General features: G+C 42.7%; 2 protein-coding genes across 3 annotated transcripts; both read right to left on the bottom strand.

Moving 5' to 3' along the window:
- Positions 1-32,082: 32,082 nt before the first annotated feature.
- LOC147903582 (pyruvate decarboxylase 2-like) lies at positions 32,083-51,199 on the bottom strand. Its single transcript, XM_087400072.1, has 7 exons — positions 50,249-51,199; positions 49,823-49,986; positions 49,128-49,689; positions 48,948-49,036; positions 48,384-48,501; positions 48,049-48,237; positions 32,083-32,480 (listed from the first exon to the last, which is right to left on the bottom strand). The coding sequence occupies exons 1-7, from the start codon at positions 50,723-50,725 to the stop codon at positions 32,310-32,312; spliced, it is 1,770 nt and encodes a 589-aa protein (XP_087256198.1). The 5' UTR covers positions 50,726-51,199; the 3' UTR covers positions 32,083-32,309.
- Positions 51,200-69,510: 18,311 nt separating this feature from the next.
- LOC147903581 (uncharacterized) lies at positions 69,511-71,576 on the bottom strand. Of its 2 annotated transcripts, none has more exons than XM_087372885.1 (3): positions 71,497-71,576; positions 70,251-70,970; positions 69,511-69,921 (listed from the first exon to the last, which is right to left on the bottom strand). In XM_087372885.1, the coding sequence occupies exons 2-3, from the start codon at positions 70,842-70,844 to the stop codon at positions 69,739-69,741; spliced, it is 777 nt and encodes a 258-aa protein (XP_087229011.1). In that variant the 5' UTR covers positions 70,845-70,970; positions 71,497-71,576; the 3' UTR covers positions 69,511-69,738. The 2 variants fall into 2 exon arrangements, with proteins under 2 accessions (XP_087229011.1, XP_087229012.1); XM_087372886.1 differs by having other exon boundaries at positions 70,251-70,993; positions 71,497-71,563.
- Between the last annotated feature and the right edge of the window lie 513 nt (positions 71,577-72,089).

The following is a 72,089-nucleotide window of genomic DNA, read 5'->3' as shown; positions in this document are numbered from 1 at the left end:
CAAAGCTATTTGAAAAGAATTTGGCATCCATACAAAAGTTACCCTAGCTATAGTAAAGATGAGTTATAGCTTGCCATCACCAAGGGTTAGCTTGGTATTGAGTAGAGCTTCAAATACTCTCATAAGATAGTCTTACATAGGATCAAAAGACGTTAGTTGTGTCTAGACATAAAATGATATAAGAAAAGGACTTCCAACCAAATCCTAATCATAGTCTTGCACAAAAGACAAGATGCAAAGCCAAAAGAGATGCAACTATCCCTATATAAACAATCCAAATCTTAATCATAGACTTGCATAAAAGACAAGATGCAAAACCAAAAGAGATGCAACTATCCCTAGATATAAACAATGACAAGCACATCAAGTTTGAGATACCACTAGATGATTTTTGGCATGTTTTTTTATGAATCACTATTTATGGAGAATCCAATGATTGTGACCTCTACTATTTGGGTCAACCTGATACACTCATATGTGATGATCTCAAATAAAAAAACTTTGATGACACTCGTCCCATCGATAAACATATGTCATGGGTGACTTAGGTAATAATGAGTAAACATTAGTTTTCATATGCAACAAACATTAGCAATGTGTATGTGAAGGATGATAACCAAATCAAGATATTTGATCCAAGAGGATGATAACACAAGATTGGGAGTTACAATTGCATGTAAAAAGTATTTATCTTTTATTCCAAATAATTTTATGGTACACAAAACTTGTATAACTAGCAAATAGGACACTAGTCTACAAGCTTTAGTGCAATGAAGATTTGATGCAATGCTACAAAGGATAGAGGAATAAGGCTTTATTATAGGTAGATAAAATGGAGATAGAAAGTGTATTATGATGGGTTTTGTGGGTTATCATTATATATGTCTTGTGGGGAGGTCAGTTGGTACTTAGTTGATGGTAGGACTCTGATCGTTGGTCGCCAATCCAATCACCACCCTTTTCTTAGAAACTCATACCATTCAATTCACGTTCATACCTCTAACAAATTTGGCCACACTCAACCTCCATCCAATATGTAAACTCGTACTTACTGGGCATCAATGCTAATCAATGCCTTCTCCTCATAAATGGGGCCTTACGAAGTAGCGCTAGAGTTGATACTTGAGTAGTTGCATGAGATTGGAGCATTGATTACCAACAACATGAAACATGATACAAAATGAAATTTATATAGAATGCATGCATGTGAATTTGATTCAAAATGCATTTTATATAGAATGTATGCATGCAACATGGTACATAATGAATTTTATGCATGCAAAAAAAAAAAAGAAAAGAAACTCTCCCTTTGGGAGAGTCTCGGTGCTGTACTAAAGGAGTAGTCCCATCTAGCCCCCTACCTTATGAGCATAAGGATGAAGAACCACTCCCTAGGCCACTGGGATGAAGATAAGAGAGAAAATTACCTCTCAAATCCAAAGCATCAAGATTGGCCTAGTGGGTTCCTATATAGGTGGGGCAATACTATTACTACTAGTAAAGGACCATATCTTGGTAATAAGCATGTTATTGATGATAATATTGCTATAATTGGTAATGATAGAACCTTTTCTATTGATAATGTCATCAGTAATAGTGGTCGGATATCTCATTGAATTTACCCTCAATAATTATGTTTTTTGATGGTGGTAGTGGTACTTATACACGCAATAACTTTGCATTTACTTGCAATTGACAATTGGGGGGGAGAGACAGAGAGAGAGAGAGAGGAGGCGGAGTGCACACGATATAACTACCTATACACTATGTTGTATTGAACATAATCATAAATATATACATGAGGAACCCTTAGGGTTAGGGTTAGTAGGGCTAGGATTTTTTCCCCTAATGCCCTTAACAATGTACACCATCCTCAACACCCCCTCTTAAATTGCACTGGGTAAGTATAGGGTGCATGTATAACACCTTTTTGTGGATTTTGTTTGGTAGATATGATAGCATCAAAAACTAAAAGGAAAACTAAAAAGAATTAGAGTAGTATGTGAATATGTGAGCACAATGACTATATAGCGAAAGCTTGTATAATGAGTACAACTTACTAGATCCTGTACATAACATGCATTTCCCCCTCTAAAGTTGTGGTTCATCCTTTGCCTTTGGGAATAAAACCCAAAAAATATGCTAAAGGGAAGAGGAAGGAAAACCAAAAAATAAGAAGCTCGCGTAGATTAAAGACTAGTCGATCAAAAGATGACTGAGTGAATCATGGTGTGTATGGTTGCATGCCAAACATGCCAAAGCTGCTTTGAGATCAAAAGTTTTGGGCATTTAAAATTTGCACCACACTTTGTCCAAGGAACGGTCCAAAATTAATGATGTGGCATGGACTTATGTGGCACTATTGGTCACATGCTGATTACAAAAAGTGTGCCTATGTGACAATCAGTGCTTATGCGGCATTGATGATGTGGATTGCCAACATGGAGTACTAGATGATGTGTTCATGCCTATGTGGCATAAGGGCGGCCACTAATGATGTGGCACACAATGGTCACTGTGCTGATGTGAAAAGATAATGTGCCACATGGTGGTAAGGGCTGATATGGTAGAAAAGCCGATGTGGCAATGTGCCATGTGTCAATTGGCTGACCAAGCTAGTGGAATGGTGGAGGAACTACCACGTGTAGAAGACATGACCAACCCCGTGGAGATAAGGTTGAGCATAGGAATCTTTGAGGTTTTCAGTGAAATTTAAAAAAGATTTATTCCATTGGTGGAGGTGTAGGCGGGTTGTTGCTCAGTTGGTTGTAGCTTATTCTGCATGCATTGATAGTCATTGAAGCTAGAATGGCTTGGTCACATGCGCCTTGCATGCCGGCTATGTAGAGGCTAGGTTGATGGAGGCATCGACATTAGGAAAAAAGGGAGCTCATTTTGGGGCCCTGTAAGAAATTCACTATTTTCTCTTTTCTCTCTCTACAAAAGCAAGAAAATATGGATACTTGCGTGAGAAATGTCAGTGTGAAAAGGAATAAATATATTCTTTCATTCAATGTTTATATAAGAGCAACACTTTTCTGTGCAGAATTAAGAGATTATGACACCGCAGACGCGTCCGGAATGGCCCAAAACCCCAAAAAACGGCACTGGAAACGCTGAAATCGGACATCCGGAGTCCCAGAAACGGCCAAAAAAGGCCGAAAAGTGAGATTTGCAGCAAAATGCGATTTGGCACCTTTTGAAATTTCAAAAGTGCCAAATCGCATTTTGCTGCAAATCGCGTTTTTCGGCCTTTTTTGGTCGTTTCCAGGCCTCCGGATGTCCGATTCCAGTGTTTCCAGTGCCGTTCTTGGGGTTTTGGGCCGTTTCGGACGCGTCTGCGGTGTCAGAATCACCAAATTCTACACAGAAAATAAATTTTTTAAAGATTCAAATCAAATCACCTCATTAATGTGACATGCTTCTACGAACATATAGTACTATTTCTTTTTCTTATTTTCATCTTCTTTTGTTGAATTTTCAACATTACGTTGGCCCACTCATGATTGGTTGAGAGCCTATTTTCTCTCTCTTCTAAAAGGCCCCAAAATGAGCTCCCTTTTTTCCTAATGTTTCATTTGCTTGGTGGTGGTCATTTCAGTTGGAGTTATGGACATTGAGTAGACATCGATGCCTAGGTCCGTAGATGGTCTGAAGACTATTCCGTTGGCCGAGCTGTTGTTGTGGACATTGAAAAATGTGTTGCCTCATATGTTGATGAAGGCATTGCATGAAACTTCATCCTTTGTTGTGCTCATCCATTTGTGGAGGTGGGTCTATTTTAGGAGCCCTGGGAGCTGCTAAGCTGTGAGCCTTAGGAGCTATTGAGGTGCTGAAGCCTGTGAGGAGTACGTCAAGTTGCGTTTGATGGGGGCGACTATTCGTTGGAGCTTTGTCGAGGGATGAGTGCATATAGTTACCGCTACGTAAAGGTCGTTTGGCAATGGATTCATACTAATTATTGGAATTTTGGACTAAAAAAGGGCCACATAAGGAGTGGATTAGAAAAATGGATTAAGGAATAACAAGGCCTAATAAGGGTCCCATCACCCCCATGTAAGTCTGAAAAAGTACATCTCCCTAGGCTTTGGTGGTCCCCAACTATGCGTTAAAAAGTCCACCTCCCTCTTCCACTTGGAGGGGCTCCCACCTGCCCCTCTTTACTCACCCAATTGGTCCTCATTCCCAAAAAAGGCTAACGCACAAACCTATTCCCCCAAAAATTTGAAACTTTAAAAAGTGCCTAAACTACTCTAAAACCCTGCCAAACCTTCCCCCAAACCATTCCTATGCACCCAAATCACTTTCCAACCCCTAAAACTATCTTGCGGCTACATTTTCCCCCAAAAGTTTGAACTTTTTCAAAAGTGCTAAAAAAGGCATGAAAGCCTTCCAAACCTTCCCCCAAACCATTCCCATGTATCCAAATCACTTCCCAACCCCTAAGTCCTTTTTCTTTTGGTTGATGCTTGTTCCATCTTTTTCTCTTCGTAGTGCTGATGCCATTTCTTATGCTTGTTGGGAAGGCCTATTTGAGGATAAAAACTTTTCATGCTCGTGACACTAGCAGCTTGCTTCCTAGAGGACCGATTGGCTCTCTAAGGTTTTTCTAGCTCGTGTTGAAGAAACACTCAAGCTTATGGAGGATGGCAAGCAGTAACACCTTATTGAGAGCCAGGCATATACCTTTTAGGAACTGCTATTTTTAAAAGTCTTTAGGTTTTTTTAATGAGGGTAGAAGTCGAGTTACTTTTTCACCTCAGAGTTTATCTATAGTGTCAACAGAGTGGTTCCTTGAGAGATTTGGGAGTGACCTGTATTTTTCCTCCCTATGTTGTATTTTGGTTGTATGCAGAGGTTTGGGATTGAGCTTGTTCTCCCCCTCTATTGTAAGACCGGCGTTTTTTTAATGGATTAACTTACGTTTCAATGTGAATCATTCTTCTTCTCACCATATTATCAATATTTTGTCAATAAGAAGTGAAAATAGGACCTTACACATTGAAGTTTCCATTGTATGTGTATGTGTATGTGGGATGTGCACATTTTCTCAATATATTTGTTCATGAATTCTATCTCTATTCATCAATTCTATCTTTGCTCATCAATATTTCATATTTACTTACATATTCCTTGAACTAATTTGGAATTTTGTGCTCCCCAAAAATGACTTGAGCCTATATATTTTGACCCGTCCCACCTTTTGTCCGCTCGTCGCTTGGGGGTTTTCACTCGGAAAATGGAAACCCCCGTGTATGTGTATGGGTGCTTTACATATTGGTATGGGTATGGGGGTGTGTGTGTTAATTAATTTGGAAAATTGTAATATTGTACTATAGTGTCATTACTAGAACTTCAAACAAGATTTATAAACCAACAAAGTTTGCATATGAGTGTGTGTGTGTTCAGTAGTACATGGGTAGGGGTTGTGGATAAGTGGTAGAATTCATGGTAAAAACAAAATCAAAGCACTAACCTAATGCTTAATCATTGATAATTCTTTTCTCTTTTCCATTTTCTTGGGAAACCAATCAAAGCTTTTTAAAAGAATGGTCATGTCATTGTCCCAAAATTTTCAAATTTGGATTATTGTAGTATTGATCAAAATTTTGGCCTACTCATGCATACATGGGGCCTCCAAGCCATGCTTTTTCAAAAAATTTTTGGGGTATTGGATTTAATTGGAGCCAAGATCCATGAACCCACAAAAGAAATTTGATAGAAAATGGCTCGGAGGCCCCATGTGTGCACATGTGTGCATATAGGCCAAACAGCATCCGAGCCATCCTTTTTCAAAATGTTTTTGGTGGAATGTCTTTGCTTGGCCCCAAGGGACATCCCCCCAAAATAGTTTTTTTTTAAAATGGCCTCGAGGACCTATGTGTGCACGGGCACACATATGGGCAAGATAGCATTGCCATCTGGCTAGCCTATATGTGTGCGGTGCACACATGGGGCCTTGGGCCATTTTTGTTCCAAAATTTTTTGGTGGAATGGATCTTCTTGGCCCAAAGAGACATTACCACAAAAAAAATGTGAAAAAAATGGCTCGAAGGTCCCATGTGTGCACAGGTGTGCATATGGGCCAGACGGTATCACCATCAGGCCCTATGTGTGCACGGGTGCACATGTGAGCCAGAGGGTGTCGCCATCAAGCCCATATGCATGCATGTGCACACATGCGACCTCTAGGCCATTTTTTTTCAAAAATTTTTTGGTGGAGTTTCTCTCCTTGTCCCCAAGAGCCTTTCCCCCAAATGTTTTTGAAAACAATGGCCCAGAATCCCTATGTGTGCATGGGCATGCATATTGACCAGACAGTGTCGACATCTAGCCCATATGCATGCCCATGCACACATAGGACCTTTGGGCCATTTTTTTTCAATTTGTTTTATATAATTGGCCCCAAGAGATGTTCCCCCAAAAAAAATTGAAAGAAAAAGGCCTGTAGGCCTTATGTGTGCACAGGCGCACATATGGGCCAAATGGTAACGTATGCGCACTGGTGCACACATAGGGCCTCAAGCCATTTTTTCCCAAGATTCTTTTGAGAAAAAGTCTATCCATGGCCCCAAATAGCCAATTCTCAAAATTTTTAAAGAAAATACCCCCCCCCCCCCCCCCCCCCACAAACTCAGACCCAATAGGATGGCTTTCCCAAATACTGCCATTGTAATTTAGCAAGTCTTTAAAAAAAACATTAGAAAACGAAAGCCCTATTCAAAGGCCCGTATCTCCAAAATGGTATGGAATTTAGAAAAAATCAATAGTATGACTTTGACTATCTTTTGATTCGCTATAACTTTCATCATCATCACTTTTTCTCAAAATCCATCATCTTAGGCCTCAAATCTGCATTTTAGAATTGGGCACAAAAATCAAAGTAGAAAAATAGTCTAAAGTGCCTATTCCTAATCTTCGGGCCAGTGGATACCCTTGGGAACACTTACAGTCCTTGGAAAAAGGAGCTTGGAATTGTTGGATTAATTATGATTAATTATAAGGGGAATTATATTATTAACTTGCATGTGATGTAATTTTACCATTGTGGAGAAGATAGATAGACTGGAATTATAATTGTCCCAAGGTATCCTTTGGACCACCACTTTTGTGAGATATATATGCATACTCTCCCTTGCTGTATTGGGGTACATGGAGAAAATGGAAGCTTCATGAAGAGGTTGGACAACCATGCTTGAAAACCAGAAGTGGGGGTCAATGGACCACTTATTGCAATACGGAGTACGTATGTTCCCCCTTACTTCCAACCTTGGTGACCACTCACCTCTCACTCAGTTCGAGGAGTCCTGAGACAATCAAGAATCCATAATTTAAGACAGGTTCAATTTGGATTGATTGGATTGCTTGTGAGCCTTTACCCATGTTATAAATTATTGCCTTTAGTTGTTGTCACATGGGAGATGGCCAAGCAAATGAAGGACCAGCCTACCTTGAATGCATATGAATTGAGTGGTAATACTAATAGTATAATAGGAATTGAGTGGTAATGCTAATAGTTTAGTTTGATGGTGGAGACTTATCACCACGACGTAAAGAAACTTGGAACTACCATCTACCATACCACTGAAAACAAACAAGGTGGGGTTCCCATAGGGACTCTGCTTGGCTTATAGTGTGTGCCGAAATTTTTTCTCTCTTGAGAAAGTAATGGATTCGTAGTCCTTGTCCCACCAACCTTTTTTTAATATGTATAGATCGCTAGCGAAGTTCTATTCGATGTACACAAATACTATGGAGTGGTCAGTCCAATAAGTGTGTGATATCTCCGTGTGTATTTTTTTTGCCTTCAAGTCACTCCAAATTTGATCCAAATGTGAATCGTAGATAGTTGTGGGATTTTGGAGGTGTAGTTGGAGCCCTAAGGATTGCACGAGAGCTTGCAAGTTTGTGGATGTAGGTGATGTTTTGCCCATGCCTATGTTAAAGTCCCCTAAAATTATTGTCGATGAGTTGGCTCTTCTGTTGGTGGTCATTATGACTTCATGAAGATATGTTAAGAACATGTTATATCTTTGAGAAGGCGGCCTATATATATTAAAGATTTGGTAAATCTTGTCTTCAATTGTTGTGTTGATGGATGTGATTTCTACCCCTGCTTCGTGTATGTCTCAACAGTATGTATTGGTGGCAAGTTTTCTCGGATAAGTGTGCATTGTCTTGTGTGGGGGAAATTGTAAATTGCAATGAATCCTCATGGTGTTAGTTGCTTTTGATGTCTTGCCTTTGTCTCTTGAAGACAGATGACACATCATTCCATCATCTTTGTGGTACCTTCAATGTTTGCAATGTATTTTGCTAGCGACCTTGTGTTTAGTGACCCTAGTGAAACTCGTTTGCCTTGTCTTTGCTGGTGATGGGAGTTTCCTATCATTACCCAAGTTGCATTTGTGTTGAGTCTATGCATCTCATCTTGTACATCTTTATCGACGTGGAAGTTTTCATTTGTAAATGGTTCTAGTAAGTGCAACCTTTCGATGTCCTTTACGCGAGATAGTGTCATGTATGATAGTGTCCTTGTACTCCCCTTAGTGAGAAAGCGAGTCTTTCCAATGTTAGGCCTTGTGCTTAGTGTATTGTCCTTGCAGCTACTGGTTGTATAGGAAATTGTTCTCGAGTGAGGATGCTTGTTTGGCGTGCTCACATGCCAATGTCTTTTGAAGGGAACAATATCCACACTATGTCCCTCCCGGCAGATGTTGAAGCCATCTTAAAAACTCCATCGGTGCCGGTTACTAGTTCGTCTTGTTGGTTGATATTTCTTGAGTAGAGTTCTACTAGCATACCTTCCTTTATCTCAATTCTGGTGTGCAAGCCGCATGTGTTTCTCAAATCCTCTAGTGTTTTTGTTTTGCTGCATATTGCATGTGAGAAGTGATCCCTTGCAAGGAGCACATGATTTTGTCCATTGCAAAGGTGCATTACCATGTCATTGTGCTTTCGTGTTTGTGAATTTGTGTAGTATAGGTGGGGGAATGTGTGTCTACTAGTGCTGGGCGCACGCATGTTTTATTGTTGTAGTCCAAATCTTCGATTGTGTGGGTGCATTTCCTGAATGAGTTGAGTGTGTTTATGAACACATCATTATTCTGGTGCATGATAGATTGTACTTCAAAGCATTAGGGTTCTGTTTGCCAATATGTCTAATCAAGACTTGCACTAATAGGAGTAGAAGATATGTTTTCCCTATTCTTGCCCCTCCAGTAAGAAACAAGTGTATTTTTCCTTGTGGTGCTAGTTGTTTGCGCAACATTACATCGTTGAATAGTTGTCTTTGCTCCTTGTTGAGTGATCTTATCTTTTGGAAGTACTCTCCATAGTCCATTAGAACTTGCTCCTTTGTGGTGAGCATGTATTGGGGTCGCTCTTGATGCTTTTTAATATCACTGGCATGTCCAAGGATATATCGTAGGAATTCTCTTTTTCTTGCTTATTGCGTAGATCGTCCATAACATTTGTAGGAAGACCTTCTATGTCATTATTGTCATAGTACTGGTAGTTGTACTTCTCTTTGTTGATGCGTATTATATTTTCATTTGCATAGTGGGCTTCTTTCCAAGTCTCGTGGACTCTCAATTGTTTGTCCTCATCATCTCTGAATGGGTAATAAAGAAGAAGTTGCTTGCAATAGTGATTGTCAGGGTCTTTAATTTTGTTGAACTTGATAAACCGTAACATTTTTGGTTTCTTTCTTTTATTGAAAGTATTGTTGTCATGGTTGTATTCAGCGGCGAAGGTTGCAAGACATAAATCATCCATGTTTTGCCGATGGGTATATTTGTCGATGATACCTCGACAAGAAATATCAGTGGACTCATTGTCTAATGATTGTAATTCGTCTTTACGCGTTAGAATGAATGCTCTTTTCCCCTTCTCGTTTGTGTTTATAAATTGGAAGTCCCTACTGGATCTGTGCAGTGGTAGTGAGAGAGTTATGAAGGCTACAAGTTATGAACTCATTTGTTGGGCGTGTAGAAAAGTATTCCCCATTTTCCTTAATCTCTCTTGCATGGGGTTATTCTCTTGCAAGCATGTTGTCAATGTGTCATGCATCGATTCTGTGACTGTGGTTTCTATTTTTGTGATGTATGAGGTGCAATACGATGCAATAGTGTATGGGTCCAAGATGAATTGTATGTCCATGTTAGATCGCTAGAGGAAGCTAATCTTTTTGTTAAAAGCATTGGTGAAGATGTCCTTTGGCTCACGTTTTAAGAATAATGTTGGTTTTGATATTGAAGCTCTTAGGGATAGGATGTATGTTTCTATGTCTATTTGTAGACTTCTCAACCATTTTGGGAACTTAACGTCTTCTATGGTTTCAATTTTGTGAATCCCTTGCCGAATTCGAATACATTCCTCTTTGAAATTATCCCTATCTCCACACTCAAGTGGAGTTAGTATCATTGTTGCATGCATTGGGGCTTGGGATAGTGGAATCTGCAAATTTTGCGTTGACCCTTTGTACATGTCTTTGCATGTCTGTGAGTTTGTATTTTGGTCATCTTTTCAGTAAGCAGCTTTTTGTCACATGTGATATGGTTACCTATGAACGCTACCACTCTCCTATTATTGACATGCCCTTACGTAGGAGGCGGATCATATTTTGTAACTTGTGCGTGTAATATCGGGGGCATAGAGATGGGTTTTGTCGAATAAGTTGCATGATGTTTGGGTCTTGGAGTGTTGCACTTTGTGCTTGAGTGTGCACGCTACACTTTGTTTTGAGGGCGGTCACTAAGGGTTCCCACATTCGTTCTGGACAAGAGAAAGTGACAAAGAAACATGGTGGCCCCAATTGACACATCATTGCAAACACTTCTTTGCGTAGTCTTTCTTTGTGATCGGGTGATGTTCGAAGGTTTTCAAAGTCCCTATACCCTATCCTTGACTTCATTAATTGTTCAATGTTCGTGTTATTTTTGACATCTTTTGCACAAAGCAATTTATTTTTTAGCATTCCTTTTCTTAAGCATACCCATATGGATTGCATCACCAGATGGATCATAACCTTTATAGCTTAAAAAAAAAGATTTGTAATATTATGAGCGAATTTCAATGACTTGTGCATTATTTCCCATTTCTCTATGTCCAAATATGTTAGCTTATGATTGTGAACCATTCTAGGGAAGCCAAAATATAGGGACGGGAAATTCAACTCTTCACAATGCTCGTCTTTGAAAACACCCAATGTTTTTTGATTCTCTGAACGGGCCACATAAATTGGTTGTGTTTCAAAATCTATTACTTCCTCTGTGCTAACTAAGTTGTGTACCAATGTGTCGATTTCTATGTCATCTTCTTCCATGGTGCTCTCATTATTTGTGGGGTCTTCTTCAAAGGAATGTAATGAGGATCGACTCGGCGAGGGCATATTTTCATACCAATCATTGTTCACAACAACATTGTTAGCTCTATATAATGGTGTTGTGACAAGCATTTTCAAAGCTTTCATGAGAGTGTAAGGCCTAACCTTGCCTATTGCAAATGTTGATTTGTATTGCAATCTCCTTTTGATTCCAACAATGACACCGTGATCATCATCCACAAAGCATGGCAAAACTTGTATTTTGTTTGGATCTGCTAGTACATTGAAAATACTTCCACTAATTGCCATTTGCCTGTTAAAAGTCATCTCCCTAATTTGTGGGAAAGCAAGCCTTGGCACCACTAGATGTTCCTCCACATTGTTGAGGATGCACACATTAGGCAAAGGTTTGTTCAGTGATATATTCAATAGAGTAAAAAGCTTAGGGAGAACACCTTTTTTTATTGCCTTGTTGCATTTAAGACAAATCTTGTGGGCCTTCTTTTGAAATATGGCACTTGCATCTTTTCTTTTTTCTTTTACCCAATCAAATGTTGCATTCTTGAGATACATGATTTGTTTCTTTCACATGAAAAGCAATCATGTGATCGTGTGTCTTTGATATTATTTATATATATTTTTACTTGTCGCGAGCAACATTTTAACATTTGAGCGAAAAATTCGAGGGGGTGATGTTGGTATCAATAGAAATTCTTGGTCCATGCTTTTGTAAAATGACCATGGGTAGCGAAGAAATTTCTAGTGTGGAGTTTTGCGCATCTTTGTTGTGTTCAACGGTAATGCTTCCATGGGTGTGCTTAATTTTTGAGATCTTGCTCTTCATACTTGATGTCGAAATATTGTAGAGGGGAAACATTTGTTGCATACGCTCTTTAATGTTTGTGTTTTTGGTTTCCCTTTCTTCAAGCACGATGCTTCGTAGGCATTCCTCCATGTGTGCAGACCAACATTTACATTTTTTTTCTTGTCGAGGAACCTCGCATGGATAAATGGTCATATTTGGTTGTTGAATCGGCATTTGCATAGTTAAAGTTTTGTGATTCGAATTATCAAAGTCATAGAATTTGTAGATTTGATCGGTGTTTCCAACGAATTGCTCTAGTTTGAATGCACATTTTTTTTCACTGAGGTTGACAATGCGAATGAGTCGAATGGGTTGAGTGTGAACCCTTCATGTTCTACGCAACAAAGATACCCTTCAAAGTCTCCAACTCTTGGATATAGAGTCTCAAATAATACATCGATGAATCTGTTCTTCTAGTTGACAAAGCTTTGTTTCCTCCCTTCCATTAGATCTTTCACTTCGTCGCATATGGAAGCTTTCAAAGAGTGTATGGACATGTGAAAGTTAAGCAGATATGATATACAGTTTAAAACACAATTATTGTTTAGATACCTCGCAACAAATTGGATGTCACTACTTTCCATACCTTTGATTGTTTAAGAATGCAAGGAGACTATTTTAATGGATATGTAAAAAGTAATATCCAAAGCTAACTTTTATTAAAGATACAAAATTTCATTGCAAGCCTAAAACTTTGAATATACAAACTCCATAGAAGTCTTTATTGCTAAGAAAACCATTTATACAAAGTGCTTCTTGAGGAGCACATCTCTTACTACATGAAGAGAAGTAGACTTCTGGTCAAGGCAAGGACACGCCTCACTTCAGATCCTCGACAGTGGGGGCAATAAAGGCCGTAACACAACCAAAGTCGTTGGTAAGAAAACGGCGGCCTATTTTCTTGTTGAACAAGTAGGACTTCAGCAGTGACATATTTCCATGAAGCAAGTCTGCAAAAGGTCAAGGAAGCCTTAAAACCTTATCAACAATTGTGTCTTTCAAAGTGACATCAATCAGTGCTCCTTCGGCGGTTGTTATAAGGGCCTTTACTTTACGTATTTTGATAAGAGATGATGCTTTGTCATTGGACAAACAGAAGACATTATCTCCATCTCTTGATATCTTGTTTCCCTTGCATATGGCGCATGCACTTTCATAAAGGGCTGAGTTAACACCCGTTACGCTAAGGTTCCAATCACCTGCAATGTTTGTAAATGGACTTAGTGAGAGTTTTAAAATCAAAGTCAAAAAGTGTAGGCTGTTGACTTCGACGATAAGGGAGTGGACCTCGTTTCTGTATCCAATGTGTTGGATGTGTGCAGCGAAGACAGGCGAGAGATAGGCTGCGAGCGATTGGTCTTTGATTGGCACAGCTATGGTAATGTCAAGCATGTTTAACACAATAGGTAGGGTGTTTTTCTTGCATCCAACATTGTGCATAATGAACTTTGCCTCTCCAAAAACTTTGAATTTCTCCACGATTTTAACAATGTCAGAGCGTCGGTTGCTCCAAAAGGTGAGCTGTTAAAAAGCAATTGAAGGTGCAACACATAAGTTTTAGATTTGGGCCATAGGAGTGAAGAGAGTTGTACACAAGAAGAATTAAAGAGTAATATTTTCAAATGGTAAGGACGTCTTACTGTTATAAAATCCTCATGTAGATTACCGTCTCCCACAATTAACTCGTCATGTAGCTTGTATGAAGCCCCCAATTTTATGATGGTCACGGTAAGTGTTGCAAAAGGGAGCTGGTTTCCCTCACCCTTATTAACTAAATTCCTACACCTTTCCTTATACTAGTAGATGGTTCCTTGGGGATAGATTTCTGGAACAATAGTAAATGGTTCTATCCTTTCGACTCTAGTGGAGGGATCAAAAGCAATGATGTAGTCGGTAGTTCCCCCATCATTCCTAGGGTTTCTAAAACAAATAGAGAAGTTGGTCAACCTGATACAATCACCTATGTTCAACGACTTCACAAACTCACCATAAAAGAGCTCATCAATGTGTAGGGTTATGAAACCTAAGGCGACCCTATCAACTAGATTAACCTTCAAGCATCTGTGATAATTCACATTGGACAACATGTACGTATTATCACATTGGACAACATGTACGTTCCATACTTATTCAGTACCTTCCCATCGAAAACACAAATTTTGATTTTAAGATCAATTTTGAAAACCTGTACAACTTTGACAACAAGCTCTATTTCAGGACCACACTAGTTGTGCGCTTCATGCAAAGCAGGCACATTCTCATTATCTACACAAGGCGGGTATTCTTCTTTTATCTCTACCAATTTTGCTTTCCTTTCATCAAGACAATCTACTTCATCCACCTTCCTTTTTGGACAAGGTTTGGTAGCCACAGTTGTTTTCATAGGAGGTGATGGCGAGGAACTTAAGAGAGAAGCAACACCACCTACAAGGGATGGACTCACAACATGTACACTCAACGGAGAGATATTGGTTGGAAGAATATTGTCTCTTTTAATTTGAGGATGCACAACATCTGTTTCAATAAACTGAAATGTGTCAGCGTTAACTTTAACATCTTCTTTACTTTATATCTTTTCTTTTGTCATGTGGTTATCTTCTCTTTAAATCCATTTGTTACAAATGTAGAAATTGATAGCATTTCTCTAAAATAAACCACAACACTTTCCTTTTTATCTTTTAATTTGATTATGAAAAAAAATGTGGGGCGGAAAGAAATATGGGAGAGAAAGGTGTCTTTCCTCTTTAAATTCATTTATAAATATTGTGCAAAGAGGATAGGATTCTTTTACTAGTTCATAACAATTTTTTTTGGTTTTTTAATTTGATTAGTGAAATGAAGATGTGGGGGGCTATTTAACCTATATGCTATTAAAACATTAAATTCATTTGTAAAAATTCTAGGGAATGGTAGGATTCTTTTCATCATTCATTATAATTTTATTTTTTGATTTCAGTTAGCAAAGATGAGATGTGGGGGGCTATATAACCTATATGCCTAACCTATATGCCATTCAAACATTCACAAACATGCACACAGTCACATATATTACATCAAAACAAACAAACAATATAAAATCACATCACAATGAAACCATATATCACAAATAAAACTACATCACAACTAAAACATCCAATGTTAACCCACAACACAACTAAACCACTGTTAACTGTGTTTTTCTAAATGCTGTAAATCATGGCAACCACAAGGCTTACCAAAACCCCCAAACACTGACACAAGGACTCATAGGACACCTGCAGCAAACATCCAGCGGCTCCAAAAGTCCCAAACATTCACAGTGCCCAACCCACAATGCAAACAAATGTGTTTTTTGCAACACAGTAAGCCTACCGAAACCCACATAGCACTATCTCTTCATTAACACAGTAAAGCAGCAAAACCCCAAGCCCTACTGAGACACCCGAACACCCACGCAAGGACTCACAGCAGATTGTCATCACCTCCTTTCTTCCAACGTAGTAAATCAGTAAAGCTTCAGCGCTTGAGCAAACTAGAATTCACGCAAGGACTCATAGCAGATTGTCATCACCTCCTTTCCTCCAACGCAGTAAATTAGAAAAGCTTCAGTGGCTCTTTTCTATAGAGCAAACTAATGAAACACCAATCATGCAGAGCGCCTGCTTCATTTTCATGCACGAACCTAACTACCAAAACTCCACAACACTGTATAGAGCAGACTACCGAGCACAGCGCCTACCCAATCCATGGTTCGTTTATAGAGCTGGCTATTGAAATCCCCATAAATCGACGATGCATCCCTACTCGTTCTATTCCTCAACATGTCCAGAACAAAAGCGCATCTGCCTCCCTAACGAGACACAAGCATGCAGACACCCACGCACCTCCCTAACGATTCTATTAGCAAAAAATCAAAGACGCAAGCATGCAGACACCCACGCACCTCCCTAACCATTCTATCAGCAAAAAATCGACCTTCAGAGTTAGCCATTGCTGTGTCGACAGGCAGAGCACTTGCTTCATTTTCATGCATGAACCCGACTCCACAACACTGTACAGAGCAGACTACCGAGCACAACACCTGCCCAATCCATGGTTTGTCTTTAGAGTTGGCTATCGAAATCCCCATAAACCCATGATGCATCCCTACTCGTTCTATTTCTCAACACGTCTAGAACAGAAGCGCATCTACCTCCCTAACGAGACGCAAGCATGCAGAAACCCATGCACCTCCCTAATGATTCTATCAGCAAAAAATCAAAGACGCAAGTATGTAGACACCCACGGACCTCCCTAACGATTCTATCAGCAAAAAATCGACCTTTAGAGTTAGCCATTTCTATGTCGAAATCTACGCAGCAAGAGTCACACAACGCATACACAACCATTGCAATCTTGCAAGAAAACAAACCATGCACAGACCTCTTTATACACAATCAAATAATACCTCATACAATGCATGTTCTAGATCGAGTCAGGGCAGATACAAATCTGCCTGACCCGATTGCCCCCTCCTTCACTATCCGCTTGTGTGGAGAAATGCAAGCCAAGAATGGCTTGCACCCTCCAAAAATCAGTCCTACAATAACTAAAAACGAAACGCAGTATGGACATCCATCACGATTTCTGCCTTCTCCACGCTGCGAACAGACCCGCAAATAGGCAAGGAACTCTTCGCCATCGCCACGCTGCCCTCACAAAACGTCAGCCAGCAAGGTCATCGAGCAGGGAAAGGGAGGTGCATTCACTACCTTCACATAACAACAAAACAAGGAGCCCTAATACTATGCTATAACCTATCTAACCGCTAACCTACGTGTGGTCAATTTGACCAAACGTTAACTACAAAACCGGATGAATAACCACTGATTGCTTTTGGAGGGAGTACTTCCCCTTACCCCTCATTGGCCCTTAGCACTAGTTCAGCTCGGACTTCGAGACGGAGAGCTGCCTGGAGGGAAAACAGGGCAGTTGAAGTGCTCAATCTTCACACTGATGGAGGTAGCTTATTGGGAGCGTCAGCAACAACAAATACCTCGACAGGGGTACTTGTAGTTATGAGGTTATTCCAGGTATGTATGATGGCTTTGCGTTGTGATATGCCTGTGGTCACTCATGACGACCCGACGCATTGGGTAGTCTTGATATATTGCAATGTGCTATAGCGATGGCAGAAAAAAGGGGGGACTGGGCGCACCTTCGTCTTCACTGGAAAGGGTAACTGAGACTGCATTCTACGTGACTCTGTGTCGGCAATGATCAAGGAGGATGCTTTAGTGCTATGCTGCACTCACTTCATGGCTTGAATGGCGAGAGGTCTCACACTGGTTCCTCCCATAGCAGTTTCTGTTTCTAGTTAGAGCTTTTGCAATGGCTCCGTGGAGTTCTAAGCGGGGACTGTTCAGACCCGTTTTGACTGTTTACTAGGAGGAAGCACAAATGGAGGTGACCGGAGCTGGTTCTATGAACCGGAGAAAATGCAGGATGTGAGTCGATGTGCTAGTTGGGATAGCCCACTACGTTCCTCTGAGCGCGTTTCTCCGAACGCAAAAATCCTCGTAGGATTACTAAGCTGATACTTCTTCGTTTCACGCTCTTCCTTGATGAGTGTCAGCAGGCCAAGGAGGACAAGCTCCTGGCATAGCTAATACGCCTTCCTGTTACGCTGGGGAGAATCAGTAGGCCCTGGAGGACAAGCTCTTGGCGGTTACTCATAGCTATCATGGCACTTATCCTCTAGGAGCGTATACTTTATAACTCTCATCTGCATTAAGTGTTCATGTTGGCTTGCATTCATATTAGTTTCTTTTTCAAGCCAAGCCCCTACTTCATCGTTACGCTGTTATGTATATGAAAAATACACAGCGTAATTAGTTTCTTGCTGGGAACATGTACGCAGTTGTTCTGTGCGTTTTGATTATGTAGTCTACTGTGCTCCAAGATAGCTACATATTCGACTGCGTTCCAGCTGATGATGGAATTATAGAGCGCTTTTGCTTATAGCTCTACTTTCATCAGATGATCCTATGCTTCTCTTGATGATATTTCTTATTAGCCTCGTCTACAGTGGCTCTGTTTCCACCACTTTTGCCTTTCCTTTGTTTCTGAATTGCGGGATTGGAATTGGGTCTTACTAGACCTTGCGAAATTGAATGCCTGGATTTTTGGAGTTAGACTTTGCCTTAATTAGTGGAGAGAAATAGGAGAGACATTTACCTGGATCTAAAGCTGGCTCCTCTTACGTTTAAATTGCCGGTGATCTTTAGTTTGAGATTCTACAACCGTTCATATTGATGGTCACATTATGGGGCAATTTGTGATGATATTCCTCTACAAACGACGGAATAATTTGGACTTATTGAATGTGGATAGCTGTATGAGCATTAACGGCTCATTCCAAAAGCATTTGGACGTTTGTGCAGTAGCGTAGTAAGGGTGGGGTTGCGCCTATACCCGCACAGCCAAGCTTTTGATACAAACTCTGTGTCACAACGGTGGACGGGCCATTCTACAAGGATCCCCATCGGTTGTAGTTCATGTACGCAGTTGTTCTGTGCGTTTTGATTATGTAGTCTACTATGCTCAAAGATAGATACATATTCAACTGTGTTCCAGGATTTATAACATTCCAATTGATCCTTACACGTTCATCACTTTTGCGATCTCATGAGCTGATGATGGAATTACAAAGCGCTTTTGCTTGTAGCTCTACTTTCAATAGATGATCCTCATATACAGTGGCTCTGTTTCCACCACTTTTGCCTTTCCTCTGTTTCTAACTTGTGGGATTGGAATCGGTTCTTACTAGGCCTTGCAAAATTGAATGCCTGTTTTTTTGGAGTCAGACTCTGCCTTAAGTGGCGATTTATGGAGTCGGACTCTGCCTTAAGTGGAGAGAGATTTACTTGGATCTAAACCTGGCTCCACTTACGCTTAAAATGCCGGCGATCTCTAGTTTGAGATTCTACAACCATTCATATTGATGGTCATATTATCATGGTAGTTTGTGATGGTATTCCTCAACAAGCGACATGATACTTTGGACTTATTGAATGTGGATAGGTGCATGAGCGCATTAACAGCTCATTCCAAAAGCATTTGGACATGTATGGCCTGTCTTTTATGTCAAACAATAGCGTAGTAAGGGTGGGGTTGCACCTCTACCCGCACGGCCAAGCTTTTAATACAAATTTCTATATCACAATAGTGGACGGGCCATTCTACAAGGATCCGCATAGGTTGTAGTTCCGGTCCATGTTCATTAAAGTATAGTGGCATTTCTTTTTACTATCATTATGTAGCATGGAGATAGTTATATATTTTTTCTTGGTGTTATATTAAAAGGATATTTCCTTTACATGAAAATTCAATGAGGCCATTCCCTTCAGCATTTTCATGAGTAGTTAGGGAGACTAACAGCTTATGATATGAGAGACTCATGTTATAGAAGTGAAACTTTCTGTCAGGACCATATTATACTTTTGCTTGCTTTAGAATCTTGGACTTAATGGTAAGGGAAACCACTTCCCATTATACAAACTTTTATTACACCTTTGGGTAGATACTTTACAACCTTCTACGGTACATAAACGAGCACGTGAGCTTGAGATTGCAAGGGAGAACAAAACATTCACAAGGGATATAAGAGAAAATAGTTAAGGGAATGGAATAGCGGTTTGTAGCGTGTCGAGTACACTATGAAGGTGAGAGCCACCATGGTGGTTATAGCCTGACTACTGTCAAGGTGAGTGCCACCACTGTGATTGGCCCAAATTTTGAATAATTCAAGGCGATAGTAGTGACTTGCATGGTAATGAATGATTAGAGGTGGTGGCATCTAAGATTCCCAGCCACGTCTATGATGGCGGCTAAGATCCACCGGGCTATCAGAGTTAATTACCAGCCACTGCAGTGGTCCGCAATTACTTGGCTTCCAGTTACCACCACCGGGCTTGCATGCATGATAACTACGAGTGCAGTAAATTATGGTAATGAGGGATTAGAGGTGATTAGGCTTCATGATTTACTTTTGTGGAAATTATTGTTTGATGGTGGTGATTGTCATCAACCATGTTTGTCGTGGCTACGATACCGCTCACCCACCACTGCACTTTAGCATGCATGATCGCTACGAGTGCAGTAAAAATTACCAATCACCAGGCTCGCATGCTCAGTAGAGAACTAGAGTGCATGGTAATGAGTGATTAGACATGGTAATGAGTGATTAGACATGGTAATGAGAATTACTGCCTGGTGGTGGTGGCTCTCATCAGCCACATCTGTCGTGGCTAAGTTAATTACTAGCCATCGGAGTGGCACCACATGGCATCTTCTTCATGATTACCAGCTCGTCGCCTAGGGGATTCCACTGCGGTGGCCTGCAATTTATATGGATGGAACCCCGAGCTCCAGCCACCGTGGTGGCTCGAACTTTATAATATATATAAGATCTGTGGCATTTTACTACGTTGCTCTGATCCGCCCATGCTCTGCTACTTTGCTCCACACCCCTCCTCTAACTCTTTTCTGTCCCTGCTCTACTTTGCTCCATGCTCCCTCCTCCAACTCTCGTCATTGTATCTGCTCCCCTGCTCATCTTTTGCTCACCCACTCATCTGCAGCATGCCTAGTTGGTCCCCCCCCTCGATGCTCTGTGATCCCAATAATATCTGCCTTCTCATTTAAGGTGATTGCATTGCACTCACGTGGAGTAGAAATGCTAGCACTAGTGGAGACCCTTCGTTCCCACAGGCGACTCCCCACACATTTGAATGTCATCACCTTAGATAACATGCTCACAGAGGGCCTCTTTATGGCTGTGCTGTATGGGTTCCCCCTAGATGTCAATGAAGCTCTCAATATTTTTAGAGCAGAGTACTCTCAACTTGCTGGGAAGCCCATAATCTGAGTCCTGGTAATGTGCATGGTCTTCGGCCTCTCCAGTGTATCCTCCTTTGGCTCCCTAAAAATTTTTAATGCAACAAGCTAGACTGGCAGAAAACTGAGTTGTACAAATTCCCTCTTGCTTAGAACAATGGCTGGATGTAATCTTTTGGGCGAGCTCAACGATCTTTTGGCTCGCTGGATGTAATGTTTTGGTCTCTAAGGCATTTATGTGATCTCTTTTTGTTTAATTTGAGGCTTTCAGTATGCACTGTTGTTAACTTTTGTATTTGTATTTGAATGGTTATGGCCGCTACTTGTAATCTTTTGTTTAAGGCTCTCAGCAATTGTCGAGTTTTTATAAATGTAAGATCCTCTGTTCAATTTTTACTCAGTATAAGTTGATAATTTTTATATAACTTGTTATTGGACGTAAATGTATATTGTAATCTATTTTTCTCAATTTTCACTTGATAAATTGTACTTTTGCCATAATTTATATTTACTGTAATAAGGACTAAAATACCAGGAAAGGACTACAATTTCCTTGGTTTATGACCAAAATAGCGCTAAAATAACTCCAATGATCCCACCGTTGTGGTTGCATGGAGAGACATCTAGAAAAATACAATGAAACTTTCAGAAAATGCAATTGACGATATGGCCCTTGAGGGGTCCCCTTTAGGGGCAAGGGTCATATCCCCTCAAGGGCCATATCGTCAATTGCATTTTGCTTGGTTGCACAACGGAATACATTTTCCTTGGTACATAAATATATAACTCCAAGAACCAGCACGGTGGCTTTCATAGATCTCCTCCCATAATATGTAAAATAAGTAATGGAGCTATAACTCCAAGAATCAGCGCGGTGGTCTCTCCAAGACAACCTTGAATTCTAGGCGATGACAGGTGGAGACTGCGCTGAGGTGATTCTCAAAATGATAGATTGCATCTCATTATTATGCCAAAAACCAATGCGGTGGTCTCTCTAAGCCAACCTATGATTTGCATGGACTGTGGACAAAGAAGCAGCAAAAGGCTGCATGATGACAGATGGTCAGGCTAGAGACTGCACTGCGACGATGTTCAGAATGATAGATTGCATCCAATTATGACGGCAAGGACTAGTGCTGTGGTCTCTCCAAGCCAACCTTCAATTTTAATGATCTGCACGATAATAAGTGATTAGACGACGTAGGCCAGAGACTATGCTGCACGAAGCAGTGCAGACATGCCATGTGTCGAGCTATGCGGTATTCTGAACAAATAGATTGCATCTCATTATTACGCCAGTGCACCTTCATGACGTCGAAAAAATTTTCGACGGCGAGAATGCAGGTCTGCACAAAATTCAAATATTCACCCAGAAGTGCATCGCATCGCGGCTCCAAAATGGCCCCGAAAATAGTTCCACGATTGGCTACACCCAAGAAAATGTTGACCCGTTTGTAGGACTATTATGATTCAATATCATGATTAGTGGGAGAATTGATCAAAGGACAATGAGGCCTTTGATTAGTCTATTTATTCCATTGAGAATCACTCTAAATTTCATAAGCATTTCATTATTTGACTGAATGCCAACTGTTGATTATCTTGGAACACTAGATTGCTAAGATTTTATAGATATAGTGACATGAATAACAACTGTGCGCCGGCATTGAAGCTTGGTTACCATAGCTTGAATGAATTGTTCTAACTTTCATTTCAAAGCTTTGCAAGGCCCTTGGCAACCATTGCTTTATCAAGACTATATTCACAATTAAGCTAATGCTTAGAGGTGCAGCAAAGAGAATCATCCTACAAAGAAAAATCCATTTGATTATTCGAGCTGCATTTTCATTAGAGAATCCAAGGGGGAAATTTCTTGTCAATTCCTCTTATGGCGAAATCCTAAGACAATTTTTGAGCTGAGCAAGCTTTGAGGTAGTTCACTTCCTAGTTCTTACCACCAACCGATACATTTCTATAAGCGTGTACAATACTAGGGTTGAACGCACATGTACATGCACACGCACACGCACACGCACACGCACAGGTATACATGCATGTGCAAGCACACGCACACACACATGCACATTCGCACGCACACACACACACACACACACACACACACACACACACACACAATCCATAGGAATCTATATGCTTCTCTCTCTCTCTCTCTCTCTCTCTCTCTCTCTCTCTCTCTCTCCCCCCCCCCCCCCCCCCCCAAACAACAACACACTCCTCGTACCCGCTCTCCCTTACACCCCTTTTGAGCAATCCAAACATCAATGTCGTTCTTTAGAATGTGCCCTACACAAGATTGAAGTGATAGATTTGGTCTATGGGAAGGGGAGTTCTTCACCAACATAAAAATAATGGGAGAAAGGAAAGAAAAAGAGATGGGAAGGAGATTGAGAGGAGGAAGGTTGACATAAGGAGGCTAAGGGGAAGTTGACAGGAGATTGAGAAGAGGAAGTGATTGAGGGAAGGAAGTTGAGAGGAGATGAGGAGAGGAAGAGGTTGAGAGGAGAAAGTGTTTGAGAGGAAGCTTGTGAGTGAACGTGGATAGTTTGGGAGGACTCTTGGGTAGTGTTTGGAGAGGTGGGGAAACTTTTCAAAAAAAAAGAGGGAAAAGAAATGCGCAGTTTCAGGGACCCACCAAGAGAGGGAGGAGGATAACAGGGACTAGGCAAAAGTGAAGGGGAGGAGTAAATGCCCTAGGTAGTGGTGGGGGCAAGAGGGAGCCTAGTGGGGACTAGAGGAAGGTCTCTCCACCAATGAGAGGCCAAATGGAATCCTCCATTCTTTTAATGCCCAAGCTCTCCTATTGGATGGTTTGCTAATCACAGATCTTAAAGGCCAAATCTAAGAGGCAGTTTTTGAGTCCAAAATTCCCCTAATGTGCTTCAAACCATTGAAGAAGTTGGGGCTTCATGTGGCCATTGCATGAGTCATTGAGCATGGAATTATGCAATGCATTGTTGTGGGTATGCTTGCCATATTGAACGTAGGAGCTATGCCACTTGAGTCGAGTAGGAGCTTGTTGCATGTGGTTGTCGCCTTTGTTGTGGGCTTGTTGGTGCTGCTGCTATGTGTGCGCCTGGCTGAAGGTTGCTTGTGTGCATGCCATTGTATATTGGCATTCGTAACTTTTGAGTCAAGCGTTTGTGGAGTTTTGGTTTCATTGGCTCTTTGATGCTGAGTCGATGGCACCTTGGTGAGAGTGTTCCATTGTTCGGCAAGCTTGGCCATCTTGTGACTTGAGTTGTAGCTTGTGTTGGCACTAGGGTGTGTGTTGCTTTCTACTTGCATGCTTACTGAGTGTGTCTGCCATCATTGAAGTAGCTTGTTGTAAAGGCATTGCTGCTTATGCACTTGATGCTTGAAGATCATTGCTTCAAGCTCGAGTGTTGTTGGTGTTAATGTCAATGTAGGCCTGCATTGTCGTAGCTTATTTTTGCCATTGAAGATGATGCTGCTTGCTAGTGCATAGGTCGTGCCTTTGTCATAGTAGAATGTGTTTACTGTCTTAGTGTAGTTGACTGCGACTTACAGAAACATAGAAACTAGAATGCGTAGTAGAACATGTTTGTTGTCTTAGTGTGGCTGTTGTCTAAGATAGCAAATGCGTAGCAGAATGCATTTGCTATCTTAGTGTGGTTGACTTTCACTTACAGAACCATAGAAACTAGAATGAACTTTCTCTAAAAAGAACCTCTCTCTCTAACCTCACGAGTATTCCTTCATAGAGAACCTTACAAAGCTTCTCAAGACACTAAGAACTCGTAATGAGGATAAATCACTCAAAGTGAGATAGCAAAAGATCTGAATGAAGGAATCGGAAGCTTTTCAGACTGAATTGGAGAGTGAAAGGTGCACTCTATAAGAAGACCTAAATCGGCCAAGTCTTCTAGGATGGAATGGTGGATAATGGCATCTACAAGCTCTCTCTTGCATCACAATACCCTTCTTGGTAACTTGTGGCATTTCAAATATGGTCACCTAAATGTGGATGCACTATAGTGAGACTTTTGAGAGTAGGTGAAGCATGCAATCCAATCAATGTAGTAAGCACGTGGGACAATCTTATGGAACAAATCATGAACATTTGTGCAAGAGAAAATCACAATATGGAAGTGTAATAGAGGGCATGTGTGGGGAAAAATAAAAGTAAATGCACAAGAAGCATAAAAGTTGTGATTTCTCACTAGAACTACAGACAGTCAATGCATTGTGCATGAGGAAGGTGGGTGATGAAAGATTGAGGCAAAGGAATAAATTTGGATAACTACAGGTGGAGACATGGTACATGCAAGATAGAAAGAAGAAAATCACAATTCAAGTCACATACAATCTAGAGATGGAAGGAGTGACAAAGGGTGAGCAAAAAACTCCTATTATTGAAGCCAAGACTAAAGCTACCCACCAATGCCAGCCAATTCTTGTGTACCTTCAATGGATTCCATACTTGGCTACAATCAGGTGCCCTTTGCCCTTGTTGCATATTTGATTTGATTTCGTTGTTGCATATATGTCTCCTAATAGCATCTTTAATTTACTTTTCAATACAACAAGTGGACAGCATGGCCACACGGATGATGGCAATGAATTCACAAAACAAATGCAAAACAAAACACTGCTAATCTAGAGTGCTCTTGCTAATCTAAGGCCAATTGTGCTCCTTCTAAATGTGTCGTCTAAATTCATCAAGTGTGTGATTTGGGTGGCTGGTCAATTCCTAGAAAATAAGATAACTTGATCATAAACTAAATTTTCAGCAACTCAAAGTTCCCCTTGCTGACCCTCTCCAAGGCTCACTAAGGTACACCGAAGGAGAAAGGAGAGTATCGGTGTGGACATGGAAGTTCTAAGAGCATGAAAGCTCATGACCTCAACAAGAATTCTACCACAGTGAGTGATTTATTTATTTATTAATTTTTTGCAAAGAAAGGAACCTTCTATTAATGCTTGAAAGACTTCATACAAAATAGCAGCCCCGAAGGAGCTGAGTATGGAAAAACCGGAGAAGGCTGAAAGAAAAGAAGTGGCCTGTTCCAGAGAAACCCAACTCATTGCCTAGGAAATCTTTGGTACTGGGGCTAACACCCAAGTGGGGGGACTATACAACTAGCGAATCCCTCGTGGAGTGAAGATGTAGAAAACTCTTGCACGCCAAGCCTTGCAGAATCGAGCACGCCTCTTGATAGTCGCTGTAGAGCTTGGAGTCCCACGCTCTCGAGTGGAGCGTAGAGTGTAGATGATATTCTGCTAGATGGCGACCATTGTAACTGAGGATGGAACCGGATGCTCACCCATCACAAGATTGCAGCGAGCCACCCAAATGTTCCACGTAGCGATACTAGCTACCACCTCCCAAACACTGTCCTCCGGAGGAAAAGGGGGAGGTAGGTTATTAGGAGGGACTACCTCATGGAGCGCTATCCTCTGAATGTTCTGACCTTGTATCCGATATGCTGGGGAGATCTCATCAATCTGGAATGCATGTCCTCCCTCAGTCAACCAAGCCACCATCACCTCAGGTGTAGTCCAAAACCTAGAATGGACATCTCAGGGCACACTCTGGATCACCCAATGCTGCTTCCTCAAGGAGGTCCACCTCGAAGAGTCCATCTGAAGCCTCCTGCCAATCCGTGTGGTGTAGGAAAAGAAGGGCACCTCATCCATCTGCTCGGCAAGGCCCCGCCCCTGGACAGCCAAAACTACTCTCCTAGATCCCATTGGACCTCCCTCAAGGGTCTACCCTCTCACAGCTAGAGGTGCCATTTGGGGGCATCTTGCTTTGAGATACTGGGAGGGTCAATGTGCCACTCCTTCCCCAAAGATCCCACCACTTTGATCATCTGCCACATGAATCCCATCAAGACTCCCATCCATCTCAGGGTCTCTCAGGCATAGTTACTAGGGAACGTGAATGGCAACGGAACGTCGACCTCGGGAATGCCCGAATCCTAGGGAACGTGAACGAGAAGGAAATGCCATGTCACCATGCCCATAAACAAACATACTATTCTATACATTAGAAAGCTTGAACTTAGAATCCAAGACTCAAAAATGTTGCAATTGCTTTTGGAGTAAGGACTCAAGACTCAGGACATTAAGTCAATACTGAATCTTATAGATGAATCATGATTCATGCATAATCATTGATAATAGAATCTAGGTTAATCATTGTAGCTTGCCAATGGCATTCAAAAGCAAAGTCCATCAAAGACAAGGCACAAGTATATGAGATTATCTTGAGTCTTGGAATCTTGAATCTGGATACAAGAAAAGGAGAGTGAGACCTCCTACTACTAAGGCTCCTAGAACTGAAAAAACTAGCTGCTACATGCATGATCCACTCAACACTGTCAACATCAATGATCAATCTAAATCTGTAACATTGTGGTTGCTGCCCTCTTCATCCTCTTCATCATCTCCATGGAACGGCTTAGGGAACGTTCCCTAGACGTTCCACAAGGGATGTGGAACGTTCCATAGCTGTTCCATAGACCAGACGTTCCACAAACATTTGAAGAGAACACCATTCCAATGTTCCATAGCTATGGAACGGCGTTCCCTAGCAACTATGCTCTCAGGGAGCGGATGAAGTAGGCCTCCAGGTCATACACGGAAGAAGTCGGGGTGTTGCCACCTCGTTGCATCATCATCCTCAAGGGGACACCCGTCCGAGAAAACTACCCCAACCAGATGTTGTCCCTCCAAACGTGAAGTCCCTCCCACTAAGACTCAAAAATGGCTAGGTCAATCTCTCTCATCTGCTGCCCTGTCCCTCGCAGATGCACTACGGAGCCAAGCCTTGCCTCTACCTCCATGGGTAATCTGCTCCATCTACCAAAAGACCCGGCCAGACCACTCTCCCACTGTGCCCAATCAATGTGAGTCCCTCCTGATGTTGGATCTCTGGGTGCCACATAAGGGGCTGACGCTCAAACTCCTCTCTGCATGTGGGCGGAGCATGAATGAGACCCCTTGCTAGTCTCTGCTAAACCTTGTGAAGGATTCTCATCAAGGGGGAACCCTTCCTTGTAAGGGGGGCCTCTTTGAAGATCCATTTGTGTGAAAGATGCCCCTGTCCTCCAGTGCGTGGGGTGCCCTTGTTGTAAGAGGAGCTTCCAAGGCTCTGCACCTGGGGTGAGGTCGTGAATAACCAACTTGCCCAAGAGGGCTCTGCTTTGCATCTCCGAATCAATGATACCCGCGGCATGATCACCGTCTGCAAAGCAACCCGAGCTCTAGTATTCTGCGTGCCATCTGAACATGCCCAAAGGAAGTTTCGAACCAACCGTCGGAGTTGCCCAATGCATCCTTTGTGAAAGCACCAGTAGGAGGCAATATACCAAGCCGTGGCAAGAAGGACCTGGTTTGCCACTAAGGCACGACCTGCTAGCGAGAGCTTGGCCGAGCTCTAGTAGAGAAGCTGGCGCCGAACACTGTCAAGGACCAGGGCGATCTGCTGCTCTGCTGCTGAAATGTCAATACCAACATGGCATCCAAGGTATCTCGTTGTTTGGCCCCGCGGTATCTATTTGGAGCCAAAGTCACTCCCCCACTCACGAATCTCCTGTGTCTCCTCTTAGCCCGTGAAGAAACCTATGGACTTTGTCTAGTTGATCCACGCACCCGAGGCCTCGCAGTAGATAGCCAGGGCTCCCCTGATTCTCTCCAAACTCGATGTGGTGCCCTCAACATGCAAGGCCGTGTCATTTGCAAACTCAGAGTCAAGTAGTTCCTCCTCCTGTCTAATTGGGAGCCTCAACCCTGTGAGGCCCGCCACCTGTGATCTCAAGTAGTAGCCCAAAGCCTCCGCCACAAACAAGAAGACGAAGGGAGCGACTGGGTAGCCCTGGCGGACCTAGCGAGAGAGACGAAAGGCCTCACCCGTGTGTCCTCCGATAAGCATCTAGCTAGAGCTCCCCACATAAAGCATAAAAACTCCTCTGGCCCATCTGTCTGAGAAACACAATCTCCGCATGGTACCCTCTAGGAAGGACCACTCCACCCTGTCATAGGCCTTCTCAAAATCCAAGAGAAGGATGGACAACGACGGCTGTGACTTGCTTACTTCATCATGAAGGAGACTTCCACCCCGAACAGCTCTGCACAGTTCTGGAGGGGCCAGTAGTATGCCTGATCCACCTTTGCCTCAAGCAGCAATTTGATAACTCCTATCGCCATACCACACGTTGGCTCCTCTCGTGTGAAGCTCAGCTGAAAATTCGCCTCTGCACCATGGGTGTGCCAAAGGTCAGTGCCCGTACTCCCATCCACTCGTCCATCATGCGTGAAATCTGATCTCCCATAATAGCATCAGACACCTCTGGGGTCCACTTCTCCAACCCTGTGGAGGCAAACTGAAAACTCCAAACGAAGTGTGTCTGAGAGCCCACTACGCTAATCAAACCCCCCTTTCGTGGCTATAGGACCGCGTTACCTCTAGAAGTAAAGGATAAGAGTCTGGGATCTCTAGATAATCCCAGGGTCCCAACCTCCAGAATTCCTGCGATAAGGGATGCCCAGGATGGAGGTGGGGACCTGCTGACTGGGAGGACGAGCCCCGTCCCTCTAGTTCTCTCCCCGAATGGACCTGATGCTGCGATGAGGGAGCAGAAGGGAACGTCGTCTTACCCTTGCCTATTGACAGGGGTGTCGAAGCAGGGATGAGGAACCTGCTACGGAGGTGGAGAGGGGGTGGCGGGGGAGGGAGGAGGTGGGGGAGGGGAGAGGGAAGGGTATGGGTGGTGAGAGTGATCATAGCAGGAGAGGCGAGGGGGGGGGGAGGGGACAGGGGGAACCCGCGGGAGGGGGGGGAGGGGGAGGGAGGGATCTGGAGGGGGGGAATTGGGGCGACTACATGCCCTCCTGCTACTGATCACGCTCGTCGAGGCTCTGGATCCGCTCCTCCTCAGCTGCTGCGCATGGCTAACGTCTGCCATTGCCTCATCAGGAACTCCTGGGGCTCGCTGCTGATGCAAGGGTGAATGCGGACGGTGAACCTCCATCACTGGGGATCATCTAGCTGGGTGGTGGCCCCTTCTAATGGGGGAGGTAGATCTCCATGTAAGGGCTCCTACTACTGCTGCTGCTCCTCAGGTGCCTCGTGGACGATCCTGTCTCTCTGTGTCTTGCTCTCTGCTGGCGGCGCTTGTGAGCTTGTTTGCTTGGTTTCTTTTTCTTTTTAACCTGGGTCCAATCCCCTTCTGAAGGGGTCACCCAGGGGATCTGAGACTCCTGCTGCTCCTGTTTAAGGGAGTGTAGGACTTTGGTCTGCTGACTCTACCTACTCTGCGGGGATGGGAAGGAGGCACTCGGCCATGGCCACGGGGGAAATCTCTGGCTAGGTGACCCATCTATCTGCACCGAAGACATTGGCCTGGTAACCCATAAATCTCCACTTGCTGGCTAAGTGTGCCCCCTTTGAGGATCTCTAGGAGGATCAAATCTGGGAGGGACTTTGGACTCTCAACCACCAGTCTGATCCTGAGGCGGCTGCCTTTGGTGGGAACTCGAGCACGGTGCCAAATACCCAACCAATGGATGAGAGGATGGATCAATACTCCTTTTATATTAACTTAAGTAAACTTTGTACATCATTAGAGTTCATCCAAAACGAGTGAGCTTACCTCACATAGGCTTACTCTCCCTGGGAAGCCGAGCGTAACTGAAAAACGGGGAACATGGTGTATCGTGTCCATGTCCTCCACTGTAAATACATGGTACCAAGGAAAGAGGTACACTAGATGCGGGCCAAGGAGGATCGAGCTCTACTCCACAAGTGTCGAGGAAGCTCAGGAATACGCCTCTTCCATAGATGGTGACCTCCTGGATGTGGTCACCCTCTAATGCCAAGCTCACCTTGATCCACTCTCGCACCTGTCTCCTTGTAAGCGTGAGGCCCACAATTCTACCCACGATCGCCTTGTCCTGGAGGGATTGAACTGCCTGCTGTACTTGTTGCTTGTAAGATGGGGAAAGAAGAACCTTAACGGCTGTGGGATTCAAGGGCGCTGCCATAGAGCCCCTCTGGCTAGACCAAGTTTCGCCTTAACAAGCACAAATGCCCCCGCTACAAGGAGGTAGAAGAAAAAAGGAGGGGTTGAGGAAGAACGTCAGAGGGGGAGGCGGAGACTAGGCGGGGTGAAGGAGGGAGAGGGCAAGGAAGGAGGTGGAAGGAGGAGGGCAAGGAAGGCGGGGAGGGAGAGGGCAAGGAAGGAGGGGTGGAAGAGGAGAGGGGGTGAGAAGGCGAGGAGGTGGAAGAAGTGGCGGGGCGGCAGAAGAAGAGGGAGCGGAGGAAAGAAGGGGGGAGGAGAGGAGGGAGGATAGAAGGAGAGGAGGGAAGGAGAAGCGGAGAGGAGGCGGGGGAGGGGAGCCGGCGAGGGAGTGGGAGGCGGAGGTGACGGGGGCGCAGCGGGGAAGGCGAAGGGCTGCAGGCGGGGAAGGCGAAGGGCTGCAAAAGGGGGCAGCCAGGGAGCAGCGCGGCAGCTCAGCAGCAGGAGCTCCTCGCGACGGAATCTATCATACGCCAGTTCAATACCTACCACAGTGATAATACAGTCATCACAATACAAGTCATCGTCGCTTACTAGATCATCACCATGGCACAGAGGATGTCAAAGAAACAAAATGCTTGCATGTATTGTGAGATTGCGAATGTAGCGCGAAGGGTGACAATTGTATCCATGACTGTACTCTCGAAAGCTTTCTGATATGTCACCTTGAAAATGCACAGGATGTGATATACATGGCAGGTCTGCCTAAAGTTCTAACCCACGTATTGATTTAATGGGCACATAGCGAACAAAAGAATGATACAAAGTATACCATGGTAATAAACTGGGTTGTTACAATGCGCATGCATGCATGTGTGTTCATATGTGTGTGTGTATGTCGATCTTGCGTGCAGTCACAATTGTACGTACACAATATATGTGCATGCACACATACAATTTGTAAATTGGAAATTTGTGAATGCAATTTGTAAACTTATAGGAAGACACTGAATTAAACCAACCGAGGCCAAAATGCAAAACTTCATTGAAGAGAAAATCCAAGTAAAGACACAAATGCTTTTGTCATCATTAGCATATGACATGTTGGGTGGATTACAAAAACATCATCTTACTGAAACAGGACAATCTGCTGGCAAAAACTGCTGGAGCAACATTTTCTGCTAGGACGACACAGAAAGATGGCTCTGAAGGAAAAATGATACAAAATTATCGTCAAACCATAGCACTGCACTCAAATTTATTGTGGGTTCGGAGGCCTGCTGTTTGCTGCAGAAACACGTGAACCCCATTCTAAAAGTTCTTTACTGGTGTCATCTTTGTGTACAATGCACTCTATAAAACACAGGCAGTCTTTCTTATCTCCTAGAGCTGCTGCAATAGCTTCTGTAAGTTCCTCCTCCGTTTTCACCTTTATCAAGCCAAATCAACCACTTAAAGTGAGAGCTTCATAAAACAGCGTTCACATTACCAACAGTAAGCATGTTCAAGCGATCAATGGTAAGCATATATATACATACGCCTTCACAACTCCCAACAATAAGCATGCACAATAAATCATAATCACAGATATACACACACCTGTGAGAGCATATTTTGGATCAAAAATTTTAAGTTTCTTCAACAACACTTGAAGCCTAGAAATATTCCAAACAAAAATCAAACAAGCTTCCTAACAAAAAATTGGGACTAAACATTTTTGGATAATTTTTCTTACTCTGAGTTTGTATGAGAGATACAGAATCTACTCTATCTTATCTAGTCTACAATGCTACAAAGTTTCTAAGGACATATCAGCAAAAGAAGAAGAACCATCTATAGCTAGCTATCAACAGATCAACAACAAACTCCTACCGCCAAAAAACCAAATGTGTAATGGCTTCCAGGTGTTCCTGGAGAATTATTAATCACATTGCCACGTTAATTAAACAAACTCAGTCTGGCCAAGGACTGCCTTATATTTTATTTTTTCCCTAACGACTTTGTCCCTTTTTCTCTGTGATCTTATTTCTAGAGAAGCAGAAGGAAGTAAAGAATGGTCAGCTCAGAGAGCAGTAGATTCCTCAACCATGATAAACCTGAGTACAAAAACACTGCCCATCTTGAAAGAAAAGCACCTATAGATCCTATAGATCCTGCAGTTTTTTTTCCATACTGGGAGGTAAAAATTAAAAATCTCACTAGCAAAATAAACGTGAAGTATGCATTCTGTAACAGTACTGTGGGAATTGGAAATGTCCTGTTACAGAGGCAGGAGGGGATTGTTCAACCTTTGGCAGGGTATACGCTAACCCACTCCATTACAAAAAATGATCGTTGTTTCTGATATCCATTCAACTAACATGTCTGCATATGAAATCAGGTTCCTAACCAGTCCATACTAGATATTGCAAGCATCCCCCGAAAGCAGGAGGTATTTCCACTGCTACACAAGAATGCATTTCATGCATCTGGAATGCATGGATCTTCCCATCCTTGGCTGTTCCATTAGTTGCATGACATACTGTTGTCAAAATTTGCCATATGGATTTATATGATACGGCATTTGATTCTGCAATTATCTTCCTTTGCTTTTGGTCATTGGCAGCCTATTCAATGGAACTTTCTATTTGGCCACATTGAAGGCAAAGTAAAAATATGTCCATTTGTTACATTCTTAATTTCTGGCTGAAAGCACATACTTTTTTACCTTAAATTGAATGGCAGGGATACTCTTGCAGGAAGCTCCTTGCGTGCTGAGAGCCTTCATTGGTTGAAGGTGTTCTTGCCCCCTTTGGCTTTGCAGGAACGCCATCCTTCTTATTTTCTTTGCTCTGAAGGAATTTCACATGTGAATGATGTGATTGATCCTACGGGTATAGTCATCTCTTTTTCCAACAGCATTGAGACAGTATGCTTTGGGACAGCACTATAGACCATTATGCCATTTAATATCACAGATGCTCCATAATTTTTAGCCAATTCCTCATCTTGAGGTTGGTGATCACTTCAAAGAAAGGGTCCTTCATTCGGACAATCATGTTCGAATGGGCTATCACTAGCTGACATCACAGTTGCATCTCTGTACAAAGTGTTGCTGCTTCCTCCTTGGGTTTCTCTTCATGCCAATTGTATATGGTCTATGGCACACAATTCTTGATGGTGGCGGAAAAGTTTGCAGCATATATGGGATTCAAAACTCCCTCTTCGGCAGAAGTTCTTCTTATGGCAAGTTTTAATTGAGGTTCTTCCTTTTGTACAGCTCTTAGCTTCATCGTCACATTGCACCTGCCACTAGTGGACGATGTCTGTCCTTGAGGGAGACTATGTCTCATCTCTTCTAGCATTGCCCTGAGGCACGGGATTTCTTGCTTTTGTTACAACAATGGCTTCAGGCTCGTTTCCCCAGTGCTTCTTTTGGAAAGCATTTTTGGTTGTTTGGATTTCATCCAATCAAGCAAGGTTTTCATCTCCTTTTTTACTAGGTTCCTCATTGGACTCTATGGACCCTATGGAAGGACCATAACAATCGGGTCTTTGGTGATCCCACTCTTGCTAACTATCAGTTCTTCTGGGCATCTCTACGCAATTGCTCCATGATTGTCTATGTGCACGGGATTTAGATTATCCTGCTTTCTTGTTATATGGTGATATCTTCTTATGGTTGTAGCTGTAGGTCCCATTCTTGTAATTTAATCTTTAATGGATTTCACCCAAAAAAATGTGTGTGTGTGTGTGTGCATGTGCATGCGCACGCACGTGTGGTGAACCCTCTTTGGCTAAATATCAGCTCTTTCATGCATCTTTATGAAAATCACTTTATGATTGTCTACATGCGCGGGACATAGATTTTTCTATCAAAGACTGAGGTCTTATGATATGTTTAGCTACTTATCCCTTTCTTTGGGACTGTTTCTTGTAATATAATGACAACTAGATTTCACCCCAAAAACAAAAAGAGTGTCTACACACACACACACACACACAAAATGTTGGAGAGCAACCCTCACGATCGCGGGGCTAGGTCACCAATCCAAGTGGCTGCTCAAATGCTACAACTGCTCACAAGGCTCCTCTCTTGGTCTCCTCGAAGGGAAGAAGGTTGAGTGTAGAATAAGGGAATGGGGGCTCCTAAGGGTCTTACATAGGCCCACCCTAAGGGTCTTATATAGGGAATGGGGGCTCCTAAGGGTCTTATATAGGCCCACCCATTCAGTAAGTCGGCTCCACCTCTATTAATGATGCTCTATTCATGAGGGTTTCGAAGGGTTGAAGCTGTAGGTCAGACTTGTATCAACTAAAGCATGTAATTGGAGCTTGTCTCAAGGAGCCAAGGGCTAAGTCGGTTCCACCTCTATTAATGATGCTCTATTCATGAGGGTTTCGTAGGGTTGAAGCTGCAGGTTAGACTTGTATCAACTAAAGCATGCAACTGGAGCTTGTCTCAAGGAGCCAAGGGCATGATAGAAGTATGGGCAGGCAAGTAGCTGCCACATACTCTTGGGAAAACCAAGGAGTTGTATGGCTCTACGTGCGACCTAGAAATAGCCTTGGGACCGCTATCCAAGTGACAAGTGCTAAAAATGCAGCCGAAACAGCAGCATTGATGCAACCCAGGGTCTCAGATGCAGGAGACGACAAAATGGGACTTGCTTTCTTGACTGTTGACGAGCTTGGTCAACGACGATAGCTGAATCCCGACTAGCCACGGACCTTGTTGATAGCTGACCACCGACTAGCCATGGACCTAGTCTATGCTACATGCGTTGGAGGTCAACATCTCCTGATGTGACATTGTAGAGAGAGAGGGCCTTGCTTGTGGGTATGCCCGCCCCGTGAGAGGTTAGGGTTAGCTGAGTAAGGGCCTGTATTGTGGGTGTGCCCGACCCCCTGTGAAGGTAGGTGGAGTAGGGCAGATCCAATGGCTTGCCACCTTGGCAGCCCATGATGACATGCTGTCTATGGTGCCATGCACACAGGCCATGGGCTGGCCAGGAGCAGTTCTTGTGCTGCATGGCAGCTCCACTTGGAGGTGCCTAGGCAGGTCATTGTGGTGGGCCTATGTGGCCACCCTTAGGGCAGCATATTTGCAGGTGTCCAGCCCCCCTGCGGAGCCTATTTGTAGGAGAGGTGGGCCGACCTGCTGGTCAGCCACCTAGGCCTGGTGGTCGGGCTGTGTAAGGCAGGGAGCAGCTCCTATAGGCTGCTTGGCAGCCTTGTATAGGGGTGCAGGCTAAGGCGGCCTGGTTGGCCAGAGTATGGCAGTAAAGCAGCCCCTTATAGGGTTTTGTGTGGGAGGCCCCATGGGCAGGTAGGGGGGCTAAAGCAGGGGTCGGCCCACAGACCACCCACAGACCAGCATGCTTGAAGTGGGGGGGCTGCCAATATATATGGCCCCCACACACACTTGTTTCTATCTCATTGTGGAGCAGTTGCCTATCTATAGAGAGGGTTTCCCCACCATTTGGGGGTTTTTTCGTGAGATCCCTTGCATTTCTTTTGTTCTCTCTCTCTTCTCTCTTGTTCAGTTCATGTGTGGTGCACTCTCTCTCTCTCTCTCTCTCTCTCTCCATTTCTGTCCAGATCCGCTGCACTTCTCACATGGTATCAGAGCCACGGTTGGCTAGAGACACGAGGAGTCAAGGGAGTATTGAGCCAGCAAACTGAGAGGAGTTCTAGGGCTCCTGTTCGGACGTATTCTGTGAGGAGGAGTGTGCAGAGGTGTGGACCGTACGGGTGTCAACGAAGGCATGTCTTTGAAGGATGTTTTCAGATTCGAAAGGAGGCATCCAACCAGGGATCCTACAGCACCCTGTCACAGCTGTGGGACCATGTCAATGCGAGGGTAAGGTCATTCATATTTCTAAATTGTAATCCACACGTGATTAATCACGTGAAGCATATGATGTTGGCCAGGAGTATCTTGGAGCATTTGGCGTCCTCGTACAATCGAACCTATCCCATGAAGAGTGGAAGTCCAGAGGAGATTCATGGATCCCAAGAAGTCTTCATCGATGCAGGAGCACATCAACAAGTTATAGGAATTTCAGCAATAGATCCTCCAAACGGGGAAGCAGATATCTTCCGAGGATGTGGCCATAAACCTGCTGTCCCACCTATCTTCTCAGTACGCTACATTCTATTTGTCCTTGATAACCAATGGAAGGATGAATACATTGACCAAGGAGGAACTGGTCCAATGGTGCTTGACTAGGAGGAGAGATTTGTAGATCGTACCTATGAGAGTCAGCCTGAGGCTTTGGCAGCTGTAAGCAGAAAGGACAGAAGAAGTTGACAGCTGAGGAACGGGAAGCACTCAAGGCGTCACGTCCATGTAACCGATGTGGCCAGAAAGGTCATTACTGGCAGCAGTGTCCTCAAAGGATCAGTGAGGGGACTAGGGACTAGAAGGATGGTTCTGCAGCTGCCACATCATTTGTTCCAGCCTTCTACTAGCACACCGTAGGATGCACTACCAACAGGCTTTTTGGATCCAGATGGAGGATTTCTTGCTTGTTTGTGGCGGTGGTACCTGCCAGACAGGTGCAGTGGCGACAGAGTCTTTAAATGAGGCAGGCTTTTAGGAAGGACCTCGAGCCACGAGGAGTTGTTCCCACTGACTCAGGAGTTGAAGCACTCAAGGCGTCACGTCCATGTAACCGATGTGGCCAGAAAGGTCATTACTGGCAGCAGTGTCCTCAAAGGATCAGTGAGGGGACTAGGGACTAGAAGGATGGTTCTGCAGCCGCCACATCATTTGTTCCATCCTTCTACTAGCACACCGTAGGATGCACTACCGACAGGCTTTTTGGATCCAGATGGAGGATTTCTTGCTTGTTTGTGGCGGTGGTACCTGCCAGACAGGTGCAGTGGCGACAGAGTCTTTAAATGAGGCAGGCTTTTAGGAAGGACCTCGAGCCACGAGGAGTTGTTCCCACTGACTCAGGTTGCAGTATCTAAAAAATATGTATTTTGGATGTCATGACCTGGTAGATCCAGAGGGTTCTGCTGCAACTATTGTATGAGAAGCTACTGGAGATCCGGATGGGTCAAAAGATTGCCAGTGCGAGAGTTCAGACACAGTTGATTGATCCTTGTGAGTTGTTCAATGACCATTGTTACTAAGGCACTGAGGTTCATCGATTTGGGGTCAGTGTACCAGTTTGGACCTGAGAGGGGGTTGTATAGGTGCCCATACACAGAAGTAGACCTTGCAACGACGACAGTATCAGCTGGATTGTTGTACGAACTGGATCAGTTGCATTATTGTACTAGTGCTGCACTAGAGGGATGTATCTAGCACCTGTAGCCTGGGAGCAACCACACCACGTTTCCAGTGATCGTACTGACATGGCTCATGCCAAGAGGGGGCTACTTCGACAGATGGCGATCTTAAGAGACGGAGCCTCACATGACAGCGGATTCCTCTTGTTGTTCCAGCGGCACACCCAACTCCCTGGCGATTATGTTCCGTCTAGGAGTTGAGACGGGGTGTTGGAGATCAAAATCTCCTGATATACATAGGAGAGGGAGAGGGCCTTGCTTGTGGGTGTCCCCCCCCCTGTGAGGATAGGTAGAGTAGGGCAGATCTGATGGCTTGCCACCTTGGCAGCCCATGCTATAGTGCCATGCAGACCGGCCATGGGCTGGCCAGGAGCAGTTCTTGTGCTGCGTGGCAGCTCCCTTGGAGGCGCCTAGGCAGGTCATTGTGGCGGGCCTATGTGGCCACCTTAGGGCCGCATATTTGCAGGTGTCCAGCCCCCCCAAGGAGCCTATTTGTAGGCAGAAGAGGGCCGACTTACTGGTCGGCCACTTAGGCATGGTGGTCAGCAGGGCAGGGAGCAGCTCCTATGGGCTTCATGGCAGCCTCTTATAGGGGTACATACTGAAGTGGCCTGGTCGGCCAGAGCATGGCAGGGGAGCAGCCCCTTATAGGGTTTTGTGTGGGAGCCCTATGGGCAGGTAGGGGTCGGCCCACCTACTATAGGGGTCGGCCTACCTATAGAATGGACCAGGCCACAGACTACCATGATTGAGGGGGTCGCAGGGGGGGGGGGTTGGGGTTGGGGTTGTGGTGTGGCTGCCTATATATAGGCCCCATATCCACATTTGTTTGTATCTCATTGTGGAGCAGTTGCCTATGTATAGAGTAGAGGCTTTCCCCATCGTTTAGGGGATTTGTCCTGAGATCCCTTGCATTTCTTTCGGTCTCTCTTCTCTCTCTCCTCTCTTGTTCAATTCATGTGTGGTGCGCTCTCTCTCTCCATTTCTGTCCAGATCCGCTGCACTTCTCACAACATGATGGTATTCAAGTTATTCCACTACATCCATATGGTGACCCTTTGTTTAGAATCTCCGCTAGGTTTCTTTGAGAGCTGTATTTTTGCTCATTCGTGGCTCATGATACCACCTTGGGAAAAGAATTTACATATAATTTTGTGCTATAGGTAGATGGAGGCATGTTCTCTTACCCTATGTGCCTAGACGGGGACACGGATGATTAACTACATAAGAATCTAAAAGGAGTTTTTGTATTAACGGTGTGTTAAGCCACTTACTAGATTGTTAGCAATGCCCTCAAGGAAGTGATAATGGAAATGTTTTGAGTTTTGCTAAGAATCCTTATGTTTAACTCCCACATAGAGATTGGTTTTTGTGTTGCACACTCTATGCCCAGCTTTTAATTGTAGCTTGCCTTCTTTCACTTTTGAGTCTCTTTGTAAAAGGGCAATGCTCTCAGTAACTAGCGCCCCTTGCTTTTACATAGGCATGATTATAGGACTAGAATGGGCAACACTGTGCAATTAATGACATTCTTAGTGAAAGAATAGATATCTTCTATGGAGTCTTGTTTCCTTCTCTCATACAATTAGTAGGCATAAGTAGTTCTATGGTTCATTCATTCTACATCTATATGTGGAGAAGCTCCACGAATTTGTCATGTGGTGAGTGTGAATTAAGAACCAAAAGGGCTTTTTGGGAGACGAAGCAAGACAATCGTCGACGTTGTAGAGAAAATTTGTGACCCCGCATCTCCTCTCTCTACATACATCACGTGGATTAGTTCAAAAGCGGTGTCTCCGTGCTCTACAAGAGAAACCCAATATTGAAGAAGACATAGTCTTCGTATTAGAATCACCTCCCTCACATACCACCGCTGATGGATACGAGATCTTTTGTGCAGCAAATGGAGGCTCTGTTAGACACCAAAACCCCTTCTTTGATCGAGACCTACACCAAGTTGTTAATCAACAAAACTCGAAACATCACCGGCCTTTGAGAGAAATCTCCACCCAGCCAATACATTTTCAATAATCCCACGTGGTAATCAATCTACATACAAATCTGAAACTTTCCTAGACAACCCTTGACCCTTGGCATCTTGTCAGTGTTCCCATTGTGTGCACTTGCCTTTTCTCCATTTAGGTCCTCTATGAGACCCACACAATTCATGTATGGTCATATTTGTCCATAGGCATTTGACCCCAATAGCAATATGGACACTAGCATGCACCGAGGGACCTCTAGGGATATCTAGTCTTCTCGTATCCTTCGACCATTTACTCACTATTGAATACAAAACACCAACCAAACCTTAGTTCACACATTATATGCATAACATTTTACGGTCCTCTAAAGATCGATGTCCATTGATTCATCCAGGGTCATGCTGCATTCTAACTAGAACGTAGCATTTCTTCCCTTTGCAGGGATCGACGTCCTGAATAAGTTTGGAAATGCGCCTTGTATTTGGTAGATGGATTCCTTAGTAGCTTGATGAGGATAGAGAAGTCCATGCCAAGCAACCAACACCATATGTATCTTCCGATTTCAAACTGTTCCTCCCCGGTCCAAGATACTTGCTGATGTCCCACAGCATCCTCTAATTCCCATAATATAACAATTTTATCAATTAGACAATCAGTTAGTTGTAAAAACAAAGAAACATGCAATACTAGATACACCTTACAACCCTGTGGTAATTCTACTCTATACTTGCTGGTCTTTTCAAAAGTTACATTATCGGGGTGATAGATTATGTACTCTATGACATTGGGCACTTTTAAGAAATTCCAACCGTAGTTCATCTAGTTGGCCTAAACTAGAAAGAACATCCTTGTGGATGAATCTTTCCTATCATTATATGCAAATTCTAGTATTGGTAACCACATTCCATGTACTTTGTCTTAATGGAACATATGCTGTCAACATATCCTCAAGAGTTTGGTTCATAGATGCAGCTTTATAAGCACGCCTTAGATGCTCTATATTGAGCCATTTTGGCTGGCCTTCACAGAACCCCTTCTTCGATCGAGACTTGCACCCAGCAATATGTTTCCAATAATCCCATGTGTGGTAATCGATCTACACAAACATGGAAACTTCCCCTAGACCCTAGACAACCATCACATTTGGCAAGATGCCAAGTGTTCCCCTCATGTGCACTTGCCCTTTTGTCCCTTTAGGTCCTCTATAAGACCCACACAATTCATATACCTAGATGAATCTAGGAACATGCCCAAACTCACCCTCTAAAAACACAACAAATAATACAGTTTCAATCTTATTATAATCACTCATAAGGTTGAAAACTATAAACTCCATCACACATGGTAGGAACTCGCTACTATGACATCCCCTATGACACCCATACAAATCATGTTTGGTCATATTTGTCCCAATGCATTTGACCCCACAAAAATCGGTAGGGCCACTAGCATGCAGGGAGGATATCTAGTCCTCTCGTGTCCCACACCAAGAACCTCGACAATGTCTTTGCCCAATGTACTCACTATGAAATACAAATTGCCAACCAAACCTTAGTTCACACAATGTATAGAATTATGAACATTGAGTCTCTCTAAAGAGTAATGTCCACAGTTCATCCAACGTCATGCTACATTCTAACTGGAATATAATAGGCTCAAATGCAGTCGATGATACAATACACACAAGAATGCAAAGCATCCGAGTGGCTTGCCAAATAGCCTGTGACAAAAATAAGCCATAGGAATGCAGCTACATAGAGTAGTAGCTATTGAGGAGTTAATTATACAAGAGAAAATAGGCCCAGAGGGAAAATAAGAAAGGAAGAAGATGCTCCTTCAAGCCAAGGAAGTAGTGCGACAAAGTTAGCCGCTTGTCCCACAAAGTCAGCAGGAGATGACTTCAACAAGACATGAAATCATTGGTAGAAGTCCATATTACAAGAGCTGATCCACATCACCCCTGACATGGATAGCTTTCTCATATCAAAAGCACCTCCCAAAATCCGTCATCACCAAAGAAGCATACATTTTGAGCTCCAATCATCATTAAATAAACACCTTCGTGCTTACTTCCAATCTAGGTCACAAGAAGTCCTATTGAAGAGAAATTGGAAAGACAAATTGTAAATGAGTCAAAGAACTCGAAAGGAGGTAACACAACTAAGGTGGAGTGGTTCAGCAACTAGCCGGAGTAAATCTGCAAATGAGGGATAACTCAACAATAGGGACCAACTTGGAAATGATACCACCTTGCAATGAGTCAGATAGTTGAGGAATGCTGCAAGGAGTCACTAATTGAAAGATGGCTCAACAAAAAAAAGAAAGGAAAACACAATAAGGAGAAGAAGAGCAGATAGATCGAAGAAAAGGCTAGTAAAGGTGGATTTAGTATGCAAGGCCCTTGTATTGCTTGCATGCAGAGTAAAGACTCCCACAAGGAAAGAATGCTGCAAGCATAATAATTCACCCTTCTGAATTTAGGGAGCTAAAGCATGATGGAGTATATCCTCTTCTAACCTAAACGGATTTGTGCATAAGGACCCTCTGTGTGAAGAAAGATGGACGCTAACCAATGGAGGGGGAACGACCCACAAGGCCAATGGAAAATAAGTCCAACGGAAGGCAAAGGTAAGTAAGACTTCCTGATCAGAGTAGGAGGAAGGGAATATTTACAGGGGTTGTGACAAGAGTAAAGGGAAGGAAATGAGGCCGGAGCTAAAAGCACAATATGAACATGGAGTGTGAGAAGGAGATCAGCGCTATGAGCCCATTGATGGATGTTACAATGGAATATCCTAGGAGCAACTTGCGACACTAGTTTAGTTACTTATATTTTACACCCTAGGATTGGATCCCATATCCCCAATATGGGGCTTAATATTATAAGCTCACACTTGTAGCCTCAACTTCATTGTTCCCTTGCTGTTGTAGATATCTTGCAGTACAGTCTTGCTTTTTGCTCGTGTATTTGTCTAACCTTGATTTTGTATCAGAGCCACTCGTGTGCCCGACCACCTCGGAATATGTGAGTGAATTGTTCTTGAGGATGTCCAACCTCCTATCTTTCTTCTGTCACTTTACTCTTTTATGCATTGGGTCAGCAATAATCCATGTCAACCCTATTACACCCCAACTAACTCTACTTAGACTGTACCTCTTGGGTGGTGTATTCACCTGGACATAATGGGTATTAGTAGTTACTCTACCTTGGAGGCTAAGGCTTGCATTGCGTGAGAGATCTTCATCCTTGATTCCATCAGGGATCTTTTCGAACAGTCCTGCATTGCTTTGATTACTATATTCACTCCTATTGTTCAGTTAAAAGTGAAACATTATTATAAATTTGAAAGTTCTAGGTTTTATTGGTTCTGTCCAAACTTTTGGGATTAACATTGTCATTAAAGCCAAGCATTATTGAAAAAAGATACACTCCACAGTCCACCAATAGATCCAAGTACCATTTGATGCTTCAGTAGTGAGGGCCATCGAAAACCAAGTTTGGTCTCCTGTACTCTACAAGCTATGTCAAATAAATGGAGAAATTCCTTGAGATCTCCCTTTCTATTGTTGTGTATTTGGCATATTCAATTCCAATGTAGGCATTAGCAATGTTATCTGTGATATGCCTACGCGGGACGAAGCCATATTGAGCAGGATGCAACCCATCATGTAAAAACCCCTTTAGCAGATCAACAATCATTTTGGTAGTGACTTTGTAAATTACGGGCATAAGAGTGATAGGTCTCCAGTCTGCCAAAGACTCACAAATTTGTTTTTTGGGAAGGAGTTTAACAAGACCTCTCTTCCATGTGTCCGGCATTTTCTGATTTTGCCACGCAGCATTCACCATATATAGCAATGAATGCTTCAAAATAGGCCAATATTCTAGAAAAAACTCGACTGTTAAACCATCCCATCCTGGGGATTTCCATCTGCCACATGATTTGATCGCATCTGACAATTCCCTCTCGGTAAAGGGTTCCTCCAATTCCAAAGCTTGAGTAGGGGAAATGATAGGAGAAACATGTTGCAACAGTAAATTTCGTGCAAGAAAAATCTGTTGCGAGGGAGGAGCTACAGAGCCAAATTGCTGAGAGAAATGATGCACACAAACAGAAGCAAGCTGTGACCGTGAAGTAGTCCATGATCCATCAGGCATAAGCGCTCTGCAAATTTCTGTTTTGATTCTCCTCTGATGTAAACTTTTGAAAAATTCTTTGGAAGAGCAGCCTTTATCTATAAAGGCTCTTTGTCTTGCTCTAGTCTCCCATTTTGCCAGTTTCCTGTGATCATTTAGTTTAAGACAATGTCTGGCCTGGCATAGTGTTGTTTGCTTATGCATGGACAACGAACGATGATGACTGAGTTCAGTGAGGTCTTGACAAGTGGATTTGGCCTGAGCAATGGTTTCCCTCAGAGTCTTACATGAAGACTTGCCATAAGCTCTAATCACAACTTGCATTTTGGAAATAAAAGAATCCCAGGCACCATCAACATGAATATGGCTGCTAGAGGATAGACAATGAGATGCTTCCGTAACCATTGCCTTGAAATCAGCATGTTGCAAATAACTATTGTTTATGATTAGATGTCTCCTTTGTGGCAATCTATCATCTAGCATATTATGAAAAGATAACCGCAACCATAGTGGTGCATGGTCTGAATGCACAAAGGCATAGTCAATCCACATTTTGCATGTAAAATCCCCATTTTGTTGGGGAGCGACACTATACCATCGATCCAGACGTGCCTGATAAGCAGAAAAAGCATTATGTTGAAAAGCGTAACCCGGTGACAAAGGCTGCAATTCCTCCCAAAGGTCAACCAGATCCAAATGCAAAAGTAGTTGAGACCATGCATGCCTTTCAGGAGATAACATATGGTCATGTCTGGAGGTGTTGTCTCCCTGTTGCGGAGCATTATTGAAATCCCCACATATGTAGGCATGATATCTCCACGGATATTATTGCATGGCATCCCAAATTGCAGTTCTTTCTCTAGAGGACTGAGGTGCATACACTGAAGCAAATTCAAACACCTCTCCTCTAATAATGCATTGGAGAACAAGCCATCTGCCTTTGTTGTCATTTAAAGCAATGACTGGTTGAAGCTCATGTTTGATCAGAAGGACAACCCCTGAGAAAGAGTGCTCCCCAGCATAGAAAATATCATATCCACAGTAGTGTCCTGTCTTGCCTGCATAAATATGTTGGTTGTGTTCTTGTAATGCCACTATGTCAGGCTGAAATCTGTTGATGTACAGCCACACAGATTTCCATTTCCTACTGTCACACATGCCCTGGACATTAAGTGTAAAACATTGGATGTGAGCAGTCATATGTACAGGTATTTATGGTGATGTAACAACTATGTACAGCAGCAAAATTTATGAGGTCAGTCTTGCATTTCTATCTCAGGGTCGAGGCCTCGCCCCTGAGAAGAAGTAGCCACCTGAGAAGTAGACATCAAAGCAGCAACCTCTTCTTCAGGGAAGAGTGTTCTGCTGGCTGTTACTGCAGCCCATGTAATCCCAATTCCTGTATTTATCTCTGGGGTATTTCCGCTAGAAGATGCACCATTCCAAGTGCAGGGGGGTGGAATTCTTCGAGCAGAAATAACTTTTCCTGGACTTTGCCAGCCATCAGTTGGAGGTTGCTGTCCTTTAGTCGAGGATTGAATAGCAGGAGGTGAATGTGAAGTGAGATTCCCATTGGGAGCCACTGGAGCTTTGCCTTTATCCTGACTCCCAGAAGGCTGTCTACTGCTTTTATTTTTGTTGGCAACTGGAGTAGGAGCATCTTTGGTAGGCATTTGAACTGGGAAAGTGGTACGAGGCATTTTATGCTGATTTATTGGACACTGTGAAGCCATGTGTCCAAACTTTTTGCACTCAAAACAAGCCCCTGCAAATAAACCCCATTTGAGTTTATAAAAAGCACTTCCCATGTTCACATTATTCACCGTGACTGAATAAGAGTCCGGTGTGGGATTATCAGTATCCCAGAGAATGCAAAATCTGTTTGAGTTGCCATTTGGCCGTGGTGGGCAGACCACTTTACCTAAAGATGCTGCAATTTTAGGCAAAAGTGAGGCCATACATTGTGGGAAATCGACAACTTCAACCCAAACCGGGCATCTGTGTCGGATTAAAGCCTGAAAGTTCCTTGTGGGAGACCATGGCAATACATGTACCATTTGCTGCCCAAAAAAGAGAGGTGAATGTTCCAAAAGCATTTGTCTGTGTATCTCATCCACCATGATAACCTCAAAAAAGCCCCTGGCTGCATAGTGTACTTTACGAACAAAAGAGCCAGCCAATGTGCGTGTCAACCAGTTGCCTATCTCTGCAGCAGGTGGCATCCAGCCTGGAAAAAATAATATGACTGCATTCTTGGCATATTCTCTGACTGGATCTACAATTTCATCGACCTCAACCATGAGGCCAACTGAAGGAACCGAGTCTTTCCACTCTTTTCTCGTATCTGCAAATCCTTCATGCATGACATCATATACCAGTTGAGCCTCAAGAGTATCATGCATCGGGTCATGCTGACCCTCAACCTGCTTTTGCTTCTTGCAGGGAGCCGAGCGCTCCTTTTGAAACGTTTGCCATGACTTTGTAAGAAAGGGAGCTTAGAAATAAAGTACCTGTAAAAGGGTAGTGAAAGCCAAAAAAACCAGTCCCAAAGAAATATCCACAGGAAGCCCACAAGAGAGGAGAAGAAGAGTATAGCTAGTAAGGAGATAGCAGAGGGAAAGGTAGGATTTTGGCGGAAAACACAGGACTGTTAGGGAAGACACCGGAGCAAAAAACCCCAAAACTTGTACGGCAAGAGGTACTAGACTGTACGGACAACGATGAGCTGTGCTGAGGTATATACGGGCTGCACGGGGGGGAGTCTGACTGTACGGGAATACTGGCTTGGTACGGAATCGTATGGACGTACGGATGCCGTACGGCGACCGTACAGATGTACGGATGAGGCTGCGCAGGGTTCCTGGCGAGGACGAAATACAGAATGGCGTACACCTCACTGAGATCACACAAACATACCGCAAAAATGTGCACACACACCGAGGAGACTGTACAAATAGGTACGGAAGAGCAGCAGCAGAGGCGAGCTTGTACGGAACAGCTGAGGCAGGCTGGAACCTGTACGGAACAGCCGTACGACCTGTACGGGTAGCCGTACAGGTGGTATGGGAGACTGCAAAGGTCGCGACGGTGGCTGGAGGGTACCGGACTCTGACAAGGTCGCGGGGATGGCACGGTCGTGCTCCTCAGCTCCTGTGCTCTCTCTCACACACACACCTCACACACACACGCACACACACACACACACACACACACCTGACTCCACACACACACACACACACACACACACACACACACACATTGTGTGAAGTTCAAAATTATTATTACTGAGCTGTTCAGTTCTAACGTTTGTTAAAATTTGTAAATGCTGATCAAGTTAAGATTATTGTGAGACCATCAAGTTGATCCGTGTTTACACACTGTGCTCTCTCTCTCTCTCTCTCTCTCTCACACACACACACACACACCTTTTTTTTTAAGTGGAAATCTCTCTCTCTCTCTCTCACACACACGCGCGCGCACGCACACACATTGTGTGAAGTTACTATTACTCAGCTGTTCAGTTCTAACGTTTGTTAAAATTGTAAATGCTGATCAAAGTTTCCACTGTAGAATGACTCTGGCAGAGCTATTACCTTCACAGTCCAACAGTTCCCATCCCCATTGTGGAAAGCATCCACTAGAGCAGTGTAGTTCCAATTTTTAATGATATTATAAGGGCCATCATGAATCTGCACTTCAATGGTGTAACCCCCATTATTTATGAGGAAAATGATATTTTTCTGCCCACACCTGATCATCGTTGTCACATCCTGTGCTGTGACCTGCTCACAAGTTCAGAATTTGTAAAAAATATCAATCTGTTTGAAATAGGTTCTCTCTGTATGTGTGCACAGTGCGTGCATGTATGGGTGTTTTGTTTGTTTTGTTTTTTGGGGAATATATTGAAAAGCATAAGGAAAACACCAACCTGAAAGCTACCGTCTCCAATGCATGCTATCACACGCTTCTCTGGGGTTGCTTGGGCATTGCCCAAAACAGCACCCACAGACCAGCCTATGGATCCATACTGCATTTGAAACTCATAACTGCAAAACCAGATGGGAATCACCATATTTCAAAGATTCCTTTGAAACTCATCAGAAACAAAAAAGCTGAGAAAGTTAGAATCAGTGTAACAAGCTGCAACCAGATAACTAAAGCGCTTGGAAAGTATTCAGATTTTGCCAAAATGTTGAAGCAGCAGAATCATCAGATTTTTTTAGAAATGAAAACTGCATGCTGCCAGATGCTAGTGTTTGGAAGTCTTTGGAGATTTTACACTGTCTTTCAAAACAGGATTTCAACTCTAAAATGGAGAAACATTTCCATTCTCCTTTGAGAGTAGTGAGCTGACCGCCCCGCTGTGGCGATACAAGGTTTTTAGGCAGTCAAAAGGATGAGAGTATCCAGAAACCTCACAGGATGGTAATTTACAGTTCAACTTCTGCAGCTTAACTTTACAAAATACCTGTAAATTTGAGAATTCACTCACCCACATCCTTCAGGCAGCTTTAACTTTTGACAATTAAACCACGAGTCTCCAGTTTCAGCTATGACTGTAGTGTTGCTACTCAACATGCTCTGCACAACACCAATTTGTTTTTGTGTAATTAGACTTAATCCGTCTTTAATTTTGTATTGCTTACATGCTCTAAAAAGTACTGCTGCTTACTTGGATGTGGCTAAACAGCACGTTCACTCTCAATGGATCCCCTGGAGAGCCCCTAAGAGGAACACCGGGCGGAACAAATATGCGTTTGAAGTTATCATGTGCTGTTGTGTTTTTCCGCACCTTCTTTGAGAGAGCCTTCAAGAACTCCTTCATGCAAACACAACCAAATGCAGGCCCATTGCCTATAGTAACTCGCTCAGGCTCCACGATTATTGCGTTTTCTTTTTTGAACAGCAATGAGTAACCCACTGAGCTGTAGTCGTTGAAGACTGGCCCAGCAAACAAATAAGCATCTGCAGATTCAACTATCTCCAAGCAGAATGGGGAACTAACAGCACCCCAGTAAGTGCCAATAAAGCGCGTGTGTGTCTCCGGAAACAGTCCTTTAGCTGATGGCATCACTGCGACAGCACAACCAGATGCATCGGCCAACTCTAAAAAGGAATTTGCAGCCTTAGCCACTCGCATTTTAGGACCTCCCACTAAAACTGGTTTTACTGCTCTATTGAGAAAGTCTGCTGCCACGTCTACAGCTGCCTCCAGACTCTGTGGATTGCTGAGCCTGCTTTGAGAAAGGCATGCCTAGATTAGAAGGTACCGGTATCAATAGATCGACACAAAAAATGGGCAGAAATCTACAATTGATGAAACCTGAAGGCTATGGATGAGTTACTGTCCTGCTCATATTAATATACCTCGGGGTGATGGCATAAGGAACAGGTTCCCTGCTGAAAGTAGGATGAGGAAGGCCTGCCAAGTTACAACTGATATTTATATATACGGGCTTGCTCTCCCTTAAGGCAGTAGAGATAGCGTTGTCAATAAGCTCGTGAGCACTATCAACGTCCTGCACTACCACCTGTTTTGCAATGCCAGAGCAGTCAACATTCAAATTTGTGCTGAAAGCAGGCCAAAAACGATATTATTTTCCCTGACCACCCGATAAAGGCAGCGGCAAAAACAAAAGTTCGTTCATCAGTTTTTTGTAGCCTCGCCGTCCAAGTTGACAGAAACCCAATACCCAATTCACCTGCAGAAACTTTTAGCGCCCCGCTTGTAGCATTCCAGTCTGAACAGAGCAGATGATCGTATCGCAAGTGACAACAGGATTTTCAACGGACCTGGCGGCAAGTGACTTGTTGGAAGCAGCGAAGTTCCTGACTGAAATCTGGAAGTCCTATCGTATGATGTAGAATCCGATTGGTCCCGTAGTCATTGGAATTGGGACCGCCAACTATGCAAAGTACAGGGAGGTTCTCACTGTAAGCCCCCGCAATTGCATTGATCACGCTGAGGCCTCCCACAGTAAAGGTGACGACGCAAACCCCTACACCTCGGGCGCGGGCATAGCCATCCGCGGCGTAGCCTGCATTGAGCTCATTGCAACATCCAATGAGGCGCAAGGATGGCTCAGCCAGGAGGTGGTCGAGGAGGACGAGATTGAAGTCTCCGGGCACGGCAAAGACGTCCTCCACGCCAATTTCGAGGAGCCTGCGAGCTAGGTGGCGACCCAGAGAGGAGGAGCCACTGGGGATGCGTGAGAAGGGGTAAGGAGGCTTGGCGATGTTGCTGGAGGTGGAATGGGAATCGTCTGCCATGCTGAGAAACGAAATTTGGGCAAGGGCTGGCTTGTGCGCTCTCTCTGTGTGTGTCTCTCACTCACTCTCTGTCTCGCTTTCGCTCTAGCACTCGCTCTCTCTGTCTGTGTGTCTCTCTCCCTCTTGTTGACGGGAGACAAATCTCTGTCTCTCTCTCTTTCTGTCTTTCTGTGTCTTTTCGGTGTCTCTCTTCCTCTTGTTGACGGAGATGAATTCTACTCTCTCTCTCTCTCTCTCTCTTGTTGACGGAGATGAATTCTATTCTCTCTCTCTTTCTCTCTTGTTGACGGAGATGAATTCTACTCTCTCTCTCTCTCTCTCTCTCTCCTTGTCTCTCTCTCTGCCTCTTGTTGATGGCGACAAATTCTACTCAGCACTCGAGGGATCATGGAGGGTTGGTACCATGAACGGCAGCAAGACTAGCCGCCATGGATGGGCTGTTGGAGCGAGCATAGAGTGCTGTGCTGTGAATCCATGCGATTGTTGCTGTAACAAAGCAAAATTCCTACAAGAGTTGGCAGCCGTCACGAAGACTTGCGAGGGATGCGTCCCTTGACCGGTAACGTATGTGACGTGTCTTGTGGAAGGTTCGACACACGTACTCACCGCCCACTCACACGTGTGTCTACACTCTCTCTCACACATGCATCACCAGAGGAATGGTTTGCTGCGAACCAGGTGGGCAGGAATGGAGGCTTTCTGTAGAAAACCTGGTTGCTCCTCAGGCTCTTGCTCTCGAGTAGGGGCTAGCAGAAAAACACAGTTCCTCGTTCAACCCCCAGTCCGTTCCCAGCAACATTCTTGAAGGTTTGTGGGCACATTGATGAGCAATGGTCCTCGTAGGCCCACATCAAGGTTGGCTCTAATAAGGTGAAATGGGATGGGCCAAAATGCCCACATGGAGACCCATTTTCCCGTCTCCCCCATTGCCACATTGGGCCCCTTAATAAACGAGGCAACTCGTGGGAATATGTGTGGCATAGAGCAAAAATGCCACTCGGTGGCATTTACACTCGACAACACTAAGCGAGAAGGAGCTCTAACATGATCATGGCATCTAACATGTGTGCATGCACTGACATAGCATTTGCATGCAACCATGAAATTTCAGGATCCACTGACCAAAGGGTTGCTCTTTGACTCCTTGGTTCGTCCAGCGGGATGTATGGCAGTCCATGCTGGGGGCCAGACTTGTCGGATACAGAGTGGGCCAGGGTGGAGCGGCTACAAGTTCTCATGCTATCACGGATGTCGATCTGTGGTAAGCCATCCGTTCCTCACCAGATCATTCAGGCGGAGTTTGGGTCACCCCCCTTACATCTAGATGCTGCATTTCAGGTCATCACGTAACTGTACCGAGTCAGGGAGTATGGGGATTACACCTCTGGGAGTAGCAGGCTACCTTGGCTAGCACTATCCTCTTCTATGGCACTTGTAGCAAGAGGAGACCAGAGGTGTTGGTATGCACGCACATAGAGATGGTTCGAGGGACTGGTACCCCCATTCGAGCATAGCATGGATGCTCCGTTTTCTCCCCTCCTATCACACGAGGTCAACCAGGTTATCTGTGAGGATCTATTACAGCTACACACATTCCGGACTTGTTGGCTGGGCTAGTGATCCAGTGAAGCTGGGCTTCTATAGAGATCACTTCTTACATATCACAATGGAGGGTTTCATTGACCCCCCAGGTTACACTCATATTTACTTACCCCACTCACTGAGGATCTCTCTTGGGCAGTTCCAAGTCTCTTCACATAGACTTCGTATCGAGAGCGGCAGAGCAAAGCGACTACCTAGGGAGAGGCGCATATGCACTTTATGTGACATGCAGGAGGTTGAGACAGAGGAGCACTTCGTCTTCAGGTGTCTTGTGTACTATGAGATATGTGGGCGTTTCTAGTGCCTCTTCAGAGACAACTATGGAGTTTTGGCCCGATTCATCTCCTACCCAGACCAGGGATGTTTGGCAGGTTTCGTTCATGAGGCACTCAGACACAACGGGAGGATACTTCGAGCACGGAGACAGGAGCATACTTTTTCCTTGGCTGATCCTTCTCATAGCTCTATCATGGAGTTTTTCCAGCCATATCACATGGACACCCATGGGATGAGGCCTCGACATGACCGTGACCCGATAGCTCAGATAGAGGGTTAACACACAGATCACAATTGGGGACATCCCCTCCATGTTTAGAGTTGGGATCTCGCCCGACGGGGGTCACAGTAGCCCTGGTTAGACGCAGTGCTATGACCAGGAGACGTGCCAAGGCTGCACATTTGAGCGGCCAACAACACGGCATGACGTTGTACTTAGGATTTAGTACGGACATTCTGCATATTTTGCATTTGCATTGGTGTGATGCTCGTTTAGTAGCTCCACCACCACAGTTCGTTTGTACCAGGTTTTTCACAGTCTCATAAACCCATCGGTCTTCCGAAGACTTTAATAAACTTTCTTTCTCCCTCTCTCTCTCTCTCTCTCTCTATCTCTCTCTCTCTTCGTTGATTTGCTTTGTGCAACTCTATCATGTCCTAAATTTAGAGCATGCTTGACGATCGTGCTTAGGGTTACATTGGGAGGAATGTTGGGCAAGAATATCTAAAGCTATTGTAGCTAATTCAAGGATTTCATTGGGGAAGGGCATACATGTTTTGAAGCAAGCATCTCTCTACTTAGGCCAAGCTATGATCCCAATGTGTTTGGGTGTGAGTTGAATTTTGATAATTCTGTAGTTGGGCGGTGAATTCTAGGTGGTGTTTAATACAATGGATGTGTAGTTCGAGGTGAGATTCGGTTAGAGTTGTTGTTAAGCCATGTCTCGTGAGAGTTGATTCAAGGATATTCATAATTTGTGCCATCATGGAGAAGTTGCCCCATCATGAAACTCATGTTGGGCAATAACTAATATGATATGGAAGGTTCTTCGAAATGCATATGCTCTTCCAAATAAGGGGATTTTGAAGGTAGGTATGAAGGGATGAGCAAAATTGGACATGCTCTATCATTACCCAAGGTTAAGGTCCATATAATTAAGCTAACCTACATTTTTCCTTCATAGGTGGTTGTGTAATGAGGCATTCCGAAAAACTTTGGGTTGGGAGGTGCAGTGTGGAGGTTGAAGGAGCTGGTTCCAGGGAAACAATTTGGAGGAGCATCCGTCTATATCTGGGCAACACAACAAAGTTGAGAAGGAGCTTTGGAAGCTCAGAGGAGCTTGAAGGTGGTGAGAGGGAGCTCGTGAAGGCAGACAAGCTTTGAGTGTATAGCTTGATCCAAAATTTCCCCAAGTCCCTTGACAGTCTGAAAAGTGAGCTGGAGGCCATTTTCAGGTGCAAATACCAGTGAATCCGTAAGGATTTTGGACGTGTAGTTAACTAAGAAGTTGTAGAGCTTCCTACAAGCTACAACTTTGCTGTTTATAGCTTTGGCATTTGGTCTTTTGTTGCAAAGATAATGATGTTTAAAAATAGGGACAGCGTGACATTTGTGCCCAAGTAAGCTCCTCTTTCCACAATCCACTTACCTTTTTTTTTTGGAAGTTGGCAAATCCCACCATTGGGTGGTTGATGTGTGCCTTAAGCACTTGGTAGAGGGAAAGTGAGGTCTTCTTGCAGGAATATTTCCCATACACATGTTAATGTACTTTGGCAAGTCGATGCATTTTGGCAAAATGATGCAGTAAATGTCACTTGGTATATGCCATTGGTGATGCATTTTGGATGCATAAGTGAGTGGCAAATGCATGCACTTTGATGTTCACTTGAATGCCAATATAGTGAGGCCATATACATGCAGTAAATGCATTTTGGGGACACTTGAAAGGCATTTTTAATTCTCTAAATAGTCATTTTTGGGACTGAATATCTTTTTCATGGTGTGGAATTGGGTTTTATTGTGAAATGAGAAGTCGGAGACCTTTGGACAGATTCAATTTGTCTTTCGGAAGCTTTTCCATCTGAAGTATGCATCAAAAGTTATGATGTGTACAATACTACTAAAAGTTGTTGTAAGTGAGCAGCAAGCTGTTTTTCAAATGTGAATAGAAGAAAATTTGTAAGGATTTGGGATTTGTGTTGAAGTGGACAGCTTTAGATCTATCAATTATCTACAACTTTTCTGTTTACACTTTTTGCATCTGAGTTAAGGGTCAAAAGATATTTTCTATACAAAGTTGCTGTAGACAACATAATTTTTGCTACTTGGCTGGCCACTACAGTTGGCATTTTGGATTGCATCTTGGATTGCCTCTAGATCCGTTTCGATGTCTAGTTCATCAGAGAATGCCTTCTTCAAAATAGAGAAATTGGATGGCACCAATTTCTTGTATTGGAAAGAACAAATTTATAATGTGCTTGTACAGAAAAAGTAGATGAAGTCCATTAGATGCAAGGGAAAAAAGCCAGAGCTCCTGGATGATGATGAATGGTTAGAGATAGATGAGCTTGCAGGCTCCACAATTATGCTCACACTTTTCAAATATGTGTACTTCAATGTGAAGGACACTAAAGGCAGTGCATTTGGAGTTTGGGATAAGTTACATGATCTCTATGAGAAGCAAAGTGCCGCTTCTCGAGTCTATTGGCTGAAGAAACTCATTGACTTACACATGGATGAGGGCACTGCAATGTCCAATCATCTAAATGAGTTCAATACTATTTTGAGTCAACTCTTAGCTCTGAAAATTGCCATTGAGAACTCAGTCAAGGCAATGTTTCTTCTTGTCAATTTGCTTGAGAGTTGGGATACATTTAGGACAGCCATTAGTAATTCCTCACCCGCAGGTGGGCTTACATGTGCAAGCATGGAGAGTAGCCTTCTCACAGAGGACATTAATAGAAATAATAATGCACGAAACAAAAGTGCAAGTGCCCTCACCAATGAGGGGGAGATCTCAATCCAAGAGGAGATATAATGCAAGAGGGCAAATCTAGAGGCAGGACAATGCAAATAAAAGAGACATTGAATGCTTCTATTGTGGCAAGAAAGGTCACATGAAGAAAGATTGTTTCAAATGGCAAAAGGCCAAAGGCAAAGGCAAAGAGCACAAAGAGGACATCAAAATGGAAGTGAAGTCCAATGTCAAGATAGAGGAAGTGAATGCTTTGAGCAGCACTAGTGATGAGGGTGATATTCTTTATAACTCTATGTTTGAGCATGCTTTTTTGGTTACTAGTGATTATGCATTGTCACAGCATTGGATACTAGACTCAGGAGCATCTTTCCATGTCACACCTCATCACTTATGATGCAGGAAGGAAAGGATACGTAAAGCTTGGAAATGATCATGCATGTACTATTGTTGGAGTGGGAGATGTCCACTTGGCACTTCCCAATGGTTCTACATTTGTGCTTAACAATGTTAGGCATGTTCCTATGCTGAAAAAGAGTCTCATAAGTGCCGGACAACTTGATAATGATGGCTATCATGTGTTTTTTGGTGACAACACATGGGGAAAAAAAAAAAGGGTCACTTGTAGTTGCAAAGGGTTTGAAGCGTGGTACGCTCTACTCTATGCATGTGTCAGGCATGAAAGATCATGTAATCCATGTGACAGAATAGCCATCAGTATCTTTTGGCATCAGAGGCTTGGTCACATGAGCCTCATAGGAATGAAAGTATTGTCTCATTTGCAGTACATTCCAGTGTAAAATTTTTCAGATTTCACTTTATGTGAGCATTGCTTGTATGGAAAACAAACCAAGTCTTCACATAAAAAGTCCAATGGTGGCAAAAAGCTTGAGCCATTGGATTTAGTGCACACTGACGTATGTGGTCCTATGCCTACAGTGTCTTTGGGAGGAGCACTGTACTATGTTACATTCATTGATGATGCTAAACACAAATATGGGTGTATCCCATTAAGAAAAAGAGTGATGTGTTTGACATATTTTCTTTTGCATTTTGAAGTTAAATATGTAATCCTAGCGAAACTTCAAAAATTTTCACAAAAAAGTTTCAAATCCTGGCGAATGTTTCAAACATTTATTTTTATTAGGACATACAAAATTTCGACACCAATATAAAAGTTTCGCTTCTTAATGAAAAATTCATCCCTGTTTCTTGCACTTTTAGAAAAATCAATCTGGCAGGAAGCTCAGATGTTTGTGCACAGACAATGGTGGAGAGTACACCTCTCATGCTTTTGAAAACTTCTCTGATATGCGTGGCATCAAGAGGGATTTTTGACATCTCCCTGATATCCATAGCAGAATGGTATGGCAGAAAAGGTGAACAGAACCACATAGGAAAGGTCCACAAGTATGCTTTCTAATGCAGGTCTTACATCTGGCTTTTGGGCTGAAGCAGTGAAGACTATAGCTCATTTAATCAATAGATCACCGCATAAGTCCTTGAATGGCAAAGTTTTAGAAGAGACATGGTCTGGCAAGCCACCCTATTATAAACACTTGCGTGTGTTTGAATGCAAGGCTTATGTACACATACCAAAGGACAAGCGGAAAAAGCTTGAGCCAAAGTCACATAAATGCATCTTCCTTGGATATGGTGATTGAGGTGAGATGGGATATTGTCTCTTGGATCCAATAGCCAGAAAGATTGTGCGCAGTAATTATGTCATTTTTAAGGAGGAAGCAATTCATAAGCAGCCCATAAAGACAGTGGAAGTCAGGAGAGTGGTGTTCTAGGAGGATGGACAGCCACCTCATGTTCCACATGTAGTCCCACACATGCTGTAAATGGACAACAAGTACAGCCACAAAATATTGAGGTAGGAGGTCCACAGGAAGTGGGTGAACCTCAAGCTGTGCAAGACAATAAATTGGAACAACAAGTTGCTCAAGGAGAGCAAACGGTCCAGTCGAGTCTCACGACCTCCACAGATGTATACACCATCACTTCACTATGTCATGCTAACAGATTGTGGTGAGCCTTCATGCTTTGAGGATGCTATGTCTAGAGATGACAAGCTTAAGTGGGAGAAGGCTATGTCGTCTGAGATGGATTCTCTAAAGAAAAATACAACTTGGGATTTGGTTCAGTTGCCCAAAGGCAAGCATGCTTTGCCATGCAAATGGGTGTACAAGTTGAAGATGTCTCCTACAGATGCATTGCCTAAGTACAAGGAAAGATTGGTAGCCAAGAGCTTCAAGCACAAGAAGGGCATTGATTTTGATGAGATCTTTTCCCCAATGCTGAAAATGTACAGTGCTTGCATTCGTTGCCACAGAGGACATAGAGCTTGTCGAGATGGATGTCAAGATAGCTTTCTTGCATGGAGACCTTCATGAGGACATCTATATCCAACAACCAAAAGGGTTTGTTGTGCAGCGCAAAGAACGGATGGTATGTAAGCTTCAGAAGTGAGAGATCATTTCCTCTATACTAAGAAGGCATTGGATGGTAGCCTTCTGATTTTGATCATATATGTTGATGACATGCTAATTGCTGGGTAGTCTACTCATGATGTGGATGCTTTGAAGCAAAAGTTGCATGCGACCTTCGATATGAAGGACTTGGGTGATGCCAGTCACATACTTGGTATGAGGATTGTTCGAGACAAAAGCAGGAAACTCCTTTATTTATCTTAGAAGGAGTATATTGGCAAGGTTCTTGAATGTTTCAATATGGAGAGGGGGAAGTCCATAAGTATCCCATTGCCTCCATATGTGAAACTCAGCCAACAGGACAACCGTAAGATTGATGAGCAGCAAGCTGAAATGGCAAAGATCCCTTATGCATCCGCAGTTGGTGGCAGCTTGATGTATGCCATGGTTGCTACACGTACAAATATTGCTTATGTAGTGGGAGTTGTTAGCAGGTATATGGCTAATCCTAGCAAGAAGCATTGGGAGGCAGTGAAGAGTATCTTGAGATACTTGAATGGTATAAGGGATTTATGCATTTGCTTTGGAAGGAAGGATACATCAGTCCTTGGTTATGTAGATGCTGATTTTGCAAGGAATGTAGACAACCGATGGTCTACGATAGGATATGCTTTCACATTCACAGGTGCTGCAGTGTCATGGGTCTCTCGTTTGCAGGCATGCATGGCCTTGTCTACTACTTAGGCAGAGTATATTGCATCCTCTAAGGCTTTCAAGGAAGCAATATGGCTTACACATCTAGTGAGAGACTTAGGCATTTCAGGAGAGATTGCTACTTTGCATTGTGATAGTCAGAGTGCTATCCAGTTGGCACGAAATCCTATTTTTCATGCGAAGACTAAGCATATTGAAGTGAAGTATCACTTCATCCGGGAAGTGCTTGAGGACAAGCATATTCATCTTGTCAAGATTCATACAGATGATAACCCTACATATCTTTTTACGAAGAGTTTATCCTCAAAGCACTTTGCACATTGCTGAGTGTGCATGGGTGTCGGATGACATTAGGATGTCCATCTTCTCCCTTAAAGGCACATTGGCCTTTAAGTGGGAGGTTGTTGGGGGTAAAGGCCAATGGCCTAGGTTCATACCCTTGTATACATATACCATTCTTCTTAACAAGAACTTCAAACCGATCAGGGTGAGTTAGCACCCACCATACACTATGTTATCGACTCTCAGCTCTCTCTCCTTTTCTCTCAATTCTCTTTCTCCTCCCAATACATGAAATTCTCCATAGTAGTTCCTTCACTATAGGGCCATGGGGACATGGTCCCTTATAGCAAGTTGCCTTGCTATGTGTGTCTCTTAGTAGCATAGTCACCTACTTTAGGAAATCACTAATAGAGAGCATGATACATAATATGTTAGATTAGCATTATGCACTTGTCACACGTACAACAAAAGGGTTTCCCCACCTCAACGGACAATGGAATGAGGTCCCTCATAGAAGGTCTCCCTACAATGTGTGTCACATAGCAGCATGACTGCAAGGAAGAAGATGTGCATGGTCTATTTTTTGTTTCAACCACATAACATGAAGCACATGTCAATTGATTCATCATCTTAGTCCAAATGGAAAATCTTACCCTTTTATAAAGAATGTAATCAATATTTTAATTGAGTTGCAACACTAATATGAAACCCATAAAACATATGAAACATAAAAGTTGTGCACATGTCAATTGATTCACCATCAGTCCAAATGGGAAATCTTACCCTTTCATAAAGGAGGAGATCAATATTTTATTTGAGTTGCAACACTAATATGAAACCCATAAAACATATGAAATATAAAAGTTGTGCACTTCATAAGATATGGGACCCAAATGGGGCCACCCCTATGGGACTTTCTTCATTGCCAAAGATACATCTGCTTAGATACCTTGATCTTAATCAAGGCATTATTAAAGAAGTTCATTATTATTATTATTTTTTTGGGAAGAAAAAAAGAGATATTATCTTGAGTAACCTTTGTCAGAGATTAGCCAATAGAACTGAGCTGTCCTAGGATAGGACCAGCATCTTACAAAAATAGTAGTAGCAACAAGATAAACAAGATCCTCAGTATTTGTTAAGTGGAGCATCAAGAACTTGAAAGGAGAAGATGGTGGTGTCTTCATTGTGGCCTACTCTGATCAATAGGATCAACAATAGGAACAGTAACAACAGCAGCAGGAACACCTTGCGTAGGGTCAATAGACATCTCTTCAGAAGCATGAATCTTAAAGGAGAGAGCAGCATCATCATAGCTTTGGGCAGAAGGGTTTTGAGTGGAGGATCCAACAACATCAAGGTTGGGATCACTATGGTAGGTCTTCTCTGCAGAAAGTGAGGGAGCTTGATGTGTTCATAAAAAATAAAACAGCAACGCTTGTGTTTTGCAATGTCAGCATTCAACCTTGTGTGTTCCAAATTGAAGGCCCCTATCTGAAAGTCAAGTCTTCTTTTTTCCTATCCCACCATGAAGCAAACAAGGCATCAGTACATAAAATCTTTATGGTTAAATTGAAAATTATTTCTAGAGGTCCATATGAACCATAGAGCATATGCCCTTATTTGGAACCAAGGCTCATGCCTAGTTTTGCATGCATCTCCTAGCAAAATAGCTTTCCAATTAATTGGTTCTCCACACTCTATTTGTATAGATTTCCAAAATCTTTTGGTATGAGGAAAAGCTACAAAGACATGAAAGATATCCTCTAGAGGGCCAATACATCTTTTACATTCCCCATCTCTCTTCCCTATTCTAAGTCCTCTAGCATTTGTCCATACTCCTTTGTGAATAATAAGCCAAGCAAGACAAGACATCTTCTCTAGAACCTATTTAATCCATAATTTGTCAAACCTGGCATACCAAGCATCTCTACTATCCTTTAGATTCCATCTAGCATTAAGGGTTCTGAAAAGGTCATCCATATTAGCAGTTGGAGTTGGTATGGGAAGGATAGAAGAGCAACCTACCCAAATGAATTCTTCATGTATAATTAGAATAGAGACACCCTTCCATCTAACATCTCCCTTCCATAGCTCCAATCTACTCATGATAAGGCCCTAATTTTGATTGGAGAGAGAAAATTTCCTTTTGATTTCATGCCATGCCTTCCATCTGAAAAGGTATCTGTTCCATACCAGTCTTCCATCTTAAAAGGTCTCTGTTCCATTTGAAAAGGTCTTTGTTTCATAGCCGACCCCAAGATTGCAATCCCTTATCAAACAAAGAAGATGCCATAGTAAATTGTTCATCAGTCAATAGAGAGTTCTTGAAAATTGTTGAAGCCCAAACTGAATTAATGGCCATGAAAGCAACTTTGCGAAAGAACTGCATAAAAGCTTTTATATCCTCAAAGGAATCCCAAATGGATTTTCACAGTGAGCTCCCTTTGGCTTTGCAGGGTTCAGGATTGAAGATAGTTGAAGTTAGAGGGTAGTTCTTCCACTTAGGAGCTCAGAAGGGTCTGCTGTGTTTCATATTTCTCACCAAAAGCTGAGCCCAGTCACATCCTAGGTTTAAAAGGGGTTTGATTACCCAGGTAGCAGAGAGCTTTTTGGTTGCAGCTGAAATATCTATAACTCTTAACCCCCCTTCTTCCCAGGGGTTAATGCAGTAGCTCCATCTTACCTTTGAAATCTTGTTGCTACCACCCCACAAAAAGGATCTATACATTCTAATAAATCTGTCTAATTCCAGTTTTAGATGGATACCAGCAAGAAAGATAAAAAATAGAAATAGGGTAAATGCAGTGATTTAGCACTAATCTCCTCCCTACCAAGTTGGCCTGAAAACCCCTCGACTTGTCTCATTTTTTTTGAAATCTATTTAAAAACCACTCCCACCTTTGTTTCATTGTTATCTCAAAACCCATGGGATCCCCAATAGTCTGATAACCATGCCCTTTTTTATTCTGAGACACCCCAGATCTTGTGAAACCAATTGATCCTTGCCACTTTAAGTGTCATAGCCTATTTTTAAGTGATTAATCATGGATCCTGAAGCTTTGCAAACAATATCAAGACAATCCAAAACGCATAACATCCTGCTCATTATTCCTTGGGGCATGTATTGTGTCATCTGCAAATTGCTGACAAACTAACTGTTTACCATAACTTGAAGGCCACATTTTATGGCCCACAATTTGGGGCATATGATTTTGGTAGCCCATGGTTTTGGAACCTAGTTTTGTGAAACCATGGCTTTGGTGGACCATGGGATTTTGGGGTAATAAAATAGATGAACTTACTAACCATGAAGCTAGATAAAATTGGATACCATCTAGCCAATCTACATGGATCTAGCTACCTCATGTTTATCTCCATTAGTACCTACAAATTTGTGGCATCCACATAGATTACCAGAGTATGTTAATGATATACCAATGCTTAGAAATGGTGATTTCTCCTCTTGGGCCATCTCTATTAATTTAAAATCCATAGAAACCCATTTTGTAGAAAGGATAGTGTCAAGCATTTCAAGTTGTTGAATATGTAAAGGAAGCCCATGAGTTGAAGAAAAGCATGTTGAACTACATGGGTCTCCAAGTTGTCTGCAAATCCATTTGATAAAAGTAGTTTTGGTGTCCATCTAATGTAAATAGAGGCCATTTATAGCAATGAGGGCTATAATCATGTGAAGGGATTGCATCTTCACCATGATTGCCTAGTATAGCCAATTTGATAGTCTGTGTAAAAGATTAAGCCATGAGACATGAATATGAGCATTCCATAATTTTCCCAAAGTGTGGATCACTATGATATAGGCAAGATGTATAAGGGGATAAGTATTAAGATACCAAAGAAAGAGTTGCAACTTATGCATATTATACCCAAGCTAAAGAACATGTTTGGTTGTGCTTTATAGTTATGGACTATCATGCTCAAAATCACTCAGTAGATCACATGTTGAACACCCTAACTATGTTCAGAGTCATCAGATCCAATGCATAAAAGAAAGTAGCATCTTCAAAGAGATTTTCAAACATCAATCCTTGAAGGAGAATTGACATAAAGGAAGATTTAAGAAGGATTGCTAAGTCTTAATTGTACACAGGTTGCTACACTAAAGCCACATGTATGTATACTTTGCATAAATTTTGCATCATATGTTGTGTTTTGCATAGGGCCAAATTCAATATAGCCCTTGCAGAGTCCCCTTTAGGAGCAAGGGCCATATTGTCGAGACATATATGTCCCCATGGAATCATTCACCTACCAAGAATACACTGGAATATATTTTGCATGTACTATGAAAAATATAGTTTAATTGGCATGCATCGTGTACCCATTATTTCCCACAAGATTAATGTACTAGCTCACTGATTTCTTATGCGCTTACTTTGTTATAGTTTAATGAATGTCCCTTGCCCAAACTACTTTTTCAACCATCTCGATGGTTAACATAGGTATGTTTTTTAATAGTTTAATTTATGTTCTCACTAGCCCATCAAGAAAATTTAAAACCAACCTGGTGGTTGGAACCAACCTAATAGTTAGAACAATAGCTATGTTTTTTAATAATTTGATTTATGTTCTTAACATGCCACTAGTCCATCAAGCAAATTTAAAACCAATGTGGTGGTTGGAACTAGCTCAATGGTTAGAATAATTGTGTTTTTTAATAGTTTGGTTTATGCTCTTAGCATGCTACTAGCCTAGCAGGTTTAAAACCAACGTGTTGGCTAAACTAGCTTAGTGGTTGGAACAAAACATTTTTTAATAGTTTGATTTATGCTCTTAGTGTGCCACCAACCCATCAAGCAGGTTTAAAACTGCCTGTTGGTTAAACTAGCTTAGTGGTTGGAACAAAACATTTTTTGATAGTTGAGTCTAATCTATAATCATAGGTGTCACCACCCCATGGTTGAACTATCCCCTTGGCTAGAACATGTTCTAATTAATAGTATAGCTGAGAACCCTGACCTTTCAATCAATCAAAGGAGCTTTGAGCATTGTAAGCCCTTGTACATCCAGAAACTCAAAGACAGGAATGTGTGTTGTTGCAAAAGACATATAAATTTTGACTGGACACCTTCGAATGACTCGATACGCAGTCACACTGGAGCATTGCTTTATGGACATAGATGCTTGTCGATGCAGTCATGTTGGAGCATTGCTTCATGGACATAGATGCTCATGCCTTTGTTTAAAATGGAGAAGATTTGAACACGTTGATATCAATTGAAGATTAGACACACTCACCTGAGGAAGCTTATAGATCAATTGGTTAAATCCATTCCAAAATATATGCTTCACAATTTTGAGAGGGGGGGGGGTCACTTAAGAAATATGTAAGATAGCACGTGTGATCAATAGAAGGGGTTCTATATTTTAATGGAGTTACAAAAAATATACATACATAAGGGGTTTTTTAATTCAAAAAGTGAAAACTTTCATACATAAGAGATACTTTAATCATCTCAAAATTTACATAAGGGTTGTACATAGGTTATAAAAATCCATAGGAGGGGTTTTTAAAAATATCCCTTGATCGCACGTGCTATACGGAGTTTTTACATACTGTCCCCCCCCCCCCCCCCCCCCCCCCCCCCCGGACAATTTCATGGCTAGCTGGCAAGAGAAGCAATGCAGGACATGCTTGGCTAAATTCCCCATGAGACAATTATCTATATGCTAGAAAAGCGCCAAAAAAGTGAAAGTTTTCTAGAAAAGTGCTAAAAAATATCTTACTAAATAACCCTAAATCCAAGTGCTAAACAAATATCTTAAATAACCCTAAATTCTAATGAGTCACTTAACTTGTACAACCACCATGCTAGTTACAGTTAGTCCTAAAGCACTTATATTTTATAACCACCACGATGGTTATAGTTGATCCTAAAGTAGCTTGTATAAAGGAGAATTGTGTTCTCGTTCTTAAACATGCAAGAACTCTGGTAGAATGAAACAATTGTGCATAATGAAACAAGAAGCAATTGCATTCTCATTGCTAAACATTGCTTAACATACAAGAACTCTGGGAGACAATTGTTCTCAAGAAATCTTGTAAATAGTCTCAAAAAGTGAATGGTTAAGTGTTGTAAAACCATTAGAATGGCTCAAGCTGGGGCTTCTTCCTGCCTTTACGAGTGGGTTTCTTCTTTTCTACACAAGCCACAAGTGTCGGTGCTACATCTTCCCTCCATCAAAACTCGAGGCCTTTCTTATTGAGGCAAATGCACATTTGACCACTACTCTCATAGATATATGTAGTAGCAGGCACAGTTGTTGTCTCCATGGCATACGCATTGGAAAATGACAAGCTTTCATACAAAGGTTGCACGCACAAAAGTCCAAAGAAAAAAAATGTAGAGAGTAGCCACACTGAGGCCATTAGATCTTGTACCCATCTATATCATGGCCAAGGCAGATTGTGCACGTAGGACCCTATTGCATCGGAAGAAGATATTCTTCTAGTTCACCTATAGTGGCTGTCAATATCACAATCCCACCTTGTACATGAGCAAGCTATTTCTGATTCCCTCCTACTCCTGAAACTATGGACATTCTCCTCCAATTGCTATGCCTAGTGCTAGCTAACGGCAACATCTCTATCTACTTCTTCCAGATCCTATCAACCCTCTTAAGAGTCTTTAGCAACTTCACCATAGGCCCCTTGCAAGAACACCGGAGTACTTTAGGTTTCAAAAAGGATGGGGGATGCCTCTCCAAATTTTCAAGAGCCACGACATGTTGCTCCATAATGGTATCATAATTTAACTGTAGGGCATTGTGCTTGTCTTCCCAATGGTTTTCTTTCTCTTTGTAATATTTCAATTCTTATTCTCTCCATGTGCTCTACCTTGGCCTCTCTCCTTGATCTACCTCCTTCCAGATGTCCTCTCGAGTTGCATCCTTCTATGTTTTGAAGCTCTCTTGCATCACTGCCATAGTGCGTGAATTGTACCTATTTACTTGAGCAATTATATTGTCTTTCTCAATATTTAATGCATTTTACATCTTGCAAAGCTTTTGGGAAGTTCCTTTTCTACATCTAAGCATAAAGTTGTTTTTTCATTTTCTCTAGATTGGCCTCTACTCGGTTATCATCCATTCTAGTGTCTTCAAGATGCTGGTGCTGCAGGTATTAGACCAGCCTCTAGATGCATCTTCTCTTCTCTGCCTTGCCTTCTTGGCCATTTTTTCAACTTCTCTTGCATGGCCCTCAGTATCCTCAGCTTTTGCTCTTGTGTATCCATAGCCTTTGCTTTTTCCTCCTCTAGCATGGCTTGTACTAGCTCTACCTTGGTCTCTGCATGCTCCTTGAGGATTATCTCCCTATTGTGTTGTTGATGTTGCATGGGGTGGCTTCCCTCTATAGCTTCGTCATCTACTCCTTGTATTGGTAAAATATTGTAAGGAGGCAAGTGCCCATCAATGCAACTCTGGTGGTGTCATATAAGACTTTCAACGATTTTCCATCCTTTACATTCTTCAAGTTGTTTACGTGGTCTTGGAGATTGTCCTTGAGTACTACTGCTTGGACTTGCCAGAACTTCATGGTTGAACCTGCTTATACCTCACAGTTCCTCTTGTGTCAAGAAATGAATGCCTTGTCTCCTTCAAAATATCCCAAACATTTGCTGGCCAGCTTGATGAATCCTTGACTCCAACGTCTCTACTAATCTAAGTTTCAGGAAATAAGTTTAAAAGGTCCTTTCTCTTCCATGCTTTCTCCATGTAACAAGCTTTTGAATTACCAGTCTCATCAATAGAAATTTTCTTATTATAATAGACAAGATATCCCTCCACATTCAATTCTTTCAGGATCTTGGTAAAGAGTGGAAGAGCATACCCCTTTAGTACATGCCTTCTTCTTTGAAGCTCTCTTCAAATGGTCCCTATTCTCCCTCTCCCTTTAGCACATGCCTTCTTCTTTACAGCCTCCTTCTTAGGTGGTCCCTTTTAATTGAAATTGCTCCCTACCCCCTTTATCCCTTAGTTTAATCATGCCCTTTCCCTCTTCCTAATGGGAATTTCAGGAATTTTCCATTTTTCAATGTATGGGGGCACGTTCTTTGTTTCCTATAATGGTGAATCTACTTGGACTGTTATAAAAAAATTTTGTAAAATTTTTCTAGTGTAGTAAATCCTATGGGGCAATAAATTTTGAAGTCAAGAATAGATTATGTGGGCCACTGTTTGGGGTACCAAGGGATTTCTACTAAACCCTTGAATGCACAGTTTTTGAATATGAGTATCTCTGTGTGATTGTGTCTCTGTACGATGATGAGCATGCTATAAAAGTGATAAAAAGTGCCTAAAAAGTATATTTCACTGTGTAGTCATGGTTGGGATGTGCATTCCCTTAAATGCAAGTGATAGTGTAGTTTTCTCTCAGTTTTCTATATAGTAGAGACTTTAAAAAAAGTTCTTAAATCCTAAAATATTAGTGTCTCTATGATTATTCATAGCATGCGCTAGAAGAGCTCTAAAATTCTAAAAAATGTATGTTGAGAGTATATAGGAAAAATAATGGTTGATTGACTTTTCTATCTAAAATAGCTATTAAAAGGTGCTTGAGGGAGCAGCACACCTTATAGTGGCTATAATAAGAAAGCAAAGGAGGAGAAGAAGCCAAATTGTAGAATACGTAGAATAGAAGCATGAGCTATGTTTAGAGTGTAGACATGGCTAAACAACAAGCCAAAATTTCATTTCATCACATCATCCTACCTGCCTCGAAAGTGACCACACTGCTTTGGCTTTACATAGCCTTAAAATTGCCAAAGTAGCTCTCTTATTGAACAAGTGCGGTGGTCATGCACGAAAACCAAAACTGTGGTCCCACTGTTGCATGTACTGCCATGTGTCATGCAATGTATGCTTCTTCAGTAAAGGTGTGGAGTATCAAGCTCTACACGATGTTGATAATGGCTGGATGTAGAGCTCATGTGCTGAGCTATATGCTGTTCACTATGACCATATGCTTGTGGAGTAAAGCTTGTAGTGCCAGGTGTCAAGCTCTGCATAGTGTTCAGAGCAATTATGATAGAAAGTTTAGAGGCGTTTATGACACCATTTTGACAAATTACGTCTCTTCACTCTGCCAGTGGAAATCAATATGCCAGAAAAAAACCCCAATGAGAGAGCGACCCTACTTTGAAATTTGAAATCTCATCCACCAACGCATCGTAGTGTGGCAGTGCTCGACTGCAAAAGTGCCGAAAAAACAATTTCCCAATTGGCTACACCCGATCATGCATTAACCCCTATGGATCTTTCCTACGACATCCAAACTTCATTTGGTGGGGCATGGAATAATATAATTATGATGGCAAGCGATTTGTTAGTGGAATGGATGGATCTTACACATCACACCCTCACAATTGCAGGACACAAAATAACTAAATTTGACTCACATTTTGTCAACAACCATCAAATTGAAGTACTTTCCTTGTTGAAAGTTCCTTGATGGAAGCACACCCCATGTATTAAAACAACTTGCCCACCTTCTCATTGAGGCTTTCATCCCAAATAGCTTGGCAAGTATGTAGCTCAAAGAAATTTTCCTATGTAATTTATAAAAGGATTATATTTGAGTTTGACTTTACTAAATCGAACAATCTCTTCTTTCAATTTTCATTGCACATTCTATACTCTCTTTAGATTATTGAGCTTAACTTTGCTATAGTGTTAAATCGTTTGATCTCTTCTTTCAACCTTCATTCACATTAAATACTGTCTTTAGATTAGATTCACATAGGACAATGCCCTCACAATTTGAGGTAAAAAAGTTATTGAATTTAACTCATTTTTTGTTAACTATTATCAAATTTAAGGACTATTCATTAAAAGTTCTACTCACCCCATATAACAATTTCACTAGGACAATATTCTCCGCTTCTCCCTCACTTGAGATCAAAAAGCTATTGAATGACTCACATTTTGTCTACTATTTTCAAATTTAAAGGCATTCCTCCTTGAAAGTTCTACACACCCCATATAACAACCAACTCACCCATCTTCTTGTTGAAACTTCCATTGCAAAAGAGGTTGACAAGAATGTAGTAAATGTATGCTCACATTTAACATGCTCGTGCTCCCATGCTGATAAAAACCTAGTATATTTGCTCATGCTCCCATGTGAGGAAGATTATCTGCTGAGGAAATTTTCCTATATAATATATGAAAAGATAAGTATACGAAAACTTTCTTTTACAAAAAAGTTATACTATCTTATCTTCTTAGCTTTACAGATTATATGAATTATACGAGTTTATAAGTTTCACTTTCCTAACTACTTTCCTAACTTACATATTAAAAAAGTATATGAATACTCACTTAAAGAAAAGTTATCCTATCCTATCTTCTTAAGAGGAAATCTCAATTCATTCCAAGATTAAGTCTAATCTATAGATTCACACGAAGGCTATTAACAAAATCTTACACCCATGATGCAGAGAGACATTGAGAAGAGTCTTAAGTCAATTTCTTTCTCCCTTTGAATCTAAGAGTCTTTTCACCACCAAGGACACGACACTAGAGGATTTCGTTTCCACTTACCTTATTTGAAGCTCAAGGTAACTTCTTTGGTCCAAGAACAAAATGAACTGCCATTGGTAAATGTAATGGGAAAGTTTTAAGTATTCACAATCCGAAAACGCGTTTTAGGAATTCAAAGTATGTGAGATGGCAAGGAACAAAGTTGTATGTAGAAATATTAATGGAGCTATTGTCCCTTCTTCGGCTCTTGGGACGCTGCCTTGGCTGCATTGGCTTCGTCGCGTTCCTTGAAGTATCGGTCGAAAGCTCGCGGCAGAAAGCGTGGAATGAGGAAAAAGAAGAAATTGATGGAGAAGTAGCCGAGGTTTGCCAGCGACAGACCTCGCCCAAACCATAGCCAAGCTACATCCTGCGACCAAAACTTGTATGTTAACTCGTGCCGTGAAAGATGCTTCAGCAGTCTATGAAAGAGGCTTGAGCGGTGGGACTAGATAGCTTTGCTCAATCAAGCTGAAAACGGATTGTGCGATCTACTAAAAGGACTAACTAGCCTACTCAATCGAGCTGAAAACGGACAGTCAAACCTGTCTAATTAGAACAGCTATATCCTGCAATCAGGAATGAAGACCTTGCACTAAAAGATTTACTGAACACAGAGAGAGAGAGAGAGAGAGAGAGAGAGCGCAACAATTCCTCATGACATTCCAAAATCTCAATCCATCAAGTTTTGCCAATTACCTGTATCCATGGGTTAGGAGGAAGCTCTGCTCCAAAGAACGTAATCTTTGCCCAATCGTACAAGGTAAACAGGCGACGTCCAGTGTAACCAATGGGAACGAAAGCGCGCACTGGAGGAGAAAAGATGGACATGGAGCTGATGATGTTCTCGCTCAAAATCTGTGCAGACAGGAGGAAGAGATGGGGAGTAGCAGCACGGACGGCGCGCTGGTCGCCGCGGGCGAAACCTCCAAGGACATATGCAAGGGGTAAGAAGAGGCCGATGATGGTGCCCAAGATGACATAGAGCTGGAACATGCGGCTGCCATGAAAGACTTCCTTAGCAGAGGACTTTGGCTGGTAGTTTTTGAAGACCCATCTCGAGAGGAAGAAGAAGTAGAATGAGGAGAAGATCGGAAAGGCCATATCCAGGAGTGGAACTAGGCCGCTGGCAGAGAAGACGACGATGAAGGCCACTAACTGTAGCTCTATCAACCGTAGAGAGCCCATTATTCCTCCCACAATGCCTTTGTCCTCCCTTGCTTTGCCTTCCTGCTCGCAATTCCTGCTCTCCAAGGGCTCTCTCCTGCCCGCTGCCAACGTCATTCCAGACATGGTTGCTGATCGGAACTCCTGGATCGGATGATCACTCGATCTTGCAGCCACTCCAAACTTGTCGCAGAAATCCGATCAATTCTCCTACAAACAACAGCTTCAGCTACTTTTGTACTCCTCGATTGTCTGTTTATATCAAACAGTAAAACCTGCTCATCAGACGCTGTTAGCTCGAAACATCACCTGACACAACTAGCCGTTTTTCGAAATGTCACAGCAAACAAAGCACTTCAGACCATCATAATTCCAGCTATGGTGCTTCAAGGGAGCTAGCATGCAAGTTTCAAACACCAAAGCCAACATGCAGATGACCACACACATAGCTGCTGCAACATGAGTGGCATAGAAGGCAAATACGTTGCCATAGCTCAAGCAGTTTTCAAGCTTTCGCAAGCCAAAACAGCGCCATTAGACATAACAGCAAATATGCTGATCATCCCCCACAGCTCCAGCACTACCTTGGAAATAGCAGCAGCTAGCAAGTAGCCATGCAGGAGGTGCATCTCGAGCTTGGCTAGCAGTGAATGCAAACACACAGCTTATTAAGCAAGCAATGGAACTCTCCAACAATCAAGCACAAAGAGAGGCATAAGGCAATCGAGTAGCACAAATTGTAAGAGGAACCAAACGTAGCCACCGGATCGTTGCCTACCTCTGGAAGATTGTTGCAAATGAACTCTAGGATAAGGTTGTTGCAAATGAACTCTTGGGACACGAAGGATGTTAGAGGAGTATGAATTGCAAATATGAGAGGGTGGAGGCCGATGAACGCAGACAGGTGTTGGAACTTGGAAGCCCGGGAATAAAGATGTCTGCACGTGGTTGCGTTGCATTGCCTCCAGTTGTTTTGAACGTGTCCCGATTTGGGCTGCGCCTCTCTTTTCTCTTCAGATTCCACGCCCTAACATCAATCAACAAGAGGCACACGATGTCGAGCAATCCCCTTTTCTCAAACTTGCAGGATTATCTTGTATTGTTGTGTATAGAATCGAATGGTCTGTCCCAATACGCAAAGTTTACTCCATGTTAGTCCACATGTCATCAATGGTGGATCCATATAAAATGGTTGGTGTTTTAATGATTTGTTTCATGCTTTGCACCTCCATGAGTTGTTGTTGTAGATTTCTCAGTCTTTAGCTCGTTTTTTGGAAGTCAATGTTATTGAAACCTCCTACAATATACGTTTTGAATATTTATTTTTGTTTTTGTAAGAATGTTGCGTAAGTTTTTAATTAAAATAGTGTT

The sequence above is a fragment of the Dipteris shenzhenensis genome, chromosome 3, assembly GCF_047967505.1.
Source record: "Dipteris shenzhenensis isolate YYH24624 ecotype China chromosome 3, Dip_SZ_1.0, whole genome shotgun sequence".
Classification (NCBI taxonomy): Eukaryota; Viridiplantae; Streptophyta; class Polypodiopsida; order Gleicheniales; family Dipteridaceae; genus Dipteris; species Dipteris shenzhenensis.
The sequence above is the reverse complement of the archived record's forward strand: the minus strand, read 5'-3'. Positions and strand labels throughout refer to the sequence as shown.

Coding starts and splice junctions, on each gene's coding strand:
- LOC147903582 (XM_087400072.1), bottom strand. CDS start 50,725: ATGGCAGACGATTCCCATTCCACCTCCAGCAACATCGCCAAGCCTCCT. Junction 49,690..49,822: donor CCTTATGCCATCACCCCGAG/GTATATTAATAT, acceptor TTCTCAAAGCAG/GCTCAGCAATCCACAGAGTC. Junction 48,238..48,383: donor TTGGAGACGGTAGCTTTCAG/GTTGGTGTTTTC, acceptor ACTTGTGAGCAG/GTCACAGCACAGGATGTGAC.
- LOC147903581 (XM_087372885.1), bottom strand. CDS start 70,844: ATGTCTGGAATGACGTTGGCAGCGGGCAGGAGAGAGCCCTTGGAGAGC. Junction 69,922..70,250: donor CTCCTAACCCATGGATACAG/GTAATTGGCAAA, acceptor TTTTGGTCGCAG/GATGTAGCTTGGCTATGGTT.